At 38.1% G+C, this 68,458-nt stretch overlaps 4 protein-coding genes across 9 annotated transcripts; 2 read left to right on the top strand and 2 right to left on the bottom strand.

Moving 5' to 3' along the window:
• Nucleotides 1-7,721: 7,721 nt before the first annotated feature.
• ttyh3a (tweety family member 3a) lies at nucleotides 7,722-29,753 on the bottom strand. Of its 3 annotated transcripts, XM_088007660.1 has the most exons (15): nucleotides 29,514-29,751; nucleotides 28,892-29,010; nucleotides 25,699-25,868; nucleotides 23,621-23,732; nucleotides 23,240-23,460; nucleotides 21,927-22,022; nucleotides 21,125-21,197; nucleotides 20,355-20,430; nucleotides 17,403-17,458; nucleotides 16,153-16,245; nucleotides 15,453-15,545; nucleotides 14,752-14,888; nucleotides 13,458-13,631; nucleotides 12,162-12,237; nucleotides 7,722-9,560 (listed from the first exon to the last, which is right to left on the bottom strand). In XM_088007660.1, exons 1-15 carry the CDS (start codon nucleotides 29,563-29,565, stop codon nucleotides 9,399-9,401), a joined length of 1,710 nt encoding a protein of 569 aa, XP_087863786.1. In that variant the 5' UTR covers nucleotides 29,566-29,751; the 3' UTR covers nucleotides 7,722-9,398. The 3 variants fall into 3 exon arrangements, with proteins under 3 accessions (XP_087863786.1, XP_014833539.2, XP_014833540.1); XM_014978053.2 differs by having other exon boundaries at nucleotides 28,892-29,750; XM_014978054.2 differs by lacking the exon at nucleotides 7,722-9,560 and adding an exon at nucleotides 11,639-11,737 and having other exon boundaries at nucleotides 28,892-29,753.
• An 81-nt stretch (nucleotides 29,754-29,834) lies between these two features.
• Nucleotides 29,835-41,672, top strand: snx8a (sorting nexin 8a). Of its 2 annotated transcripts, none has more exons than XM_014971756.2 (14): nucleotides 29,835-29,853; nucleotides 31,879-31,945; nucleotides 32,566-32,693; nucleotides 32,965-33,085; nucleotides 34,233-34,423; nucleotides 34,587-34,707; nucleotides 35,971-36,107; nucleotides 36,229-36,309; nucleotides 36,415-36,575; nucleotides 36,706-36,835; nucleotides 36,917-36,985; nucleotides 38,528-38,677; nucleotides 40,464-40,613; nucleotides 41,021-41,672. In XM_014971756.2, the coding sequence occupies exons 2-14, from the start codon at nucleotides 31,909-31,911 to the stop codon at nucleotides 41,099-41,101; spliced, it is 1,557 nt and encodes a 518-aa protein (XP_014827242.1). In that variant the 5' UTR covers nucleotides 29,835-29,853; nucleotides 31,879-31,908; the 3' UTR covers nucleotides 41,102-41,672. The 2 variants fall into 2 exon arrangements, with proteins under 2 accessions (XP_014827242.1, XP_014827241.1); XM_014971755.2 differs by lacking the exon at nucleotides 29,835-29,853 and adding an exon at nucleotides 31,420-31,781.
• Nucleotides 41,673-42,507: 835 nt separating this feature from the next.
• nudt1 (nudix (nucleoside diphosphate linked moiety X)-type motif 1) lies at nucleotides 42,508-46,969 on the bottom strand. Of its 3 annotated transcripts, none has more exons than XM_088007662.1 (4): nucleotides 46,804-46,969; nucleotides 46,493-46,650; nucleotides 44,414-44,538; nucleotides 42,508-42,885 (listed from the first exon to the last, which is right to left on the bottom strand). In XM_088007662.1, exons 2-4 carry the CDS (start codon nucleotides 46,642-46,644, stop codon nucleotides 42,713-42,715), a joined length of 450 nt encoding a protein of 149 aa, XP_087863788.1. In that variant the 5' UTR covers nucleotides 46,645-46,650; nucleotides 46,804-46,969; the 3' UTR covers nucleotides 42,508-42,712. The 3 variants fall into 3 exon arrangements, with proteins under 3 accessions (XP_087863788.1, XP_014827244.2, XP_087863787.1); XM_014971758.2 differs by having other exon boundaries at nucleotides 44,393-44,538; nucleotides 46,493-46,671; nucleotides 46,804-46,967; XM_088007661.1 differs by having other exon boundaries at nucleotides 44,393-44,538; nucleotides 46,804-46,966.
• Nucleotides 46,970-47,606: 637 nt separating this feature from the next.
• On the top strand, nucleotides 47,607-50,571 carry mrm2 (mitochondrial rRNA methyltransferase 2). The gene is made up of 2 exons (XM_014971760.2): nucleotides 47,607-47,973; nucleotides 49,416-50,571. The coding sequence occupies exons 1-2, from the start codon at nucleotides 47,685-47,687 to the stop codon at nucleotides 49,844-49,846; spliced, it is 720 nt and encodes a 239-aa protein (XP_014827246.1). The 5' UTR covers nucleotides 47,607-47,684; the 3' UTR covers nucleotides 49,847-50,571.
• The last annotated feature ends 17,887 nt before the right edge of the window (nucleotides 50,572-68,458 follow it).

Below are 68,458 nucleotides of genomic sequence, written 5' to 3'. Positions count from 1 at the left end.
TCCTTGTGGCAAAGATAAAAAGAAATCACCCCAACCTAAATGTGTTGCTTGCACTGTTTGATAGACATGATTTCTTCTACAGATTTGCTTGTTTTGGAAGAACAAAAAAGTGTATCAATATGGATGAGAGAACATTATGATTGTTTATTTTGCTTCTTTAGACTCTGTCTAATATAATAGATAAAAAAAAAACAATTTACTGCATATCAACAAGAGAAAAGAGTTATAGTAAAAACATTTTGTATACATTTCTACTTAAATACTGTATTAGCTGTAACTGTAAAAGAAAGACTCTCTTTCAAAGCACACTAATAAGTTTTCCCACCTAAACTTCTGGGATGGATTTATATAAACAATAATCATGATCCAGTGTTCCACAAAAATGATTAGAGATAAACTCCTAAAACAAATAACTGCTGCAGGAAGCTGGGGGGGATGGCAGGGTCTTTGCCAGAACGGCAACAGTCCATAAACCTAAACATCATTAAACATGTATGGAGAACTGCGCAAATCCCGGAACTAGATGGCTTTTGCTGGAGAAATCAGTCAAAAAACCCAAACAACAGCAAAGAGACTCTGAGCTGGCTGCAAAGACTGTTTGTTTTGGGAAATTGTGACACTACAGAGGGCATTTGTTCACTGGTTTACCGGGTAAGCACACAGAAGACTTTAACACTAATATTTTAAAGCAATAATACAAAAAAAAAAAGAAGGAAAAAATGATAAGGTGCTTCACAGGAAATGGGAGTAGCTGGCTGATGCACAGCTGAAGATTCATCATCAAAGCGATGCATGGGAGACAAATTACTTGCAGCAAACATCCTAACCACAAACCATAATCACAGCTTTGTCCTTCAGAGATGTACAGTGGGAAAGAAGCTAAAGCCTTTCAAGTGTCTGCAGCTCATGTTCAAACAGTTTTTTCAACGTGTTGACTCATAGAAAGTTTTGTATAAATGCGAACAAAAAACGTTTGCCTCATCGGCGTATCGAATTTGCAAAAGAAAAAAAAAAGAAGAAATCAAGGCATCTTTTACGGTTTGTTTCAGAGACAAATGTGTTTTACAAACAGAAGGAAGAGAGAGATTTGTCCTCTGGCACAGAAACCCTGGGAAACACAGCATGTGGCTTAGGTATGACAGTCTTTGAATGTAAAAACAGTAATCAGATAAAAAACAGTGTGATATTTGCTTACAAAAGAGACGAGTTTTTATATCAACAACAAAACATGCATGTCTTGGTCTAATCTACCTCTAATCTCCATAATCTCCCATTCTAAACAACATTTCATATAGTTTTATTCATCTTAGGTTGCTACAAAACAGGAAAATAAGATATGTGACAGCTTTGGACCGATTGGTGATCCCTCGACATCAATAATCTGTCAAATACACAAACATCTGCGAGCAGCTTTTGAATGCATAACAGCCGTTACATGATTATTGTCCTTTGGTGGTTTTCCACTGTTTATCTTCCCTGCAGTGTTGTTTGCTATTGCAATTAAGGCTGTTTCCATACCAGCTGCGGAGCAATCCTGCCTGACTGAGCTTTTAAGCGCGAGCTATTAGCATTTTCAGTCTGTACGCCGAGCTCAGGCCACGTTTTTCCTCCTCACAGCTTGGACAGAGGACTGAAAGAGAGGAGTCACTCACTGGAAATGATTTATGATTGGCTAATTTGTACCCGTTATGCAGTGGATCTCAAAGATGTACACGCACTCATGTGAAATTGCTGTTTATGTTGCGCAAAAGGGGATAATTTTGGAATGCTTTGTTTATTTTGTAAAAACGTTTGCTGATTTTGACCTGTGAAAGTTGTACTTACTTACGTTTATTGTGAATCTGCACTTAATAAACTCATTAGAATTTAATCGTGAACTAACTAATGTGATGTTTCTCCTTGATAATGTAAAAAAAAAAAAAGTGATGAGGTGCAATAAGCGGCTTAAATAAGAGTGTGCACCCTTAGATAAATACTTTGTTTTATGCATCTTTTAATCTGCTTTCAAATATTTAGTCTCCAGCTAAACATCAGCTACACTGAATCTGTTTACACTGAAATAAACTTCGGCGTTAGAAGTGAGGGTTTTCTTCAAATGTGCTTATTTGTGTCCATTATCTGCAGCTGTAGTCTTGAGACAGCTCCCAAAGGATCAAAATGATCTCATTGTATAAAGGTATCAGTCAGGAGCAGAGTACAATAAGATGGAAAGGTTTAAATCCAGAGGGGTTTCCATTTGAATAACTACCTTCAAGGAAAAGAAATGACATCTTTGGAATGGCTCATCCGGAGTCCATGATTAAATAGAGCAGAGCTGAGGACAAGAAGATTTCTCAAGATCCGATAGATTTGGAAAATATTTACCAGGCAGAGTGGGCAAATGATGAAGGAAGCCGATGGACTATTAGCAAATTAATGCTAATAGTAGTAATGCTAAAGTAGAATGAAAAAGTGCTTCAACAAACTATTAGTTTATGGTCTACACCCGTACGCTAGCAGATTACTACATCTTTATATACACAAAATTAGGATATTATTGAAAAATACATTAATTTCGTTTCACCAAGAAACACATTTTATCGCTCAGTTACACAGACTGATGCTTTCAAGCCTTTATTTTTGTTAACTGTCATAGATTTTCTGCTTCCAGGTAATGGAAACACAAAATGTGTAATTTGATTATATGAAACCACCACAGAAATATGAGGAAATATGATTTTACAGTTTATTGAACATGACTTAGGAGGGACCATACTTTCACACTAATTCTTTGTTTTCCAGGTAAATTGCGTGAGATATGTGAAAAATGTTTCAAAAATGGTTTCAAAATGTTCTCATTTTATTTGCTGCACAAAAAACCTTTGACCCTTGAATGTGCAAACATTTAATGTCAGTTGAAACATATTTGACTGACATGGCAGTTGAACAGTTGAACATGTTTCGAGCAGCTACCAAAAGTCTGACCATCAAAATGCCTCAAATTTGAATGAAAATTAACATAATGAGATATTACTCATTAAAACTGTAAATCGGCGGTTTAACTGAAACCAAATAATGACAGATCCAAAGCAGTGGAAGGATCCTCTGGAATGCTGTTTTGCATATCCTGGATGTGGCGACAGATGTGCAGCTCATAAAAATCCAACTGCAGACGGCCGCCGCTGATCCGGCCACCTGCCTGCCAGTGAGCTGAGGCTGAGGCGGCGGTGTTACGGCTGATTTCTTTTCGCAGATAAAGGAGCCTCTACCATGAATGCCATGTTTACAACACACACAGAAAGCCTGCATTGACCTGCCTCGCTTACATTAAGACTCACGCTTTTGGGAGACGCGTCTCCTCTGAGGACATGGGCCAGACACTAAACACAAAACACGAGTCGTTTATGTTGCAACTGACAGGCTGAGAGAGCAGTTAGGTTTTATGACTGATTTTAGATGCTCGCGTCAAACACTTTAATCAGTAAGCCAGAGGAATGCAGGTTTGAACTCGGGAGGTGATGGCCATAACATGTTCTTTACAGCTACGTTACATCAGCCCGTGTCTCCATTAAACGTAAGAGTAAAAACAACATGTTGTGGAAAGCAAACTGACTTCTCAAGTACATTTAAGCATATATCACAAGTGACTGCTGAAGCTCAAATACAACCACAAAGGCGTGAAATTCAATAAGGATTGACTCAGATTATAGTTGTAAAAACAGCTGAAAGTTACAAAACAACTGAATGTTAGCGTCGCTAATCACTTCAGTGCTGTAAATTATTTTTTGATGTCTGTAGAAGAAGCTCTCCGACCAGAGTTGGTGTACATCTTAAACCCTTTTTTCTTTTCTTTTTCGTTTTATATCTCTGCATTCAGTCGCAACAGCAGGAAACCCAAGCAAGCCTGTTAACACTCTGCATTGTGACCCGTTTAAAACACAAACACCTCTGTGTGCTTTTTTACACCTCCTATCAGATCTCTGAGTGGGAATTGTGAAATTTCACATCTCTATAAAGCCACACGCCTTGCATTTGTTTGACTCACAATAGAAGAGCGGCTGTAACTGCTGAGAGGAAAATGGAAAGCCCCATTTTTTGGGGGGTTGGGGGGAGGCGGTGGAGGGGATGTGGCGAAGCATACATGTGGATGGATGCTTCTGAGGGACAGGGTGCAGGGGATTACAGAGACGCTGGCCAGTTGCACATTGTTTTCATGACTCTCTCTGGCTATATCAGTCAGTCTCCAATTAACAGCCTGCATTGTCTGCAGGATTAGAGCTGGTGGGACAAGCCCCGCTGGACTGATCTCACAACAACTGGCAGAGGCCTTAATCCCTCTCAGCATGTGCTACAAAGACCCACCAAGTAGGAGTTTACCCATAATCCGGGGTATCACATATCTCCGCAAGAAGAGAGACTTGAACTTCATAAGCAGCACTTGAGTTGAGGACCTGATAAATGCGGAGGACCGCTTGTCTTGAATATGTAGGGTTTCAGTTTATACCACGAAAACAGGTTCAGGACAAGCAGATCAGTTTTTGAGAGATCAGTTAACTAAATCATCCGCACTGATTTCTTTTTCACGAGAAAGCGGCGTAGCTTTCTCGTGAAAGCTACGCTTTTGTTTTATGTAAAACACAATAAATAAGAATGAAACTAACTAAATTAGAAAAACATCCAAGAAACCTATTTAGAGCAGCATATTCTATAAATTCAAGGGGAAGGAAAAGAGAAGTGTCTTTGAGGGACGCTGCAATTAAGATGACGGTCTGAGCAGCATGGATATTCGGAGTTAAGGTAGCTCACAATTTTTGGTGCAACCAAAAGCCAATTCTCGATTGGCCCAACATTTCAGTTTGGATCATGGAGCTGACTGAGGAGAGAGCCCTCAACGGCGTAAATGAGAAAGATACAGATTATTCAAAATCCGTAGTGGGATATAAGAACCAGATAGACGAGTGACGGTGTTCTTGACAGGTTCTAAATGTTGTAGGGCTGCTGGATGTGATTGAAAATAGTCCAGATGGTAGGTTAGAAAAGCAAAGTTCTCAAGAAAGACGGGAAGATTTTCGTTTCACAATAGTTAGCTGGAAAGAAATGGATTTTATAACGGCACTAATTCCCATACCACATTTGTTTTATTTTCAATAAAACCTGGAAGATTTAACTTCATTCAGGTCATAATTTTGTAAAGAAAGCTTTGCTGTGGTGTCAGGAGGTCACGGCTGTACAGATTACCCGGCAAGAATTAGGCCTCAGTGTTGGCAAAGTAATGATACGGACGATTATGTTTGTCAAAGATTGACCCCAGGAACAACATGTACACGATAAACAACAATGGGCCGAATACAAGACCCTGAGGCTGTTGACGAATCTCAGAGAGTTGGAGAGAATAGGGTAGGTTTGCAGACCCATTTTCTATGTTCAATCCAGTTTTTCACTGTCTGCATTAGTGTTGATTTTTACTACAATGATCAGAATATCATATTAAATCACTGTCACTCCATTCATTCATTCATTCATTCATTCATGAGGATTATAAACCTAATCATGACAGTATATTGTGTAATAATGTTATATGTGGTGTATGTGCTTTCCTCAATGTTGTACAGTAAGTACATCCTTCCCAAGCATGGCAGCTGTTTACAATTTGACACAATAGGCCCCCAGGCGGTTTGTTTCTTTTTTTTTTTTTTGTCTCCATCTGAAGAAGAAATAAAGAGGTGCCTTTGTAGTTTGCTGCTTTATCTTCACTGTGATGACAGTAAGTTGAGGTATGAGAGGAAAATGGGAACAATATGACCAAGACTCATGTTTTACTTGATGTTTTGACATAAGCTGAAACTACATGCAGTCAGAAAGTCAGGGGCACTAAATATTTATGGAACCTTTTGCAAGAAAAGATCAACAACGTAGACATTTTCAGTTTTTCCCCAAACACGTGGAAAAGCCGCACGTTTAAACAGTTGGTCCTCTGATACATCGTCACAGCGTTATTGTTTGACAGAAGAATGGCTTTTAGACACGAGGTCCGTCAGAGAGGACTCAGGCGGAGGTGACGTCCGTCTCCCTTGTGTTTGGGTCTGATAAAAGCGAAGCCTTTTCTTTTTTTGTTTTTTTTTTTTTAAATGGAAGTGTTGAATTGCCTTGATGTGGGGGAAAACGGGTGGGGGGGGGGGTTATCTCACTTGTGTTACTTGATTTGCTGCCTTGCAGCTGCTCAACACTGAGAAGAAGGAGAGCCATGGTCCGACAGCTTGGCAGAGAGCCCAGTCCAACTCAGGAAGTGTCCATGTGTGTGTGGGGAGGGGGGGGGGGGGTGCTTCCTCCCTCCCTCCCTCCCCTTCTTTCTCCTCCTCCTCTTCTCCATTCAGCTCTTCACCTCAAAGCATTAGTAATGCATTCCTCCAGTTCAGCAACAAGCAGGGTAATTCAATTTCCTCAACAGTGGGGCCGTGTGAAATTTCATTTGCATGTTCAGTTCTCTGAGTTTTTGAACAGGCTGTAAAAACTTCCCTGCCTCCATTATGCTTTGTTTGATCTGCAGTTTTTCCACAACAAGCAGCAGGCGATCAGGAGATGCTCTCATCAGTCTATCAGTGTCTGATGCTTTAAATACCTGAGGAGGCTCTACAGGCTTTTTAATTCAAAATATGAGTAATAGCTACTTTTAGCTGAGCACAAGTGAGGTTGAAAGCTATTTTTCTGTTCCAACCCTCAAAGTTGGAAAGTATGTTTTTGGAGGACAGCAGCTGGCTGGGGCCACAAAGGAAGTGACAAAACCAGACTGGTGGCCTGGCGCTGACACTGACCTCCCCGCCTGCTGTCGATGAGGCGAGGTCAGACACACAAGTCTGGCTTTTTCCATCTGCACCACTGCATAAGAAATACCTACACTCATTTAGATCCAACGTGAACAAACAGATGTATATGTAACTTTAGTAGCACTCTGCATTTTTGTAACACACTTATGGCCATTATTAAGCTTTAGTTGGAAATCTGTTTTGTTCACAAAGAAAGATTTTTTGGTTTTTTAGATTATATTCATCACAGCCTGATATGTTAAAACCTCTAAAGTAATATTGTTTCTGTGATTGTAGCCACGACATTGTCCATCCACTGTTTATTTCCAGTGATATCTAAAGGAAATTTAAATGAACCAATTAACTTATGTTATGTTTTTGAATTGTGGCAGGAGAACCAAGGTCAGGACTTTAATCCAGGATAGATAACAGACCGTCAAATAATTGGACTAACTTCTGTTTTTATTTATTCCTTTGTCAATTATTTTTTTTTTTTTTACTGCAGACGCTTTGGTGGCTAAATTTGATTTGATGTATTAGTTAAGAATGCAGCTTCACAGAAAGTTAGCAACAAAATCGTACAATGTTGAATCAGAAGGAAGCGGAAAATTCAGAACATGAGCCTGCAGCTGTCATAATACAAAATGTTTCTTTTTTTAATTCTCTGACAGTTCTATTTGTCTAAGGGGAGTAAAAGAAAACAAATGAAAATGCTTTTACGTATTCCCGCATGATCAGTGTTGAGGTAAACCTGGGAAAAAATGCTTTTTTAACTTTCAGGGCTTCCAAGCTTTAACTTTAAATGTGTTTTTTTAAGTTGGAAAAAGCACAAAAAGGTTCGTCTGTTGCACAAGATCTGAGCAGCGACGCTTTGCTGCTCCCTGGTGTTTGTTCTGTGTCAAGATTTGCTCGCATTAACGACTCCGACAGCCTCTGCACTTCAGTTAAAGTTCCTTTAATTTCAAAACACAGCATTCAAGCTTCAACATGACCACAGCCTTTACAAGAACACATTACAAAATTATGTATAAAAACAGGTCTATTACACAAAAGAAGAACAAAAAAAAGACAAATCTATTCAATATTTACATTAATTCTTTAAAAAGTAAAATAAAGGAATGCCTTAAAATGAATCACAGGCCCTCTAAAGAAAGAAAAAAAAATAAAGATTTCAGAGTCGGAAATGTTTTGTAATCATCTTTACCTGTACATTACAAAAAGATGGATACTACTACTACAAAAAAGAAAACAAAAACCCAGACTGCATCAGTGAATTATCAAAGAAAAAAAAAAACAGTTTTGAAAAATTCAGGCTCATTTTTTGTTTCACAGCCACTCGGGAGCCTTTGGTTGAAAAAATAAAAACATCTAAAAAGTTACTGAGATACTAAAATATTTGTGCTTAAGTTGTTGGCACAGTCTCAACATCACTTCTTACAACAGATCACATCTTAAGAAGCAAGCAGAGGCAGCTGAAACGCAAAACAACTCACTCCACATTTGAAGGTTCGTCATGCTGCAACAGATTTTCATACAAAGAATTTCAATTTTTTATTTATTTTTTTCACAAAAAGTTGAAGATTTCACAATCCTTTCACAGCACCCACTACTTTCTCTGAGTGTTATTTAAATGCTAAAACACATTTGAGGCACCGCATTGCAAATGCATTACATTTCTCCAGAAAAGCCTCTAGAGAAAAAGCCATTTTTATCAAGTCGAAACTCCTACTGGGATGATTACTGCTGCATTTTTTTTTGTGTGCGTGTGTGAACAGTTTGAACCACACAGAGCATTACAGGCAGTTAAGAAGCTACAGGGAACTGAAACTCATCCTTAAACCCTTAAAGCAACCACACACTTATCTTTTTCACAGTCATCTGCTGGAAAAATAAATTCCAACTTGTTAGTTTCTTTCAACCAAATAAAACATGTGTCAGGTCAGAGCTTCACAAGTTGAGCAACTACTGCTGTGAAAACGGGGCTCAGTGTAATTTTTTTTTTTTTTTAAGTCAACCAATAAGAAGAAAGAAACAAGACTGTGGTCAAACATGCAATACCACAGGAAAACTGGTCCCAGACAACAGATTTAAGACAGAATGCCACTATAAGCCAAGTGTGTTAGTGTGTGTTGGACGTGCCACAAGTACAGTACGATTCAAGCTCCAAGAACAGTAGAGTCTTAACAAGCTAAAGTTAATCTAATCAATGGAACAAGTAGATCTAAGCTGAGTGTGAAAGACCACATCTACAGATTCCAGAGTAAACACAGAGTATTGTTACAGTACTTTAACCGCCAAGTTTGATATCATCATGAATTATAGCTAAAAAAAAAAAATCTTTCAAGTCCATTGGATCAGCTCAGGAGTTCGGTCGCAGCACCCTTAATGATCCGTGGAAAGATAAACAACGAACAATGGAGTGTATATCTGTACTTCTGACTCACAGTTTGCAATCTGATGCATGTCCTCTGGTTGTGCTTCAGCCAAGCAGGAGAAAGCATGTTTGGTTCAAATAAACTGATACAGAGAAAACAAGCAGGAAGCAGAAGAAATGGGAGAGTTGAGGAGAGGCTTCAGAGATGTGCAGCGCTGCAGACTGGTGGAGAGCGGAGAGACTCAATGAGCAGGAGAGTTGTTGGGATCGGGTCGGCTGTTGGGATCGGGTCGGCTGTTGGGATCGGGTCGGCTGTTGGGATCGGGTCGGCTGTTGGGATCGGGTCGACTGTTGGGATTGGGCCGACTGTTGGCCAGGTACTTTGCCCGCATGCTGGAGGTGTACTGTAAACAGAACCAGACAAAAATAGGTCATTGTTTTATTCTTTATACATACATATATAGAAAAAGGTTAAAAAAAATCTGTCTGGTCTCAAAAAAAAGAAACTACTAAATCTAATGTAGGATTTTCTCATTCAACAGCAACACACTGTTTTTATAGACAGAAAGAGATTTTTGGAGTTCTTATGAATGAAAAAGATGCATGAATTTCACTAAATCTTGAAGAGATTACTGTAAAGAACTACAAAAAATACAAAGGCAAAAGGAAAAACAACAAAACACTAAAAAGAGAAAATCCTGCACAGACCATCTTTCTATGGGAAAATCAAAATCACTGAAAAATTTACAGGAGACAAATAAAAGGAACAGTCAATATAACCCTGCTGTAGTTTGAATCGTTTTTCTTCCTGCTGTGTGTAGACCGACAGAGTCAGACATTTATATACAGGTGGAACGGATCCATGCATGTACGGATGCGAGGAAAACGAGCATGACAGGGGCTGCATTTCACTCCTGTGGAGACGGCCATCTTGGATGCATTTAGGTTTAGATGTATTTTATGCCATGATAAAAAAAAAAAAAAAAAAAAAAAAGAACACACCAGAACTTCCTCTTTTCAATATCAACTTGTAACCATTTAGACCATGAAGTTACTGCAACTTCATGGTCTGCATGTTTTTATTACTTATACTACAGGAAAGAGAATGGTAGAATCTTACACACATTGTTATTATAGTGGCACTCCAGCCAGATATTCAAGACCAGATATTCAAAGTTCTGGTTTTGTCTAGATCTCTGACATGCTGGACTTGTAATTTTTTCCATGAGATCAAGAGAACAGCTGCAACGGTCTTTTGTGTAAAACTACTGGCTGCATTCAAATGCCTCCAATAAAAAGCTTTTATTTTGAAAATGTCCACATTGTCACCTGGGCTTCATGTGGCGAGGATGAGAAGAGGAGAGGGATGACGAAAGACAAAACAAGATGGAGAAACACTTCTCTGTTTGTGTGGATGTTTCTCTCTATACTAGAGAGAAAGAGTCCTTCCTCCGCCTCCACTCACTCTGCCTGCAGCTAATGCTAAGTTCATTAATAGTTAAAAAAAGTCAGACCAAGAAAAAAAAAAGGTTTTTGCTGAATTAAATGTGACCTTATGCTTTCACCCATGCATTATTTAAACAAAATAAACTTAATATTATAAAGTCATTCATGTTGAGGACCAAAAGTGCAACAATTAGATAAAGAAAAAAATTTGTTAGACATTTATATTGTGATATGAACTGAAAATACACAATAAGTTAATGAGTACTTATATTTTATGTATTTAAATATTCCAACAATTTATATAGCCGATAAAAAAATAAAATGTGAAATCATTATGTTTTTAAAAAATGTATTATTCAGTATTTCATACTTCTGGTTTGCAACAGTTTTTCCTCACCGATTTAAGTGACTCAACAGGGAAAACAGTGACTGATCTGCATAATAAAATATTAGAAAATATTCATGGGCCATGGCACAGCACAAATGCAAAAATAATTAAACAATGAAATACAGCATGATTTTAACATCATTTAAAACTTAAGTGATGATTTCCACTTTGAGTTATCTAATACTAATTGACCAGAATACCAAAATAAACATAAATGCATTATTTTTATATTGATTTCTTAGGCGCAAGCGCTCATTTAGTTATTGAATTGGAGCATTTTTGGCCCTCGATCAAAGTACTCAAGAAAAATACTTCCAGCATAAAAATGCTGGAAGAGATTTCTAATTTCACCACTGATTCATACGCCACAGTGACTCAGGGAAGAGTTGCAGCCTCACATGTTCCTGTTGGTTTGGGAGTGGGGGAGGCAAACATGCAGCCCAGGAGGGGGATACAAACATCAGATTAGACACCAGGTAGGACAGCAGAGAAGAGAGGGCAGGGTACATGAGGGGGGAGGTTTCCCTAAAATCCCACCACTGGGACCTTAGAATGGGGTCAGCAAAGCCAGAACTCTGGGAGGTGACACAGAGGGAGGACAGGCCAGCAGGTGTGGGAAGGCGGGCGGGCGGCCATGTTCTGTACCTGTTAGTAAAGCAGACGAAGTTACCAAAACGATCTTGAACTCTCCGAGGGCTTTAACTGCCAGCAGTGACCGCTGTTACTGTCCGCGGCAGTCAAATACAACTGGATGGGTTCGCAGAGAAAGAACGACAAGAAGAGAGTACAGAGCAGATGCACAAAGCAGTGTCCAGGTCCAAGCAGACACACAGACACGAGGGAGAGCAGGGTTTCTAGAGGAGGGGTCAAGGCCGGGGGCGTGTCGGGGGCTAAATAACTCAGGTCAACCCTAAACTCTTTACTGGGAACGAACCGAAACAATCCTGAACACAGGAGTGAACCTCAGAGGTCTGTTTAATGAAGCTCAGTCAGAAAAACAGCATGGCTCTTATGTTTGATGGATGTGAATGATTCCTAAGGGCTGAGGGGCAAAATACACACCACACCTGCTTAAAGGTCACTACAGTTGCTGTTACTTATTAAGATATAGGAGGATAATGATGTATAACAGTCTGCTGGTACAAAAAAAAAAGAGAAAACAAAAACTTACAGAAGGAGGAGGAGACTCGCGTCCGATCAGTGGCGTGTTTTCACAGCGAGAGTTCTGGAAGTTGGAGTTCTGAGCCCTGCAGAATAAAACACACACACATCAAATACACAACCTCATCTAAAAGATAACCCTCAAAAATCTAAACAACCAGTTTAAAATGCAGGTCTTTGTGATGTAAAAAAGGAGACAATAATGCATCAGTTCAGAATTTGTTTCAACTATTGCTGCTGTCAGGTAGAAACCTTACATCTCCAAAAATACACCTTTTCAGGAAATTAAATGTAAATTCACACTATTTGATCAAAGTTGCTATTTTAGATAGCTTGACTGGAAATGTAAAAATGAAACCTCCAACAGACACAATCACTAGAGCTGATTTTCATAAGAAAACAATTACAAAGTTTTATCTGACAGTAACAAGACAGCTTTAAAACTCAGATGAAAATGCAAAAGTTTTAGAATTCTTCTTTTGGTGGCACTCAATTTTAAAATTGTGGCCCAAACATTGCAACTACAGTAGGCTTCATCAGACACATTAGCCTGCTAAGGTTTGGGAGAGATTAGCCAGGCCTGGATATCTTTCTTCTGAAGAAAATATTTTTTGCAAACCTAATCTTTAGTTCACAAGAATAGTGGAGATTTTTACTAAACAAGTACTTGGAAATCCCTGCAGCTCCTTCCATGCTGCTGTCACTCTGACCAGTTTCAGTCTTGCTTTTTCCATCAGTTTCAGAAAAAAGTCCCGTTTTTTTCCGTTTCTCCAATTTCAGGTGGATGGCTTTGGTATCGAGATCAACATAGTATTAGTTTAACATGATGGATATTTATGCCACAAGTTTACTACTGCTGTTTTACCCTGGAGACTTCATTTTCTCTTTATGCAGAAAAATAAAGTCTTGTTATTCACATCACAAAATGTCAGTAGTGTAGATTTTTGTATATGGATTTTAAAGAGAAAAGGCATTAAACTTTGCTTCCACTAAGGTTTTGCACAAAGTTAGAAACTGAAGTATCCCCATCCCCCAGTATCATTAGCATGAAGCCTCAGAGAGCTTTGGGTTTCACAACCGTCACAGCTGGAGAGAAACAGCTGCATCTGCTGACTATGGGGGGAACTAAGCTTCTCTCTGGGGTCACATAAACTTCCTCTTGACAACAAGAGGAAATAATAAAAAAAAAAAAAGAAATCTCCCTTAATGTGCAGAGTTAAGAACATGGCATGCAAATGCATCGTCAACCACTTCTGCTTTCAGTTACAGTCTCTTGTTGCATGGTTTTAGGCAGGTGGGACCTTACATGTACTCTGTGACCGGAGCGTTGCTGACGGTGTGGGCTGTGGCAGGAATGGACGTCTCGCTCCCGTAGCTGCTGCCACAGCTGTACAGGCTGGGCATGTGGACCCGGTACAGGCTGTCATGGGTCTGCCGCCCACCGGGGCTCAGAGACTCATCTACACTGTCCTCATCGCTCCTGCAGAAAGCAAAAAACAAAAAAAAGAATTTTAAACGACCACCAGGGGGTGCCTCTGATCTACCTCGATGATGACAATGGAGCAAAAAACTTGCCACACCGTCACGTTTTTTTCCCTCCTGCGACTTTTAGCCTTTTTAGGTTGAAAACCACCCCCCTCTCCCCCAAAAACAAAAAAACAGACAAGATGAGGCATTATAAAAACCTCATGTGTAAAAATATACCAATGCAGTTTATTCTGTTTCAACTAAAATGGTCACAGCAAATATATTTTGCTTCTGCTGAGATAAAAATCTGGAACCTAGAAAAATAAAAATAGTGCACGTCTCCCCCTGGAGTTCATGGCCACCACCTGCTTGACTTCCATCATACCATATTTATGACATCATCACTGCATTTATTATACTTCCCTATGGATTTCATCACACATGCATGTTGGGAATTGATTCCAAACAGCATAATTATGGCTCAAAACCCTAAAGAAATGTTGGTCCTGCTTGTAAATCCCAGTCATAACCTGCCTCTGTGCTGCGATTCCAGATGTGCTGAAATAATTAGCTTCCACGCTTCATTACGACTCGACTGCTGAACAAGCTTAGTGGGGAACACTGGAAACAACAGACTGGTAGAAGCGTAAGCTTTTTGCTTTGCGACAGGAAGCACCAGCTGAGATAAAACTGATGAACAAACCCCCTCCTTTGATAAGGAATAATCAGTTAATTATGTGGGGAATCTAGAACTATTTTCTAAGTAACAACTCTGCAGTCATTATCCTGCTGCTAATGGGAGAAAGAAATCTGAATAATGTTACATTTTTTGCTGAAGATCAAGCGAAGGGTTGTGATAGATTTCAGCCAACATGGCACAATTAGGTGGAGAAAGCAGCTGGAGTCTTCTGGGCTGGATGGATTTTTGTCTTCAGATCATTCTGGTACAAGGTTTAAAGAAACCCCCCCCCGAGAAAGCCAGATTTATTTATTTTTTTTAACCATAAATTATTAATCAGTTTTCCTTTTGAATTATTAATCACTCCATATACAATTCCGAGTACAAGTTTGACATGAAAGCTTTTGGACGGCCACGTTTGTGGAGCTTTCCACGAAGGCAGCAGATATCTCACCGCTTGCCGCGCCAGGTGTGAGGCGCGCTGCAGACGATGGAGGTGAACATGAGCGCAGTCACGAAGGAGAAGAGCAAGAGGTAGATGAGGCCTTCCAGCCCGTCGTAGCACAGTCCAGTCATGCCCTGAACATAGTCCTACAAGACAAATTCAGCCCTCAGTCAAATCCCTACAGCAAGTCTCAATATTATTTTATCAATCAAATCAAAGCAGTTTTTATCTGCATTCTGCCAGATTACATCAATGTGAACAAAAGTTCAATGTTATTTAACTTTAAGAATTACTCATGAAATGCAGAGTTAGCTATTTATTCATATTTTAACAGTTCAATGGGTGGTTTCATTGATAGATTTTGCTACCACCTGTCCTTTGAGTGTATTCATGATTTTGATGTGGCCTGAAATGAAAATGTGAAATATACATGAAGATACCAAGAAAGTTGTACAAAAATGGTTTTAACTTCAAATGATTTTGGATGTAACATCCTGGGACTTATGAATCTGGGAGCACTGCCGAATTCATAACACAGCAGAATAGAAACAAGTACAGGACACCAAAATGCAAATAGAGTGAAAACTCGGCCATCAAAGATGGGTCCCTTTATACAAGTTAGCTGCTGTAAAAACTGCCTGAACGAATCAGTTTCCTGGTCGGAGCAGCGCTACAACGAGACGGCGTCTCGGCTTGTCGCCTCTGCTCACCATGTGCAGGCTGCGACAGTCCACCAGCGCCGTGAGCTGATGAAGGCTCATCTCAGTGGTGTTCAGAATCCCCTGAATCTCTTCCAAACTTCCCTGGGAAGAATTGGAGGAAGAAAAAAAAAAAAAAACAGCATAATTGAACAGCTGAAACACCAAGAAAATCAGAAATATTCAGAGTTAACACAATAAGCTAAGAACCTTGAGCAACATTTTTCTGTTCCTGCTTGCTTGTCGTTTCTCGATTATTCGTTCAAAGCGCATTTATCTCGGAACGGCCTTTCATAAATATACAGCAGTAAGAGCTGAAAAGCCGATTTTAATTCATGATAATTTTAATTTTTCCTCTAGTCAACATTTTATCTCCATCTTTAGCTGGAAACGCATCAGCTTGCCTGACGAAATAGTTTGAACAACCTCAGCACATTTCTCTGTGCGTGTCGGTGAAGAGGGAAACGTGCCCCGCTGTGTTCCCAACGTCAGCTCTCATTCATGCCGCCATCAACGGAGTAAAAACCAGCGATAGACAATACCAGCGCTGTGTGGACAAGGTCCAGTGAAAGCCTAACGCAGCTAAATGGACATAAAGCAGGCCCCAGGTGTGCCATCAGCTGATGGTTATGATGGACGGGTCCAGCTCCCCCGACTGGAGCTCAGTCCGATTCCTTTCACCAAGATACAGTTTCAGCTCCTCGTATCTTACCCTGGTCTGTTTGTATTCTCTGGTGGCAGAGCGCAGCAGCTCAGACACATCGTCCTGCATCTCCACTAATGCTTTATGGCTCCCTGAAAGCCTCTGAAGAAGAAAAAAAAAAAAAAAATTGACAGTGAGTGACGACCGTGTGCAAATAAAAGTTTTACAATTCTCAGAAATATCACTAAGAACCTTCAGCGGCCATTTCTATTTTGGTTCTATAAGGCATTTCATAGTTAAAAGCACAAAGGCATCTATACTCTGATATATGAACACTCCAATAACAATAGACGCCCTTGACATCAGAAGCACTCAAAGGTTTTGACTTATTGATGTGGGCCAAACATATAAGACGCAGATAATCCATTTTGAGAAACAAGTCTGACATCGACAGGAATATTCCACAGAAACATTGAAAAGCTTTGAGATGAAGGTTTTTCTCCAAAGTTAAAATATGTAAGAACATTTCTCCAGGCTGTAGCTACACATTTTCATTTAAACCTTTAGATCAGAGCTCAGTGCAGGAGGCAGCGGATCCAATGGAGACGCCATTAGGAGGCGTAGATAGAGGAGGACCACTCTCTAGAGCATCTTGGAGTGAAACTTTTTAGTTTCACTCCAAGACTGAAAGGCATATGGCAGACTTCAAAGGGACAGGTCACAAGTAATAAAGTGAAACAATTTTAAAATGGCAAAAACAAAATAAACAAAACAAGTGTCATGTACTCAAGTAGCTCACTGGAGATCATAATAAGGAAGCAGAAGTACTGCTTTCTGTTTTGAAAGAGGTTTATCTTTGTTCCTTGTAAAAGGGAACTTCACAAAATGGAGGAAGTTGTGCGTTTGGATTGATGCAACATCCAACACCTAGTAGAGATCAATAAAAGTTTTCATTTGAATCAAGTTTGTTATTTGGAGGTGCTGCATTTGGATCATAAAATAAAAACTATTATTCAAGAAAATAAATTAATTATGCTGTTCTAAAAAATCTGGTTGTTTAGAACTGTGCTGGTGTGCAAACAAATGTTTAATGAGTACAGTTTGCACAGACTCAATCCTATTAGCATGGACACATGCTGTGGCGCATCAGATGAACTCCCTGAGAAAGGAACGCACTGAACTGCTGCAGAGGGATGGAAAAAAAAAATTATTAATCAAAGCAGGTTTCGTTGTCATCCCTTAGATTTGAGTTGTTAACACATTAAGCTAATATTTCAGAGTAAACAAATTTGCAGTTGTAAAATGCAAGTCCAACAAACCTGCTGGAAGGGGTTGGTTTGCTCCGGACTGCAGCTAAGGTAGTACTGGAGGACCTCTGAGAGGAACAGAGACAAGAACATGTTAGAGAAGCATACATTTATTCTGATTTTACTGAGACAACATAATTGCCATTTTAGCAATGTCTGCATTATCGTTCAGTCCAATAACTGTCACCTGGTTGTCATTATTTTACTAAAATCCAAAAGCCAGTTGATAAGGCATTTATCTTGGTAAGTATCTGAAAAAACTGACCAGTCACTATTGCTATAAGTTTAACAGAAGGTCACAAAACACAGTGGAAACTCCTGAATCTACTTCAACCCACTTCAGATAGATTTCATGCAAAGGCAGAGTTGCAGCATTGATGGAGTTTAATCTGCTTGTGCTGCAACACAGAGGGTTTTATAAATAAAGAAATGCCATGTGAGAGGAGAAGGGGAGGTAAATGCAAAACGAATTAACAGAAAGCAGAAAAATCTCAATTCAGAGAGTATTTTTGCCTTTAATGTGTTCTGAGAAAGTGTTATAAACATACACATACTAAGTTCTGTTTTCTGTCTGTTTTGTTGAAGCACAGAAAAAGCCCATTCCGTTATCTTGTGACTTGTCACAGCTTGCAACAAGTCAGTACCAATATAACTATGTATGAGAGAATCCTGACCTCTCAAACCTTAGAAAACATGCATAAACGTTAAATGAACCATTTCAAATCCCTGTAGCTAATACAAACCCAGTGAGAATTGCAGGTATAATTCCTCCTACAGCACACAGCTTTGTAAAAACACCAAAACCTGTTACATCATTGCTGTTGTAAGACCAAACTTGGATTCTGCTCGGAGTACAAAGTGAACCAAAGAGGATTAGAATTATTAGAAGCTAAGACTTGTGATCACCACGCACTTCCGTCGATGAGGAATCCTTCACGTCTGACTCAGAAGTACTGCGACACAGAGCCAAGCCGTGAACACCGCCGCCACCAAACTGACGCATAACGTGTTGGTGACATTCAAACTCTCTGCTGAGTCAGGAGATTTATTTTCGCCCGCAACACAACTGAACACCCGGCATGTTTCCGACACAGGAAGGAAAAACACACACGCAGGTCTCCGTTAGCCCAGATGACGGGCGAGAACGTTAGGAAGAGCAGATTCTCTGATCTCAGTGAATGTCGCTTTGGACACATAGACCTCTGGTAACTTATTAATAGTGCTGTTAATGATAAAATAAGCACATTAACAATGGTCCACATAATAATCCAGTGCAAATACTCACCGACTTCTAAAACTATGCCACTTGAGAATGTCAGTAGAATATATTTTCAGAAAGACATTTTTTTAAGCTGAAATGCAAAATGTATATATTTTTTGTACAGTTTTGATTTAATTACCGAGTATTCCTTCAGCAGCTAGCCTCTCTTTTTAGTCTATACACGCCATGTAACGATTAATCTATTACTAAAACAGTTGCCAATTATTTCAATTATTGATTTATCATAATTAATCACTAAACGATGATGGACAAATGGATGGAAAGATGATTGAAGTCACAAATGGACAAGCTAATAGTGAAACAGACAGATGGGAACAATCTTTAGACAATGGAATAGACTCTGTCTCATTGTCTTAAATTTGTTTCTGTCTTTGGAAAACTTTATGGGCTTTTTTTATGATCAGTTTGCTAATCTCTGCTGTCTTGAAATATGCAGTCATTAAAAAAAAAACATCTGGCGCTGGAGTACCAAATGAGCAGGCTGAGCAATAGTGATAGACTCACTGGAGTAGCCGTTTAGTTGATGTGCGTTTTATTTTTAACTTCATGAAATTTTAAAAGACTGGATAATCAGAATAATTGACTAAGCAAAGGGTCGACTAAACTAGCTTCATCTCAATTGCTGAAGCAAACAAATCAGGAAATGCAGATAGCTTTAGGTGTATAGAGTAAAGAACCCAGATTAGAAAGCTGCAAGAAAGGTAGGACAAGAGAATGTGATGTAAAATAATAATAATACATGTTTAAATATATGCAGGAGCAGAAAGTGCTGAGTTAAATAGCGTAGTAAAACACTGTTACTATCGAGGTTTCAGATGAAAACAGAGAAAGGCAAAAGCTGATGAAGGGAAGAAAAAATATATGAGTTAGACATTTGTATAGCTAAGTGTTTTGTCGTGCATTGCAAAATTATAATGTAGAATTAGTCAAAAAAAAAGTGTAATCTAAAAAAACTTGTCAAAAAAAGAGAAATTACAATAATTACTGTAGAAAAAGTTGCATGAAGCTCAAACATAATTTCATCTCAGGCTTTAGGCAGAAAACATGTAAAAGCATAATTATAATACAGATTACTGAATAAATAGCAACTCTGTTCTTATTCCTCACTTTGCCTCAAAAGCACAGTAATTACAGCCGACGTTTTAATTTCTGTTTGCTTACATTCAGCTGGTATCATATTTCAGAAGAGAGCAGGAAAGAGCTCATTTAGCTGAGCTGATGTTGAGAAGGAACATTAAACAGTTTTATTTTAAAAAACATCATTTTCATCTCCTGCCTTTGATCTTCTGCTTTCCTGCTCATATCTCCCTCATACACAAACAAGAAAACCCACGGCTCTTTTATTGCCGTCCTGCGACATGCCTCCTGTCATGGAACGAATTGGAGACACTGCTACAGCGAGATGTGTCAGAGAGGCTTTTGTGCCATTTCAAATGGCAACCCATTCCCCCTTGACCTTTCTGCAGATGTGGCAGCAATTTTTGGGGGCTTTTTGTGGATGAAAAAAAAAGACGTCATCTTGTCTAATTACCGCAGAACAATCAGGGGATTGAGAGGAAGGGATGAGATTCACTCATCATAAGACTCCCATTTAGCAGATGATGGATTGCATTGCTAATTTTAAGACATGACTACATGTCGTTGTGTGTGTCTGAATCAAAATATAACAGGAGGCATCATACCTTTATCGATGACCTCATATTGGTAAACTACTGTGGTAACATATGTATCAGGAGCAAAGCAGAAGTCACTCGAGCTCTGAAAACAAGAAAATTCAGATCTGAAATTAGTCACTGATCAACCCGAATAACACTAAACAAATATATTAATATAAATTAGTTATTGCATTAAGAAAAGCTGGATCAATCTCAGCTGGAAAGCACTTATTCATGCTAATTCAGACACAAGAGGCAAAGATTATAAAGTGAATGCAAAATTTCTTAATTTGCATAAATGAAGATTAACTTGCGTCAACATTAAAACTAGACGTCCATTAAAGCTAGGTAAATGAAAATAGAAAACTGGATTTATGATGCTCTATTGTGCATTTTAGTACATTATATTCTCAGTGAAGAACGCAACAAACAGCTTCCCCTTTAACAGTACGGCTGCCGTTCTAATAACAGCTGCCAGGCTTCAATTACAGGCCTTAATCATTGTTATTAGTCTTGAGGATTTCTGGAAAAAGCTAAGTGAACCAAAAAATGGACACAGGTGTTTATTGAAGCAACACCTATAACAATACGTCTATTAAAAATGGAATTTGCGAAACCTTTATTCATTCTGAGATTTAGAGTATTATATCCAGGTTTATAGAATTTAACAGTCAATCATTTGAGTGTTTCACTTCACTTTCATCAAGATTCTAGCAGAAAAACCATATTGAACAATTACATGTGTTAAACAGAGCAGTTCCACCAGGTAAACAAGATCGTTCCCTGCAGACACTCACCGCAGAAACGGCCAGTTCCAGCCCCAGGGAGACCCAGCTGATAATGATAGCTACGACACCGAACAACCACACCCTGTGGGAAGCAAGAGGAGGTCAGGAGGACGCTTCAGCAGCATTAGACCATGAACTATTGCATCAAGAGGTACACGTCCATAAAGAGAGGCTTAACACAATAAAACTGATTAAATTACATGGTCAAACTGAACAGTTTCTGTGAATCTACCATAAGGCTCCGATTTAACAAACATAAATCTGAAATGATTTTTGAGCTTGACATCTGTGAAGTAAGTACTAATACAATTCCGTTCTATTTTTAAAGAAAGAAAATAATTGAAATTATTGCTTAGGTGTTTTATTTAGGTTTCTGCAAAATTTGGGGCTACGATTTAAAAAAACATAAAGAAATAAGAAGGCGGGTTCACAAAGTTCACCGTCAACTGAACATTTTTGTGCAAGATTTAAGAAATAGGAAGTTGAAATTTCGGCATAAGATGACGAATCAACACATAAGATTCTTCGTTAGTATTCATTTATCCAGAATGTAACATTAATTTATCAGAACTATTGCCATACTAAGTTAGTTTTTGACAATATGAAGGAAATCCATCCATCCATTCATTTTCTTCCGCTTATCTGGGGTCAGGAAGGAACCGAAAGGAAACGCTCAACAAAAAAAAAACACTTAGAAAAAGGAGCCATAAAACTCCTGCTGAGGCAGAGATTTTATTGCGTCTTATAAACTTGTTCCTTGTTAAAACAGATCAACGATGTGAGGAAACATTGACCAAATGATGACACTTACGCTAAAAGTATTCCCTTTGAGTTGCGAATGAGACCAAACAGAACAAGAAGGCAGATGAGGATGTCGAAGAGTAGCAACGTGATGTAGCCCAACCACCTGTGGAGAGAGTCGTTTTTTATTTGATCCTTCTACCACTGAGAGAACACATTTGTTGCATAAAACTATTCTGGCATACTAGGCAATTAAATGGTAAATTACTAGGCAATTATCAATAAAAAGTGATTGGTGTTTTTCAGATCTAATTATGCCAGTCTATAAAAATATGCATGAAATGAATTCCTTGTTATATTAATTAAAACAGGAGTAAGATTTGAAGAATGTATCTCACTGTACAAAGAAAAATAAAAAAACAACAACCTAAAACCTACTAACATAGTGTTTTAGTGCAAACCATTTAATTGGCATTCAATCTTCATAGTGATGGGTAACAATCAGTTCCGGCTAAATTTAGGATTAATAGGAAAGCAACATTCATAAAGGGAGGCTAATAACAGAGGGTGCTGCCAACAATTCAAGCAAAAATAAATAAAGCAAAGTTTGAGTCTCTTTAGAGGCACAGACAGTTACTAACCCTATATTAACAATTAGCAACATTTTATTTTGTGTTGAAGACGCCTTACCTTCAGTGATACTTCAAAAGCATTAAACAGTCCTATTTACCTCTCAAACTGATGCTTTTCCAATCAATAGTCCAGCCTGACAGATCTTATTTTCAGTTGTGTGGTCACATTGAAGTGCACCATGAATAAAATCAGAAACCTAATCTAATAATGAGAATAGATTCAACTTCCTTGATTATAAGACAATTTTAATAAAGCACACAAATTGTTGGTGAGCAAAGACCAAACTGCTGGCAGCTAAATACCAGGGACTACATTTTCCCTTGAATGTGCAGCTGAGTGCCTACTATTACATAACCAGTCCAAATAGTGTTATTTCTATTAACACTTTCTGCTGCACTTGCATACTTTTGGTATCATGTAAATGGCGTCTGGCCAGATTTCCATTAGAGTATTTTTTTATTAGAAAACCTTTAAGCTCGCTGCAAGCTTAATGCTGCCTAATGATGTGCTGAAGTCATTTCTTATGATTTGGGCTCCACATAAATTCCGTCTTTAGATTTCCAATAAACATCTAGGAAAATCAATTTAAGAGAGTCCAGCCACTCAAGATCATTTCACACAAGCTTTCAATATGAAAGGCAGATCGAGTTTCCACAGGGTTGTGCATTAACGTTTCAGTGTCTGCACATAAAGCTTAATAATAAAAAGACAACGTCTGCCGTTCTGTGGACTGCACTATTATGGTCTTACCTATACCAGTCGTACAGTTCGATGCTGGTGGACAAATCTTCCAGAGAAATTAGGTTGTTGTCCCAGAAAGGAATCTCGACCATCTGCCTGACCAGCTCATCCAGTTGGCCCTGCAGCTTTTGGATGATGGAGAGGTAGTCTGCATGCTGAGCATACTGGCCCTCAAGCTGTTGCAGATTCTTGTCCACTGTCTGGTTCAACGACGACGTACTATCATATACCTAGCGTAAAACACATGGACATATGAGGACATGATTGTGTTCAGAGGGAAAAAAAAAATACTGGATTTCACAGCAAAGTTGAAATGAAACCACAGACGCTCACAGCAGAAGAGTGTTGAATTATTTAGACATGTCCATATGACTGTCCTTGTGGTCTTACCAGCTTTTGGACTCCAGTGATTGTGCGGTTAGCGTGGCGGAGGGAATACGTCAGTCGATTCACTCCATCGCAAGTCTCGCCATTCCCATAGAAACCGACAGCTATGCCAGCACTGAGGGGGAGACAAAAACAGAGGAGGGGAGACTGGCTAGTGAGGAGGAGGGATTGGCAAAAAAAAAAAAGACACAGAGAGGAGACACAGAAGAAACCAAGTGTGGGGGACAGCCAGGCAGGGTGAGAGGCGTGTGAACTCTGTTTTAACCCTGTCGGTTCGGACCCCCGTCAACGGGCTCCTTTCAGCCTCAGCAGAAAGACCCTATAGAGAACCATGGAAACACAGAGGAATGGACCAGCAATGGCCCAAAACCCCACGCTAAGGCTGACAAAGGCTGCAGTGAGGCAGTAGATCAGCTCTCATTGGCTGTGACAGGCCTCAAACGACTCAGGCAGCTACATGGGCAGAAAAAGGTACAGGAACAGAAAAAGATGTACTCACTTTACACAATTGTGCAATGGTGGCTTAATTTAGAGCTACGTTATTATCTGTTCATTTGAAACTTGTTAATATTATTTGGACTTGTCTACAATTTGATTGCTTATAGTGACAAACTTCAATGTATTTTGTTTTGCGATTTTATGAATGCAGTTTTCTTTCCGATAACCGATCTTTAAAAAGCCCAACCTGCTAATTCTGTCTTTGGCCGATAGCAACTTTCTTTTTATAACTGACACCGTCACCAAAGTCTCCAATAACACAAAGAAAAAAAGTTGCTAGTTGCTAGTCTGTACCAATAAAAAAAAAAGTCTCTTGGTGAGTTTGAAAAACCGCTAAATATAGGATGAAAAGTCACCAAGTTGGCAACAGTGGGTGACTGTTAACTGCCCACTTGTAGACGTGACTTGGTGGGCGGGTCCACCAGCCATCTCTCTTTCACGACAGAGAAAAAGAGGAGAGTGGCTGACTTTCAGACATTTGCAGAGTTAAACAAGACTGGTGGATAAGATTGGTTTCACATGCATGTATTGGCCAATCTGTAATCAACCAAAATTTTTAGAAATCGTGGCTAATAATCTGTGCACCCCTAACTGATATTATTAATTACGATGATATGGCAAACAGCATAAGAGTTAGTCTCAACAAATGCATTAAGGAGAAGCAAATTCCTACAATCTTGCACCAGCATGGATAAACTGACAGGCCAGAGGGGAGCTGGGGGTTTTCCTTCTTCCTGTATGGCTGCTAATCTCTTCCTGTCACTATGGTGAGTAAAAATAACATTAAAAACAAATTATATTTCCTGATGTCATATGAACCTACAGACTGTTGCTGCATTTGGAAAGGAGTTAGGAAAACATTCAACAGACTAAATGTAAAGAAACAATAGAAATATAAGCCAAACAAAACACTGAAACTAAACTGGTAGCGTCAACCTCCCCAACCCCTCTTCCTATTTTGGCTAAAACATTAGTGCGTGGGTACAAGCGCACAGAGACGCAGCGATTGCGATGCAGTTCTTGTACTCATTGGGTCCCTGAGCTCTTTGTGCTACTCTGAATCAACTGCGGTCGCTCTCTGGAGGCCCATCAACAGGAGGAGGAAAACAGGAAACCAACGGCGTGTTCAAGGACAGAAAACATGAGCAGATGTGAAATTCTCACACCTTTCTACTCAATGACATGAAGACACCACTAAAGTAAAGAAAATGATTGCAGAGGCAAACGTATAAAGCGGGTATACTTGTGAAAATTATATCCATATCCCTGCAACCAAACAATACTGTTCAGCTAAAGTTTGAGTGAGGAAAAACACTGGCTGGTTAAAACATTTGCGTCTTAATTAGAGTGGAATCTGGCAAGATGGATTCTTTCACGATTAAGAGCTTAAGAATCTGAAAATCCGACAGCGTGTTGAACACTTGCCGTGATCATGGGGCTATAACGCACAAGCATGTGGTGACATCAAAGTGCAATGTAACACTGTGAATCATGAGCGTGGGTGAAATGAAAAGCTAATTATGCTTGGCAACTCGAATTTGTGGACTGAACCGTCACCAGCGCGGTCATGAGTTTGCACTCACCTGCACACGAGTGTTGCGATGATGACGCACCAGGCCGTGCCGCAGCAGTCGGCGTTGGGCTGCTCCGAGGTTTTGCTGCGCCGGCAGCAAAGCCAAATGGAGTAGAAGAGGAGAAACAGGAGGTCCAGAACCAAACAGGCGAGCGCCAAACCCCCCAGCAACAAGATGGACTAAAGGAAAGAGGAGCAGAGTTATTATTATGTTTTAGGGTCTTTGGAGACTTCTTCAAAAAATTTGCAGTATGCTTTCAGGAATATTGCGAAATAAACTTGCTTGGTCTGGCAGAACTTTCTCCTCTACAGTCGAACTGGCTGATTTCAAGTTCTCATGAAACCTCTCTAAAACCTTACCAGATTCAAAGCTTCTATAGCGTTCCTCAAGTCCACAGACTGCTCTTTTGATCTCACCACAGTGTTCAGTTTTACTTCAAAAGGCTGAGCAACGATGGTCAAATAATATGGACCTGGTGTGATATCGTCTGGTTTTAGCTATTCAAAGTGGGAAAAATGTGAGGACAGCCCAACTATTCCTCAAATATATCTTGTTTTTTAAGATATATTACAGAAGGTCTTCAGTATAAATTTTGTTAAATTAGTTAAATTGATAATGATATTAAATAGCCATATGTCTAAATATGTCAGAAAAATCCTCAGGCTCTTATAGGCTGGCCTAGTTTGTTCTCCTGAAACCAACAAACACATTTACAGCTAAAACAATAACAGCAGTCACGTATGTAACAAATTTGCTGGATTATAAGTTGTCCCAGACATTATTGTGATAAATTATGGAATTGTTGTTTTGGGACCATATTAAAGTAATAAAATGGTAATGATATAATAATGCAACTTTGCCTCTTAAAAATGAATAAACTTTTAATTTGTAAGGAACACAACAGTGGAGCTGGAAGATATTTCAAACAGCCCCAAAAAATAAACAAAACGAGCAAAAACAAAGCAATAGAAATAAAAATGACTAACAGAAATCATTAATGAAATGATTATGAAGTTTGTGTAAACAAAATTGTTTTTTTTTATATCAGAATTGACGTTATGATTAATACATTCTAAATTATAATGAATAATTATTTATTGAGGGTATAACATTTAACATCTACAATGTTTAATGCGAAAAACAACAGCTAAAGGGAAAATATGTAAAAAGAACAGGATTGCAATATACAAAACATAAAAAAGGATCTTCTTGAATAATAACTCTGGTACTCATGAGACTGTAATGACAGTATTTCCATGCTTACAGTGGAGTGATGTACAGTGATAGTTAGACCTCTCAGCCAACAGCAACACTTCATACAGTATGTAGGTCAGGCAGAAGGTTTCTGTGTTCGCTGCAGACTCCTGAGGATACACGTCTGTGGCAGATTTCCAAAACCTTGCGTTCTCCTGCTTGCTCCATTTTTATCACTTCAATGAGTCGTTGTGACCAACAAATAATTTTAAAGACTGCTGATTTCAATACGAGAACTTATTCTGTTTTTAAAAAACCAAGCAGATCTAACCTTTAAAGAGCGGTAACTCTGATCCTTTTTATCTACTGTGACACACGATTGTGACAGACTGGCTGATCAGAAGTAGCCGGATGACTTCTTGGCTCTACGCAAACGCACAGTAATTTGGACACATCGCTGACACACTGCAACACAGAAGTCAGTCAAGGTTGGATCATTAAGAAGTGCTTGCATTGTAAGCAACAATGACAGTTCGGCCATCTGGACGAGTTGAAACGTCTTCTTAAGCCTGCGGGCGGAGAGCTGCGTTAACAGTAATTAGCAGGATGTCATCACAGAAGGTTAACGATACCGGTTTACGGGATGAGCCTGTGGCCGAGTGACGTCTGTCATGATTAAACTGTGATGGGAGAGAAATCACATATTTCACCAGCTAAACTACATGTGCATTTAAATACTCCACAAAAATCAGCCATGCTGTTCAAACCGCATAGCAAAATCATCCATCTATCCAATAACCTGCCACAGAACAGGGCTTGTGTAACACAAAGAAGTGGATCATCTTGACCATTTCCACTAAATCCTGGAGGAAATAAACGGAGCTGGCAGCAAACACAAGACGCCCACGTGAAGTGAAGGAGGACCAAACAAGAAAACGAACTGCTTCACGCCTTAAGATTAACTTGAGTTTCCAGCCCGCATACCTGTACAAGATCGAGCACATCTCCATAAAACCACCAACGCGTGTCCGGGAACCATCTTCCTGTTTCTCTGGAACCATGAGTCGCTTCTCCAGCTTATGAATCATGTCTTCCTATTAAAGAGGAAACTCTGAATCTTGTGACTTCGTCTCCCAGAAAATCCACAAACACTGTCTGCAGTCCAGGTGTGATGTAAAAGATCGTTCTGTAATCATCCTGACTCTCATCTAAGATTATGTTTTTAACTGTTGTTTTGGTCAAAAATATTTTACTAGAGCCATTTTATTGCCTTTACAAAAACAAAAAACAAAAAAACTGGATAAAGTTTCCCATTTAAAAGATCCTAAAAGTTTTTTTATCATTAGGGCAAATATCTGCTCAGCTGGATGTGTCACCAATCCAGAACATAAAAAAAAAAAAAAAAAAGCATGGTAATTAATACACCATAATGAGCCAAGGGATTTGAGCAACACCAAACTTCTTATTAGATTTTCAAAACTAAGCATAATTTCTTCTGAACTTGTGAACAAATCCAGTTCTCCTCTCCCCTCCCCCAGACTTATCTGATTACTAAGCTGTGTAGAGTCCACTTTGACCTTTCCCATGGTTAAAAACGCTGACATTAAATCCCATGGTTAAAAACCCAGACCGGTTGACCCTCTTCTTTGTTTGTTGTATTTGCAGAGCAACTCCATATTTTTAAATATTCATGTGTGCTGTAAAATATGTGATTAAAACATACTGTCACACAAGTGGTTTCTTGGGTACTTTCAGGATGGTTTTGAAAACACCCCAAACAGAGCCAGCTGGCTTGTGTCTGGAAAAGGTCGAGGCCTGGATAGAACAGGTTCACACAGATGGTAACATGGATCACAGGGTAAACAGAACAAACAGGTCTAAACCTGTCACAATAAACCATTAATCTTTAATTCCAGGTTGCAAACATGATCCGTGAACTGTACACCAAAGAAGCCCTAATCCTACTGTTCCCAATTAAATGAGGCGAGTGTGTGAAGAGGGATTTTACCTGCTGATATGTCCAGTCTTCTGGTTGGAAATCACTGCTTGTTTGCTGAAACTTTAAGTCGAAGTGGGGAAGTCTGTGCAGCAGGTTCACCCACCAAGGTGGCGAGTAGCTGACCACAGCTGCCATGGCGATGAAAAGTCAGAGATTAAGTCAAAAGCAAAAAAGAAAAAAAAAGGATGCTTTCAGGTGTAAACAAGAAAAATAATCCACTTCATCCAGTTTGAGTCCAAGATGGAAACGAAACGCAAAAACAGTTGATGTGTAGCATAAAAGTGTTAACGACAGCTCGTTGTGGCTGTTTAGGTAAAAAAAAAAAAAAAAACACACACTAAAATAACTTCATTGGCGAGATATGAAACAGCTGAACAAGCGCCAGCACGAAGAGCTAACTAAAACTGGCAACTAGCCAACTAATAACCTCCTCAGTCTACCTATTTTAACTGTTGCTAACACTGAACTATTAACTATAGCACCCTGTTGTAATGTAACAGCAAACTCCAAAGAGCTAAAGCTCACTTAAAATATGCCTTTATTGAAAAAACAAAAGCAACCGAGTCTTCAGAGCTAGTTAAGACAGCAATGTAGGTTAGCTAGCTTTTAGCTGCTAGTTAGTTCTGTTCACCGATAGACGGAAGACAAGAAGAAGAAGTAGTCTCTTTTGTTCCAGTTGGCATTCTGGTCGGCACTTCTTTTCGTCCAGATTTGTCGGTTCTCCGGTCTCTTAATTAATCTTTTCCACACTTATTCCAGCGCAGATGTCTCTCTCTGTTCATTCAGACCGACTTCTCCATCCAGCTAGGAATTGAGCGCAGGAGGCTGAAGCCAACGCTGCGACTGTTCACGACAGTCCCCCAGCTGGCAGTTCAACCCAACCCCGGCCAGAACTCAACAAAACCACATCATCATCGGTGTGAAAAGGGATCTTGCAGCGACATCTACTGGCGAGTTGGCGTTCAAGCAACGTGAGGTTCATGGAGTGTCGGGAATGCCATTACTGCTTGAAATTTCAGGAAATTTTGATTGCACATTTAGCGTGTATAAAATGGTTGCTATAGCGACGAAGGTAGACTGCAAATAGGCTGTCATTTTTTCTTTAATTATAGAAGGAGATAAAAATATCAACGTTTAATCAATGTAAAATATATAATTTTTTATAAATGCAATATTTCAGTTGGCCATTTCCTTCAAACGTAACATTTACAGTCATCATCTTTTGACTTGAATGGTAATTTATGGATTTTATATGGAGGCATAATTTTACTCTTTGCGTCTTAACTGGAAAACGTTAAGACGCGTCAGTCATGGAAAACCAATGACATCATGTCTAAATCACTATTTCATCATTCATGGAAATACAAAAAATGAAAAATAAATAAATAAAAAATTATCTTAGTTGAGCAATTGTTGAACAAAACTGATATACTCCTGGAATACTCTAAATTTCTCCAGAAATTCTAATTACATGCCTCAGCTAAAGAACATATTGTTGTTGATGCCATTGAAATCTGACAAATACAATCAGTTTTTACACTACAAGGGTCTCCTGAAGACAAACGCCTGTATGACTTTTCCATTCAGGCATTTTTCCTGCATTGCATAAAATTGACTTTCAGAACTACAAATTAACACCCCTAGTGTTTATTTCACCAGTTAAATTAAGTGTTAAACTGGTTTCCGACATCCATTTTTCATCTGTGCAATGTTGCCGAAACTAGAAGCACACTGTCAACGAGTGAGGCAGGCAAACTCCATGCATTGGTTTCTTTAAACGTTCTTCTTGTTCTTGTTCTTGTTCTTGTTCTTGTTCTTGTTCTTGTTCTTCTTCTTGTTCTTCTTCTTCTTCTTCTTCTTCTTCTTCTTCTTCTTCTTCTTCTTCTTCTTCTTCTTCTTCTTATTATTATTATTATTATTATTATTATTCTCTTATTATTATTATTATTATTATTATTATTATTATTTATATTTTTTTAATTTAAATTTTTTTTAAATCAGGAAACCCAATGAAAATCAATAAACCTTTTTCTAATGTAATTTGCAGCAAGAGATTTCATGAGAATTAAGAGGAGACATCATATTGTTTCAATTTTTATTCACTTCATTTGTTCTCTGTTAAATCCAGAATATAATCAATAATCAACACATTGTTTTATATGTTCACAACAGAGCCCTTCACTCTTCACACAGCATGTTTACTGACTATTACTAAAGTTTCTAAATCTTTCAGTGTTAAAACTTTACTTTTTAATAAAAATGACATAGTTAGTTTAACTAGCAATATCTGTGGCAGTGCTACAAACTGGACACTGTTGATCACTTTACGTCTTTCTCCTACTACTGAAAATGGTATTAAATACATTTTTATAAGCTTTTTTTTTTCTTTTTTACTTTTTTTTTCCTCACTGAGTCTATACCAAAAAAGGGTTAGACATCAGAAAGCTTTATTCGTGATAAAATATTCAGATGAATACACCTGATATTAGCATTCAGAGAACTGACCAACACTAATTAATTAAACTCTTAATTATTCTTGGTAAAGTTCACATAAAGGGATGATTTGCATTGAACTCTGTCTTAAAAGCTGTCACATCTTAAGAAAAAATCATTATCTACGAGGTGTACGTGAATGCAACATTTGTTATGCAGGCATATTTTTGGAGATTGAGGAACAGAGATTAAATCAAATAAACATGCACTGGTGAGACCAGGAAATAAGAAGTTATATGTAAAACCACTCATGGTTTATTTATTTTTTGGTAGAATATAAACTATATAAAGCAATTAGGTAATGTTTAACGAAACCGAGACATAAACTCGCATATTCACGCCCCCAAAACCTTTAAAAATCCCCTCAGTGGTGTAGCTGCCGTGGCATCGCCAGCTTCCAGAGCGTGTAGGTGGCAACTGCCTTCACTTCATCAGTATTTGGACTTCAACCAGGGTTCACTACAACTTTAAGACGCAAATTACTTGTTTTTCCTTCTCTGCAGGAAATCACATGGAGGTGCTCTTGTGCTCACATGACACCCCGAGCTATGGCAGGAGAGATCAATGAAGGTAACGTGTGAAAACATTTTTTGACTCTCTCTTGAGTCAGTGATTTCCATGTGACTTTATGTGACTTTTCTCGGTGTATTTGCGAAACTCGCGCGTCAAAACGCAAGGATCTTACAACACGCTGAGATCGCGATTTGCCCTCACCTCATGAGAAGTTTTCAGTGACCGATCGGAAGCAAGTTGTTCCATCTCAAAAGCTCTCATTCATGTCCTCAATTATCCCCCCGCAAACTAGTGATGCTCCTTTCTTGAACCATGACCAGAAAGATCAGGACAAGTCGTTGTTTTTTCCCCTCTTTCCTGAAATCCTGTCAGGTGTGTCTTGAAAGATTTACTTAAAATGTCACATAAGGCATTCTTTTTTAATCTCTTTAAATATTTGCAAATTATTAATTCTCTCAATTTAAGTCCATCTTTGTCGTTTTAAAATGGAGCAAATAAAAGTTCTAGTCGCATAAAAGAAAAGACAGTCACATGACGTCACTATCCCTTTCAAAATGAAAGTTTGTCTTTTATTGATGTCATTTATGCAAAATAACCTCCTGGGTGTTGTGCAGTTAATGGAATATTTCTAATTTTGAGGAGGATGTGATGCTATGCAGGTGTTGTTCCCCTTTTAGGTTCAGTTCCTGCCTATTACAGAGAAGTGCATGAGGCCATCTGCTGCAGGACAGATGAGAGAGTGCAGGCTGACGTTTTTAAGCGCCTCCTGGAAAGGACCGGTCTCTCCAAGGCAGCTCTCAGCCAGGTGAGGAGTTCCTCAAGATGCTGAGAAGGCAGAAAGCTTAAGTGTCTTTTGTTGGAAATTAAAGATGAAATATTTAGTAGGGATGTAGCTGGATGAATTCCCTGAAGGCGCCATTCACCTTTTTCTGACCTTTTGTAGCATATCATTTGCTTTGTGTCTTGTGAGAGCTTTGTGCACACAGGAATGCAAACCACAGTTAAAGTTGGATCTCAGACTGAAAAATGTTGACCTTCTCTTTTATATTGTCACAGTCCACCTTTTTTTTTTCCAGATTGCTGAGCATATTGACTGTACAGATGGATTCCTCACTAAGCTCACCCTCTACAAAGCGCTAGCTTTAATTGCTCTAGCCCAGCAAGGGAAAAAACCAAGTCCCAAACTATTCATACATGGTAAGTGACTGTGTTGCAGTGACAGCAGAAAAGTAAAGGGTTTTTGCTTAATGAGTAGCTTGGTGTCCAAAGATGGCCTCAGAAATGCATCATCTGTTCACGTGCAAGGTGCAAATGTCACTCTTTTATTAGCTCTCCTGGAAGTTTTTCTCGATACTTTTACCAGTAGCATAAATTCAGCAGCAACTTTACTGCAAGTTAGCAAGTGATGTGTGTTTGGGAATGTTTTAGAAAAGCCTTTTAGATGCACATTTATTATGCTCCATTATTTCTTCTTATACGGGATAAAACCGCAACATGTGCTGGGAGTCTGTGGTTACAGTGGCTTACAAAAGTAATTATATCTCTTTAACTTTTGTATTTTACAACCTGGATCTTTGATGTACTTTATATGAGTGAACAACAAGGCATGTTTATTGAAAAGTGGATGAAAATGTCTTGCACAGAAATGTTTGCACAGTCTTCTTCCCAAATAGCCCAGGCTAGGGGGAGAGTATCTGCAAACATACATTTTCAAGTATTGTTGAATATATTTTCAATGGATTTAAAGGCCTTCACAGAACAGCTTTATTTAGACAATGCACAGATGTACTCGATGTACAAATCCAGTGTCTTCTGAAAGTAAATGCCTGTGCATGACAGACTAAATATGCAGACATTAAAGGTTATAAATGTATATATATTTTGCAGTTTGCTGTATTTTTAAGTGTTGTGTTTTCCCTCCCTCTTTGTGGGATGATGATAGAGGGATATTTTATGGTTTTCCTAAAGGTAACTATTATGCAGACTTGACTTGGATCCCTCTGCAGGCTTTAGTGTTGAATCCAGTTTTGTTATTTCAGGTGTGGGCAGCATGGCAACTTGCTTTATGCCACTTCCTGTTCTGCGCCAGGACTCTCTTTGAGTTTGCCTCAGTAAATTAAATTTTATGCACAGCTGTCTTGGAATGTCCTGGGAGGAATCATAAAAGGTTGCATGGATTACTGTCAAGAGCACTTTTATAGAGACAAACTGGGGAGAAAAAAAAAAAGGTTGCTCAGGAAATTAAAAAAAAGGCATTCTGAACGGTTTTGAAATTCCGGTCACTCCTAAAGTATTGATTCAATCACGGAGAACAAATGTTAGCTCTGAAATGTGTGATTTACAGAGTTGCCAAAACCCCAACTCGGAGAGCCGAGGGAACTGAGCGCTCTGAGGATGCAGCCGGCTCAAGACGATGTGCTCACCATTTCGCAGACATTTGAACAGCTTCTCACCAAAGATACAGTCCATGTGGAACTGATTCCGGAGAAGAAGGGCCTGTTCCTCAAGCATGTGGAGTACCAGGTCACCAGCCAGGCAAGGAAATTCAAATCTGCAACATGCTACAGTATCATGTTGAAACTACTCCACTTTTTTTTTTTTTTAATCAAGTAGTTTGGACAAATACACATCAGAACAGACAAAATCAATTGTGCTCTTACCTATTTTGTAATTCAGTTTCATCGTTTTTACTTTTTAGCGTTATAAAATGTCAGTATACAGGCGGTACAGTGATTTCGACGTCTTCCACGAAGTTTTGCTGCAGAAATTTGCCTACAGAGTGGTTCCGGCACTGCCACCCAAACGGATGCTGAAGGGAGGTAGGTTTCTGTGCGGACTGCACTGTTGGGTCTCTGTTTGTTTTGTTTATTTACCAGATTTGTGTTCTGCATCAAAATTTCATAAAGTTTTGAGATAATTTAGGTTGAAATTCTAGCTTTTAAAAATCTTTTTTTTCTAATAGACAAAGACTTGTAAGGATTTTTTTTCTAGTCATTTGGTTCTTCAAAGCTTTTGCGTAACGGAGACATAAACCAGTGATGCATAAATTTAGCTTCTTTCACTTCCTGAAGACTTGAAGCTTTAGTTATTCAAAAATGATTCATGGTGTTTAGCCACGGTTTTACAAAAAAAATAGATTCTTTGAATGTATCATTCTGATAACTTTATCTCTGCTCCTCTTTTGATTCTGACACATGGAGCTTTTGTTGTTCAGATTTGTGAAACTTGTTGAATATTTCTGTTCATTTAAACAGAAATATTTGCTGACAAATTTTAAATGATTTGACAAATCGGCACAAATTTTATGTGGTTGTGCTGTGTACTTATTTAAGGTTGTTTGTGTTACCTTATGTCCCATCAGTCTGTTTGTATGGAGAGCATTTCATATCCAACAGGAGGAAGGGAAGGGATTAGTAACAGATTAATCCAAATGTATACTTCTGTTATCACTTATTCTCCCTGCCCCCTCATTTTCATGTGCACAAGTGCTTCTAAAAGACTAATAAGAGGCATCGTTTCTCAGTTAAACACTATGATGTTGTTTTGGTGATTTAACTACAACGGGTTTAATAATCTCTTGAGATTAATTCTTAAGCGAGTGCTTGGATCTATGCTAGTTCTAGCTGTGACGTTGCTTTCGAAGACAGCTTCTGTAATTTCCCTCAGTGTTGATATGACTCACTGTATGCCCCCTGATTACTGCCCCAGCTGCCTCCCCGGGGATTTTTCGATGGTTCTCTTCTACACTAAACCATTTTTATCTTTTTTTTTTTTTTTTTAAAGACTTAAAAGGTCAGGGATAATGATATCTCTAGCAACTCTTCTTTGTGTGTGGCCATGACAAAGAAGAACTGTAAGACTGAGTTTTGGTCTAAGATTTTTGGTCTTAAGTGACCATTTTCTAGCCAACAGTATATGTTCTGAGATCTAAGAATCTACAGGGGGAATGTTCTGCATTTAGATCAGCCTTATGGGATTACGAGCACTTGACGCTCGAGTTAAACTATTCTAGTCATGTTGCCTTTGCACACTTCTAAAGTAAACCTCCAGATATATTTTTTTTTTTTTTCTTTTATTCACAGTCCTAACTTCTATGTCCGAGCGCGAGTTCATTGAAGGGAGAAGACGAGCTCTGAGCAGATTTATTAACCTGGTGGCTCGCCACCCCCTCTTCTCCGAGGATGAGCTGGTCAAGACCTTTCTCACCTACAGTGGCTCTGTATGTTTCCAAGCATTTTCTTGCACAATAAGCACTATCTTCACGGGAGCAAAGCACATCCTGTTTGATTCACACTTTGTCCTTTTCCACTCACCCACTCGTCACCCTGCTTCACAAACAGGATGTCCAGACCAAGCTGCGTGACACTTGCAAGAAAACGGGTGACGAGTTTATGACCAACAGGATTGCAACCCAAGCTAAGGTTCGTCATGATATGGTGACTTCAGGCGCACTTTTTCCTATGCTCTTACTTTCATTTACAACCTGTGAACACAATGGAGGAGATTTTGTCGGACCTGTTTTGCAGGAGTATCTCCCAGCAGACGTTCAGGCTCAGTTCTCAACGAGCAGAGAGCTGATTAAAAATATCCACAACAGCTTCCAGAGGCTGCGGGACAGAGCTGAAAAAATGGCCGAGCGCTCAATGGAGAATTCAACTGATCTGGTCCAGTTTGGTCGAGAGCTCAGGTATTTTTTATTATGAAGGATATACAGTTAATCATCCTGTAGGATTTACGGCTTTTGCAGAAGGATTCAATCCGGAGTAGCCCGGATCCTGCAATATTTTATTCTTTTCTTATATTAATGTTTTCGCCAGTGCTCTGGGCTCAGATGCGTCGCCTCTTCCTTCCCTGGCCTCCTCCCAAAGCAGCTGGGGAACCCTGCGTCAGTCTTTGAAAAGCCTGTCGGAGGAGTTTGCAGTTTTATCCGACAAAGCCGCTCAGCAGGTACAACCTTGAGTGCATGCCCGCTGTGTTTTTCCCCAAACTAAAACTTGGTGATAAATGTTGTTCTCTTCATGTCTCCAGGGCAGACGGGAGCAGGACGACGTTGTGGAAAAACTGAACTTCTTCCTAGATTTGCTGCAGTCATACAGAGTGAGCAAGCTTGACTTTCGTTTCTTTTGTGCTGAGACAGGAATGTGGTATGTCTAGACTGTGAAAAATTCTTTTAATCCATGATAATGTAGATGTAAGTAAGGGCATTCATGAGTTGGTTACCATAATGCCACGAGGGAAAGATGTCAGCAACGACGCTAATAAAGAAATCATTGGTGTATCGATCTTTAGAAAATAGGCTTAAGACCCTCCAAAACTAAACTGTTCTACAGTAACAAACATTTGCATGTTGAAAGCATTGCAGACAATTACCACTGAAGTAACTAGGTTGTTAATATTACCATTTGGACATGCAGGAAGCCTCTCAACAGTTAAATCTCATTTAGCTCCTTCCAAAAAACGTAACACTGTTTCATTGTTTGGAGAGAACACTTGAACTTTAACTTCCTGTAAAATGAGATGTGCCCTTATCTTTATTTTTGTAGCAGATCCATGGAGATAAAAACCGACTGGTATTTGAGCCAAATTACTCCACTGAATGGTGCTTCCACTGTGGATATGATGCTCTTTTTGTAATGCACTAATATATTTTTTTTTTGTTCTAAGCAATTTGGAATTGCAGCTCAAAAATGCATATTTTTTATTTTATTTTTTTTTTACCAAACTTTAACACATTATTTCTTAAGGTTTAGAAGATGTTAGCAAAGCTAGGATATTTTCTGTAGAAGAAGTCTTATGTCTTGCAACACAATTTAGTTCAGAAATATGGAGAACCAGAACTTGTTGGAAATGCCTCCAGTTTTTACCATTGCTGTTGCCTTAATATCTACCTTCAGGCTAGTCTTTTTTTTAATCTAATTAATTTTGGAGAGTTTCTGGAATATCTCAGTTGTTTAATTTTCTCACATTTATGTCCAATTGTTTTTATCTAGTTCTGCATTTGTATGACTCTCCTGACTGACACATTTGTCAACTTCGAATCATCTTTTCCTGCCTCTGTGAATTGCGACTTTTACTAAAAGATGCAAATGTCAAAAATCCCAGAACGATAACTTCATCTCATGTTCAGCTGCACTTAAATACAGGTGTTAACTCAAGAGGACCGATTGCGGAAGTTGAATCGTAATTTTTAAGTATTTGTTCAAAGGTGCGCACAGTTACGCAACATGGTTATTTTTATTTTATTACTCATCTCCCATACATGTTTGTCAGTTGCATTGTGCAAGCTAAATGCCATGATAAAGGTGAAAAAAGTTTGAAAATTATTTCCCATTATCTCCTCCTAAAATCTTTAGCAGCCCACAGTATGTTATTATTATTATTATTTTTTTTTAAGTTTCTCCTTTTTAAGAACAGAACTTTTATTTCTGGGAATGCTTTTCAACTAGATGGATTTATAAAATTACAGCTCTTGTTTGTCAAAGTACTTTAAGTTATCCATACTTTTGTCCCAATGCTTCTCCTGTCACTCATCTGTTACATAATGTCGTGGTGAAGTGCATCACCCCGCCACTTTCAGTCAATCAGTAAGAACTGCTGCCTGTTTTTTGTTTTTTTTCTTTCTTTCTTTTTTCCCTCTAGGATCTCTGCGAGCGTCATGAAAAGGGCGTGCTTCACGAGCACCAAAAAGCGCTGCACAAGTACAGCATGATGAAAAGGCAGATGATGAGTGCCACTGTTCAGTCCAAAGAGCAGGCTTCTGTAGAGCAGCTGGAGTCGCGAATCGTTCAGGTGATTGTTCTTTCAGTTTCATTTTGTTTGCCTAATTATAAAACTTTCTTTGCAAAAGCTGCTTTATCTGAGTCGTGACATAAGCTATTAAAATGGCAGTGAAAGCACTGTCATGGTGAGAGGTGACCTTGTCATACTTTTAATGGTGCTGTTGGGAAGCAAAGCCGGGATTCAGAGCTGGGGCAGGCTGCTGTGATGGGGACTTCAGGCCTTTTAACTCCTAACACCCTTTTTCATGCACAAAAACACTCTCACTCAAACTGGATAATCCTCAAAACGTATAGAGTCTCCTCTTTAAACCCTTTGAACACATTTAATTTAATGTGGTAAATCACAGACTCATTTGCAGACTAAAAACACATTTTCAGACACTGGTACAAAGCTGAGTCCGTGTTAAGAAGGTAATTAACTTTTTTTATACTTTCATTTTCTTGGTGTTTTTTTTTTTATCTTCTGAATGCAGCCAATGTGCTTAGTCCGTGTTTGCCATTTAAACACATTTTTCAGTTCATTTCCTTAAACAAATTGCACTTTAGGGGAAACAAACATGTAATTTGGACATATAAAACTGTTCCCTATATTTTGGTATTTCTTCACTTATCAAATGCTCTAGCATTTTATTTAGTTAATTTATTTCAGTAGTGATAGAAGTGCTTTCTTTCTTTTAAGATTTGAGGCTCATGGCCTTAACATTTCTTATGTTTCTTAGAAACATTACATGTTGGCCAACAGATGTTAGATTCTATATCAAAAACTGTGATACCATGGTTATGAAAGCAGGTATTTATACCTTTGACTGTGTGGAATGAAGAGGTGCAATGTTCTACTCAAAAATGGACTCAGCCTCTAAAGCGTGTCTGCAGAAGGAACGGTGCTTTAAAATGTCCTGGTAGATTGTCTCTGATACATCTGTGTGTGGTGGCTCCTAAGTCCAAATCCTGTGAAATGTCCCAAACTCTTGACTGGGTTTTGCTCCAGAATCCTATCCAGACACAGCTACTATAATCCCTGTTACTACCCGTTTTTTTCCTTCCACTCAACTTTTCATTAACAGAGCACTCTGAAGATGGCCAGCTTCTTTACTAATTAACTTTGCGCTGTATCGTTTTTGTCTAAGATTGCCTGCTGAACAACTGTCGAGTCAGCTGACTTTGTGATTTCTGCAGGCCATAACATTCCTACGTTACAAATCCTGTTTTGTTGGACTCCTGGTGGGTTTTAGGAGCTCCATTTTTGCATGCAATTGCCCTTTTTACTTAGCTTCACCTGTCAAATATGATTATTATTTTTTTTGTCTTGAAGAAATATGTTAAAAAGAGAACATTTCAGTATTTTTAGAAGTACCAATCCTACCGTACTGCCAAAATGACCTTGAGCATCGAGAATATCCTTTCCTAACAACTGTTGTGTAATGGAAAAACTTTGGGGAAAGGTAAGGCTATTTACACAGCACCAATATTACATTAGGGGATTCAAAGTGCTTAACAGGAAATGAAAAAGCAAAATGAAAGATAAAAAAAGTTTAAGTCTTTAATTCTAAACAAGGGAAGAAGTTGCAAACTGTAATGTATTCAGTCAAATAAAAGTAAAAAAGGCAAGCATTTCACAAGCAAAGTAAAAGTCCAGACACTGTGCATTCCAAGATTAATCGTCTGGGGGACGCGTCTTATGAAAGAAAGTTCTTTCATAACAAAAAGATAATAGGTTCCTCTTGTTTGCATTTTTTTTTCATCATCATTTGACATTAATCATCATTTTTCTATTTTGGCACAATTATTTTTAATAGCAAGAAAGTGCCATCCAGACCATGGAGCTCCGCAACTATTTCTCCCTGTTCTGCCTTCATCAAGAGACACAGCTTATCTTCACCTACCTTCCAATCACCGCCAACATTCTTGGGGCTTTCGTTAACTCCCAGGTCCAAGGACACAGAGAGGTAAGGCTGTATGGAAATGGGTTTTCCTCCAGCTCGCCTTGATGTCGACTCAGCACCTCTTCAGTGGGAATGTCCAATATAGTTTTAGATTGGCTCCTAAAGTCTGACAAAAGAGCTAATACTGAAGGATGGATAAGAGCTACCGTATATTTCCCATAAAAAAAAGTGCATATCACATACAGCATGTCCACCTTTTCTGTTTTTTTAAAAAAGGTATCCTTTTTCATTTTTATATATGTGTATATAGTCTGTCTTTTTTTTTTTTTATACTTAAGTCCAGTGGAATTTTTGGATTAGGGTTTTTTCAGACCTGAAGTTTTTTAGCATTTGGTTATGGAACTGTATAGCAAAAATATTCATTTTACATAAAGACAAACTTGTTTTCTTTTTTCTGTTTTGCTGATCAGATGGGTGATGTGTGGAATGAACTCCAACCTAAGCTCGGGTGTCTCTTTGGCAGTAATAACGGACTGAAGCCTCCAATCTGAAAAAGCATTGCAAAGCAGAAGATAAACACTCCTACAGATGAAGATCACCAACTGGAAAATGAAAAGCTCTGTGAGCTCAATGCCTGAAAATGTTTTAGGCACAACTGTTCTCATTTCCATTCAGTAAGATGGTTTCTACTGTCTGCTGTGATTAACCCCATGTAAATTTGTGTTCTGTGATGTTTTCATTTCAGAATCAGCTTTTACAGATGTAAGCACAGTAACCAGGTGTTATTATAAATGGGATCTAAAATGGTTAACACTCACTCATTCTGATACAAAATGATCTGTTTACAGCTTCTCAGAAGTTGGACACTAACATGCTGACACTGAGATTTCAGTCTTTCTGGATGTTTGTTTATTTTAGATTAATTGCATTCATTTTTAAGATGAAAATGGGACACGTATTGCTGTACAAATGATATGTACCTGCAATGTTTATATTCTCAACAATTCTGTTCTTTGTTTTTTTTTTTTTGTGTTCTGTTTGTGTTTGGACATGTGACTAGAAACAAGAACATATTTTAAACAACTACTTCAGGTAAATAAAGGACTCTCCAAATAAACCAAAGGATACTTTATGAATACTTAACCGAAAATTAGTCATTATGTATCTGGAAACAGCAAAGGTTGCAGGCACTCCAAAAGCAGTTTTGCAATTAACGTTTGCTAATTTTCTTTGACAATTCAGCTCAACATATTGAAACAGGAAACCAGGCTTATTCTAATTCATTCACAATACACCTTTAATTTTTGACTACTGTAATGGGTCTTTAATCCTCTAACTTTAGGTTGTCACTGTATTTGATTCAATTTTGAACTCAGTTTTCTTTTGCAAGCCCTATAATATAAGATTATATGTATCAAAAGATTTTATGTTTTTAATAAACAAATTGAAAGGAGAATTGACAATCACGATTAATGAATCTGGGTGTAAAAAAGAGAATTATACACTAGAAATGCCTGTTAATCACACCAGTAATAATGGGATGCACAAGTATGAAACCCTAGTGGATGTAGGTTTAAAGTTAACTTATTTTTTCAAACATGTTTCTGTCGACTGGATGTAATGTTAACATTCCGGAGTGACTCCGAGTTAAATATGTGGATGGACCTCAAAATAACATCCAACAAACATGTGGCTGAATGTAAGTTATTTTAAACCTATATTTGCCAGGACTGTTAATATATTGTATACATACACACATTTGTTTTAAGGACCAAGTTTAACAACCAACAATATTAAACCCAGAACAAAACTCTATATTTTGTATTAAAAGCAAAATATATATTGTGCTGAATACATATTGCTGAATTTTGTTAGTTCAGAAATAAACTTGCTTTCAATATGCTGCTGCTTTGATTAACTTGCTGATATTTCTCAAGAAAACATCCAATGAGACGGGTTACAGAAAAAATGTTTAATCCCACTTGTTACAGTTGAAAAGCGTGCACAGTAAACGCTTCCTCTTCCTATCAAAATGATCATCCCATTCCTTTCACTAAATGAACAGTGGACACCATCAGTTACCTTCAGTAATAAGTGTCAAAATTTAAACACCTTATTTTCCTCCTCATGGTCCCACACATAAAACACTGCAAGGTTTGACATCAAAGCTCCTGAACCTCCTCCAGTTTGTGACTGAGAATCACGTCCTCACCCTGGAACTTGAAGTATCCCACAAATTTCTTCTTCTGTAGCAACAAAGGGAACCACAAGACATCATCGGCCCACATCTGACCGAAAGGGATTTTGTCACAGTCAAACCACTGAGGCCTCATTTCTATAAAACACAAGACATGAAAAAATGAATCAAACCCGAACAACTCAAATGTGTTCTTCAGATACATGCTGATTAATGTACAGATGGCTGAACAAAACTAAAGCAAAAGATAAAAAAAATATAAACACCTCATACAACTGTAAAGTATGGTGATGTCTTGCAGTCACTGAGAAGACCATAAAGTCATTTTAAGTATTCTAGAGTCAAATTTGTAGCTATCTGACAAATCAAGCTTCTTCTAAATTGGACCATGCAACAGCAAATCTACAACAGAGTGGGTGAAAAAAAAGAAAAGAATCAAGGTGTTGCAATGACCCACCTAATGTTCTGACCTCAACCAGATTGAAATGCTGAAGTAGGAGCAATGGTCAAACTTAATGAAGTGCTGCAATACCATATACAGATTGGTGGGCAAGAATGTTTCCACAACAATCGTGAGGAAATGTATTTAAGTTGCTTAAGATGGTTCTTCAAGCTGTTGAAAGATGGGATGTACCACAGTTGACTTAAATTTGGCAATGACCAAGTTATTTTATTATCAAAACAAACGCCTGTGAATTATTTAAATCCTCAAATAGCTTTCAATACCCATTTGCTTTTTCTAAAATAAAAATAAAAAATCATGCACTTCTTTTTTTTAATTTGTCATACTTGAAATGTTCTTTTCTCCTTCAATTTCTGGACTTTGACTTCGATTACCCTCCAGACTTTTTACTTAAAGTGTTACGTCTGATTACATCAGGAGTTATGCTTCTCTGTGTCTTTGTATGTTTGGTCTCCACATAGTTGACCTTGACTTATTTCTTACACAGCAAACAGAACTGCCAAGTATTTGATCTTGCTACAATCCCCTCTTTCCTCTTAAAAGTGCATTGACACATTTTAATGCTTCCTTCCTTCCCCCCCTCTGTGGTGAGCATCTTTAATTCAATCACTGTTCTTGTAGGGAACTGTAAAGAGTGTGGTATCAGATTGAATGGTTTAAGTTTTTGAAAATATTCTGTGCTACGTGACCTGTTTGCATTGATTTTTTTCTTTTGCGTTTTCTCAAAATGTTTGGTTTTTAAGTAGTTTTCAGATTAGTCTCAATATATTAACACAATTATTTCCCCCATGAATCATACAAGCAAAACACAGGTAGTTAACTCATCAAGGGATGAACCTGGATTGTGCCTGCGTAACATTAGCAAGCTTGGAATGCCTACTTGAATCTTCACTAACTTTTTGTGACTACTTTAAACCTTGAAGGGTCATAAAAGACTCAAATCCAGACCTCAACATGCTTCTCAGCCTTACAAGCATGTAGAAATTGTGATTGAGACTATGAGTTAGTAATAACATTAAAAGGAAGTCATGTTTAAAAGGAACTGAAACCAAAATGGGAACATTTTGGTTTTTCTTACCTCTATTACTTGGAATGGTGTTCAAAAAGGTTATTCCCCCAGTCTTTTATGAACTTCTACTTTTTTAAAGGAATCTGCTTTGGTTTCTTTAGAGAAAGTCTTACCCTCTGATTCTGTTGGTTCACCTTTATATCTGTCAGCTCTGAAGACGTGGACGTCAAGAATCTCTGTTTCTCCAACAAATTCAAATTTGATATTTCCAATTTTGTCCAGAACGTCCACTGTGAGGCCACTTTCTTCCAGAAGTTCCCTAAAGGGAAGAATAAAAAAAATATGATTGGTTGTATTTGTGCAAGTGCACTTTCATATTGAGACTAAAACAGCCTAAAGATTTAGTAGAACACATGGGAATACGAGGGAAGGCTATATGCATGAAACCTAAAAGACTGATCAAGAAATTCAGAAACTCCACTATTATTTTATATGATATCACTTTATCTGGATGTCCTGATTTCCACCAGTTGAAGAAGCCAAAACAATTATGAAATCTTCTTATGTTATTTATGAATAATATTTCAGACTTGGTAGATATGGCCTTGACAGCCATGTCTACCATGGCTGACAGTCTCAGAGCAGTTAATATAGCTGCGGTGCATCAAGTTAAGGTCACCTGTCCAGCACTATATTGTGCAAAGCTGAACATGCCAAAATGATGTGACTCATTTCTACAGAACACCCCACACTGTCTCTTGCCTTGAATGCCTGCATCCCGGATTTCCCACAGACATATCCCAGGATTCAAAACTGTCGAGCGGACCTGCATTGTTATTGCAATGGCACTGGCTTTGATGATAGGTTTAATTTAGCTGCCACTCATCGCTATGGATAAAAAAAAAAATTTGTTTGATCCACAAAGCCATTGCTCCTGGATTAGATAGTTCTTCTCTAGCGGTGTGCAATATAGGTTAAGTGTATGGCTTTATTGTACTGCAACGATAAATGAGAAGATGTTCTTTTGTGGATATATATATTTATTTTTTTGTCAATCTGTTCAGTGCAGTACTTTAGAGTTCAAGGAGTATGACGTATCCCGCACGCATTTGCACGCACATTTAAAGGTCAGGTTTTAAATGACCAACAATTATTCCTATAAATAGTCCACATTTCGTGTCAAGTACAACATCTCTATTTTTGAGAAACGGGAGCCTAGTGAAAGCCATCTAAAAATTCATTCTGTTTTAAATGCTAAATATACCCTACTCTGTCAAACTAAAAGTCAAGCACACAGTTTTGCTATTTTACTGGGTCCATTTTGATAAATTACATCCAATGTGTTTTAAAATGTGCTACTTCTCTTTGATGACAACTACTGCCACTTTTTCTTGAATGTGCACAGCTTGATTCCAGAGGCGGTTTTCAAATTTAACTTTGTGAAGCTTTGGGAGCCAACTGTGGCCCAAACAAAAACTTATATAAATGCGACAGGGAGACTTGCATTTTCCATTTCAAAAGCACTGAGAACAGATGCTCGACAACACAGAAGTGAAATATATTTGCATATTATGAATAATGTAACTATTAAACACCCCTGCACACAAAGCAGTTTTCTCTGTTTGTTTGGAGACAGTTTTGGAGTGGGCCTAAATGCCTTCAGGGCTTTGCTCCTTCACTTCTGGAATAATAACATATTGTCCCGACTAAAACGTTTATTCTTTTTATTTATTCTAGCAAAACATTCGCAATTCTTTTTTCTGTCTCAACAGCTTCCTCCCACTCCCTTTGTTTTTAAATGTAAATATACTGAATGTGTGATCCCAAAAATGTAAAACAGAGTTGTGCCAAGCACACCAAAATTATGCCTCCCCTTTTAAAATTTTAAAGACTGTCCATTTTACTCAATCCCATCAGGGAGCTGTAGATTGCCATCCACCCTGAGCCTGGTTCTGATGGAGTTTGCTCATTGAAAGGGAGATGTTCCTCTCTACTGAGGCTTTGTGCTTCATCAAAAATTGAAGCAATTTGCTGGTTTTTCAAGATGGACTTTTCTTTTTTTTTATTACTGAATTGTCTGAATCTGACTGGATCAACTTGGACTTGAACTCTGTTAACTCTATTTTACACCTGTAATGAAAATACTTTTGGACAAATATTGAACAGCTGTCTGCTTATTAATTTAATAGATGCAATGATTTAGATTAGATCCTATGCTTTACACAAACCACAACATTAACCTTAAATTAAATAAATATTTTTTCTTATAATACCTTCTAGCTGCTTCCTCGATGGTTTCTCCAGGTTGAACTTTGCCCCCAAATCCGTTCCACTTGCCAGCACCAAAGCCTCTCTTCTTCATGCCCAGCAGCACTCTACCTGGCTGGATCACCAGGACCAGAGTGAGCAGCTTGGAGGTCAACATCTTAACCTGAGAGAAAGAAAGAACTTTCTGAGCAACAGAAAAAACAAACAAACAAACAAACAAAAAAAACACAATGAGCAATAAGCAACAGTGGCTGCAATATGGGGTGCTAACCAATGTTATTAAATATTGCAGAACAAGATCAGATCGAACAAGTACCTTTTAGTCAAGAAAACAGTCCACCTCACGAAAAACTCCCGCGTGGAGAATGCAGATGTCGTCACATGATAACAAGATTTGTATACAAAAGGATCGGTCTGACTAAACTCAGATTCAACGCATGTGGCCCATCGTTTGGTTGTGGGGTCTGTTTGTAAGTGTTACTTTGAAACATGTCCGACTAGAAAAGTGAGGATTTTTTTTTTGTCCCGTTTTCTTATTTCAGAAACTTGATGCTGCCATAGTTTGCTAAGCAGTTGTCCTAACACCCAAAATTCACTGTCTTATTTCATGTTTTGATATTTTAATAGATTGCAATAATAACAGAACCAATAAGAACTAAAATACAAATTAAAATAAATTGAATCTATAAAGAAATCATGAGGACACATTTGCCACTAATAAATCAATTTTCAGTGGCACACTTTGTTTTACAGACAATTTACAAAGCCTAATGTCAAATTGTTAGGTACAATAGAAGCCATACACTTGATATTTATTCTGTGATGAAATAGCATTTATTCAGTGAATGGCAGGTATCCTAACAAGTGGTACTTTGTCCAAACAGTGAGTTTATTTTTAAAAGTAAGATGTTTATTTATTTATTCATCAAATGTTACTTTTTTGAGAATGCAATCCATAATATGTAGATATTCACCATGTACATTAAGGTCTTTGATAATAAATGCACACAATTAAAATATGAAAATTAAATGAACGTAAATTTAATGCACGGGATGAATTTGCTTAAACATAGGAACTAATGTTTTCACGTTCTGTTTCAAAAATAAAGGGGACCCAAATAGGTAGCACACGTTGAGAACTCTGTTTCACGCAAGCGCAGTTGATGAAATAGGAATAGATATAGTAGAATAAGCCAAATGTGGATATTTTCTGTTCAGAGGAGATTTTTTCACTGCTCGCTGAGTGTAACGAAGAAGCTGAAGGGGAAAACTGCAACAGAGCAGCGCTGGGTGCTGCGGCAGCTGAAAGATCCGTATGTCAAAGCTTCACATGCTCAAAACTTTCGATGCAGAAGCGCCTTCAAACTCTTGGAAATAGACGACAAGTTCCGTCTACTACAGCCCGGATACAGCGTGGTGGACTGCGGTTCTGCACCTGGAGCATGGAGCCAAGTGGCTGTGCAAAGGATCAACTCTGCTGGGACAGGTAGACGTGACAGGTTTCAGTCACATGGGTTCAACTCCCACATCAAATCTCTAATTGTCATTAAAAAACGAAATCTCCACGCATCATTAAACTAACTCTTAGATTCAATTGATTAGTTAATTTATCTTTCTAATTTTATGTCATTAGAAGAGCCACATTGCATTCTTGACTGAGAACATTAAAGGTAGAACTAAGAGCCACAGTACAGAATATAATAAAAATATTACTACAATTATGTAATGCTTTGTCATGCTTTTTACATGCATAGCAGTTTGGAGCTTTTTCCAGCTGTTTTTTGTTTATAACTGCTAATAATTTAGCTTATCACAAAATAATATTGCTTTTTATGCCAGTCTATACTGCTGTAACATAGAACACAACAAATGTTCTATTTTTTTTTTTTTAATGCATTGCCAAGATAAAATTTAACACGTTCTGTGGGTCCCGTCATGACATCTCTGGGCTTTTGGAGACTAGTTTTAGCATCTGGAACTTTCAAGGTGGACTTGCCTGGAGAGCCAGACCTGTGCATGTTGGCAAGTCTAATAAGGTTACATAAAATATTTGCTATAGTGCACAAATATCTTATTCTTTTGTGTTACTGTACTTAAAAAAAAAACAAGACAAAAGAAAAATGTGAAAGATTCAAAATTAAAATCAGCAAGCCAGCTAACAAAACATACCAGAAATTGGTATTGACGTGTAGAATCATAATCAATGCATTAGTAACTCCAAAAGATTTAGCAATAAATACATATTAGTCAGTGGATAAATATCAAATCCTCTTGAGAATAATGTTCTGCCACATGAGCCAGAAAAAAAGGGTTATTGTCTTATAGTAAACTGTCACATTTATTATGCAGGCCTGAGTGTTTCATTGTTTTAGAACCCGTAATTAATCCGAACATTAATCAGTATCCTTAGTTATCCTTGTCACATTGAGGTTATTGCTGTCTAATGATGCTGCTGTAAATGAAGATGGATATTATAAGTTTGTCCTACATCATCACCCACCAAACATGTAACTTTGTCCAAAAAAAAAAAAGGCAGATGTGTTAATGATTGTGATGGATTGCGCAGATAAAGCATGTTTAAAGTCTAAAAGATGAGTTTAAATCTCATTAATCAGTCAATCTTTGGTTTGGAAAAAGGGAAAGGAAATTTAACTTAATTTGTCACTTTATTTATTTGAAATATGCGTAACTTGTAAAAACATTAGTGCGGTATTCCTATGTTAACATCAAGTTCGTCTTTGAAAAATGTATAAGAATCAGAGACAACTAAAGGGATATCAAAGATGACAAGAGGGCCAACTATTTCTTCTGCTTTTTGTTTTTGGTGTTATTTTTTTTTAATCGCTCAGTTTGCCACAGGCTGTTGTTTGTGTGAACAGATAAGACATGTAGAAGGGAGATGAACTGTTCCGGTGGCTGTCGTTTTAGATCAAGGCTCGCCACGTGGAACAGTCATCGGCATCGACCTGCTCAACATACCACCCCTGGACGGGGCCCACTTCCTCTCCAATCACGATGTCACCGACCCCGCCACGCACGGCAAGCTGCAGGAGCTCCTCCCCCGGGGCCGAGCTCATGTCATCCTGAGTGACATGGCGCCCAACGCCAGCGGCTTCAGAGACATGGACCACGAGAAACTGATCACCATGTGTTTGTCTCTGATAGACTTGGCTGAGAAGATTCTGCTGCCTGGAGGCTCTCTGCTCTGCAAATACTGGGACGGGGTTCTTTCCCATCACCTCCAGGAGAAACTCTCATCTGTGTTCAGCAGTGTTCGGACCATAAAGCCAGACGCCAGCAGAAAGGATTCAGCTGAGAGATATTTCCTTGCTAGAATGTACAAGAAGCGCGTGAAGTGATATTTGTTGTCCTTTATTTAACTTATGACTGGCACATTTGCTGAAGTGCCTCTCTGTGTCTCTGATCAGTGAGCTGTTTGAACATGAAGAGGTTTACTTAGTGGCTGTTATCAAAAGATGGCAGTGTTGAGACATCAGTGAGGCTTGCTGCTCCGGGCACAAATGCAAGCATATTAAAGACCGTAATGTGCTTCCGTTCCCTGCAAACCTAACGCAGTAGCAGCACTTAATCAGTAAAATGAAAACCTATGCAAGACTCAGTGAGATTACTCAAGAGCATTTTTCTTATTATTGCCCCCAGTAGCTGTTCCAGAGTCTCTCTTTACTGTTTGCTTTGATGCAGAAAGTCGTTTAGCTCGGATGTTTATTGTAAGATTCTGATCTTCCAGCCATGTTCAGCTGTTTTGTTGCAAAGAGCTTACGGAGGGAAAAACAAATTTCTAAGTGTCATGTACTATGTGACTAATGGAAAGTAGAATGACAGTAAAGATTGCATGCATATGTGTGTTGTACACCTTTGCTGTCTTGACAGGAGAAACAGCCAGATCCAAGTTGTTGAATTTTAATTTATCCTTAAATTTTACCTCAGTGACTGCCAAAACACTTCAGAAAATAGTCCAAGTTTACTTTTATTTTCCTCCCCACATAAATGATTAATGAACAGAAGATGTGATAAAATAATGACAAGTTTGTTTATGCAATTAAAGTTGAACACCTCGATAATAGTTTCTGCTGTTATATGACTATTTTTTGCATTATTTTTTTTCCATTTGGCATTAATAGCTCTCCACATTTTATTTATGTGAATAATTTATTTACCATTTAATAAATGCCTATCCTAGCTGCATAAAGAAAAGGCAACTTCAAGAACAATTAAAAGTTTTTTTACACTTGTGTCTCAGTAAATTTGAATATCATTAAAATATAAATTAATTTCAGTTCAGTTCAAAAACCTATTTTAATTGATTACATATGTAAACCTTATATTTTTGTCTCTGGTACAATAGGTTTATGGAAAGCTCTCCATATAGGTTGACTTAATCACAGACACATTCAGGTTCATTGTATTTATTCTAACAAGCAGGAAATAGAGTCAGTGGTTAATGTCAATCCAGCAGCTTCTGCTCCTATACATTAAATAAAATAAAATAAATAACCCGAAACGAACTACTAAGCAATCGCTCCCAATGAGCAGTTATCAGCATTTAACATTTGTAAAATTAACATAACTAAAATGGGTAACATCAATAATGATAACAGTTAACATATACAAAACATAGCAAAATTATTCATGAAACACTGTATTTTATCAAATTTGTCTATATGTTAAAATATAACACTTGTAAAGAAAACAGCTGATTATAAAATATAACAGACAGCAAGAGCAAAAGGGGAGGAGCTATCAGTTACCGGTTACTATGGTAACCACCAACTGTCAAGCACAGCGTAGCAGAACTTAAAAGACCAATAAATGTCTGGAGAAACAATTTTCTGACCACACCAAACAAACTCAAAGAATAAAGAAACAAATTTAGGCAAACTTCACATTCACAATTCTACCAAAATAAAACCCTGTTTTACATACATACATGAGTGACAAATGTCAAACTTTAATTTAAAATTTTCTTGAGATTATGGCTAGGAAAGCGCAACATTCAGTTTCAGAAACTTTGAACACTGGAAATATTTCATAAACCACTTGAAAAAAGATGTTTCCTCAAAAGCAATCTACACAATCATGGGAAACACAGTTGAGTTGATAGCTATCTTGCAGGCCACTAGAAAAATTGCCAAGGGCTGTTTACCAGCATATCAATGGGAAGTTGAGTGGAAGGAAAATGTCTTGTAAAAACATGGTGCACAGGTAACAGAGATACACACAGCCTTAGGGGGATTAGGAAGCAAAGAGTTTAGGGCAGTTTTAAAAAGCATGGACTGTGCTTGAAGAACCATGGCTCACTATTCAGAACATTTTGCCACACCTGAGTTATTCCTTATGTCAAGACACTCCTGAAGGTCAAAAGTGCCTTTCATGCTGGGCAAACGAGAAAAGAGACCGGACTGTAGCTTATTCGTTAAGACTCTTTTTTTCGCATGAAAGTAAATTTTGCAGTTCATGTAGAAATTAAAGTCCCAAAGTTTGGAGGGAGAGTTTTGGGCCACTGAATTGAAGTTCCTTAAAGTCCTGTGTGACTGCTGCACAGTCCAAAGTCTGAGCAGCTGTCCACCAGGAAATTTAAGATGCTTCTGCTGACGAGCTTTATGGAAATGCTGTTTTTATTTCTAGAAGGACTTGGCACCTGCCCACACTGCCCAAGGTGCCGGTTAATGAGCATGTATTGCAGTGCTTGATTGACTAATACCCTCTCCCGAGAATCTATGGGGTTTTGTCAAGAGGAAAATGAGTGATACCTGAGCCAAAAATGCAGTTGAGATGAAGGTCGCTATTAAAGCAACCTGGGCTTCTTTAACACATCAGCAGAGCTGTAGGCATATCTCCTCCATGCCATGCTGCATTGGTGCAATAATTCATGCAAAGGAACCCCAAACAGCTACTAGGCTTTCATTGTTACATAACAAACCATGAACCCATCTGGCTGTGGTCTGTGTTGTGGTCCACATGCAGGCTGTCCAAATACACTTAATACTGTAATGCAAAAAAATATTGTGAATCCTCAAATTATCATCAACATTAGATTTTGCTGATCAACATATTTCTCAGATTAGGATCATCTGGTGCCTCTAAGCATCCGCGTCGATGGCGTTTTTGGAACATTGCAGCTGGTCGTTGTTCCTTTTGTGTTTCTACCTCAGAAGAGAATCAAAGGTCAGATGTTGCTTTTGAAAAACAATTTTGCAGTGAAAAATCTATTTATTAGGAGCTAAAAGATCATTAAAAAACAACAACTTCTAAATGGCTTTGTCAAGCACTCCCCTAGTTTGTTTCATTTTCTAAATGAATTCTTGTCTCTTGGTTTAATTGGCACATTTTCATTCCTCAGAAAAGCAAACTGGTTCCAATTAGTCATAAATGATCATTTTAAGTGAAATCAGATTATCCCTAAATAGATTTTTAACTCTGATAATTCAGTAAAAAATGAAAAAGAAAAGCCCAATCAAGATCACATTTGCATTTATGCCGCAAAGGAAGACCAGAATAGGCTGCTATTTGGCCTTTGTGTCTCCGGAGTGATGAGCAATACAGTACTGACTGAAACATTCATGCCTCTCGGCAAAATTAACTGCACAGAAGGGGGACTGACCTCTAAAGATGATTGTTTGGAATGAAAGGGAGCAGTCATGCCTGTTGATGAAGCTGATATAGTGAAAGATGTGAGCAGATGACCAATTTTATTTCTCATTACTTGTTGATTATTCTGCCCTGCGTTATTCAGATTCAAATTATTTCAGAATTACTGTGGGAACTGTGTAAATTCCATCGGAGCTGAGCGACTCGCTCTCGCGACGAATGATTATTCGCTCACAGGTTAATTCATTCTTTTCTGGCCAGATGGAGGTACAGATGTAAGAATTAGCAAATGAAGAGAGGAAATCAGGTGTAGAGAAACAAATGTTAAATTTAGATGTTAAGCTGAGAGAACTTTTTGAATTGCTCTGGTCTTTTGTGTCTTAAATTCTAACTCATGCAGTTGCATATTTGAACGAAAACATTAAATATCATAAAGATATTTGAAGTTTTAGTGGAATTATTTGTTACAAGAGTGCCAATAGAATCACAATGACAGAATTTCCTTGTATAAAACAGTCTGTGATGGAGAAATTTTCTTCTCTTTTCATACAGGTTGAATAGCAAAGTTTTCAAAAGGCTGAGGTCTTAAAAGAGTAATTCACCCCTTCCAGATTGCTGCGGTGCCGAAGCCGAGCATGTGAGTCTTACTTTTTAAAAGCCGCTGAATGTTTTGAAATCTGAGATGATTTCTTTCACCATCTTCAAGCTTTTATTAAAATCTGCCTGCCGGACAGGAGCCTGGGAGAGCTCATTGTGCAAAGATGGAAGCTGCATTCAATAAAACACTGAGTGCATTTGGCCAAAGAAAGAATGTTTCCTTTTAGAATCTTTGCTCCATCTCAAACAACACAGAACATGCATTATCTCAAGCAATTGACAGGAAATTAAAGAAATGGCATTATCATTTTCCACCATTGTGTCATCCATTCCCTTTGGCTGACCTGAATTGCCAGAATGTATTTCTTGTCTGGCAACATTAATCATTTCTCTCAGCCTCCGAATGTTTGACGACAGAGCCAAACAAACATTTATAGATAAAAACTTTGGACTGCTACTATGATGGCAGTGAAAAAGAATGTTTGACTTTCGTTCAGCAAAATGGTTCCTAGAAAACTAAAAGACTCATGTTTGTTGCTGCCACAGTACTTCAATGAATCCTCCATGGTGTAATAGAAGAAAATCACATTTTTGGCCAGCTTGCAAATACAGGGACTAAAATCTTCGGAATGCTTTCGCATCAATTCTAAAATGATCAGACTATAGCAAAAATGAATTTGAGCTGATGTTAGACATCTTGAAGGTAGAAATGTCCAGTTGTAAATCCTATCAGGACTGCAGCAAATTCAGAAAATATTCTTCCTTTTTTTGTTCCTTTAACTTTAAACATATGATCTTACAATGTCCTCCTAATTGTTGATAAAATATCTCTTCCAGTTCTTCTCAAGTGTTTACGTCAGGGGTGTCAAACTCAATTTCACCGAGGGCCACTCCAGCATATTGGCCCCCCTCAACGGGCCACATTGACGGTACAAATCAGGAGTGCATCCCTGCTAAAACACCCCAGACAAAAGGTTGACTTCCCTCATTCTGTAGAGGCTTATAATGAGTCAATGGTCCAGGTGTGTTAGAGAAGGAATGCATCTAAAGCTGCAGATGGCAGCTCTGGAAAACTAGACTTGGGCACCATTAGCATAAATGTATAAAAATATAATGTTAAAAATAAATTAAACACCACCTCATATTGTTAAATAACTGATTTTATGTATTGAAGTCTTAAATATTACATTTGAGTTTCCATGGATGTAAAATTACTGCTCAGTTTAAAAATTACAATATTTAAATCAGTGTTTAAAGGTAAGCAAACAAATAATAAAAACAAGTCACATGGGCAGACATTATAGACTTTACGCAAAGATTTAGTCTCAGAGGCAACTGAAATCAATTAATTAAAACAATCCTTTCTGAATATCATCTCATGGTCTCTGAACTAAATGCGTCTTTCTGACCGGGAGCTGACAGCGTGTTGAAGAGTTATAGACCGGATGCTTTGGAGCAGGGGTCCCCAAACTTTTTCCTGCGAGGGCCACATAACTGTTCCCTTTTCTGTTCGGGGGCCGGTCTTAGTTTTTCGAGAAAGAAACCTTGGAAAACTTTTGTTGAGGGGGGAGGGATGGGGGGCGGCGGGGGGGGGAGTGAAAGGGGGGGGCTGGATTACTGCCGACGACATATTCGCGTTTGTAGATAGATTTTTACCCAGAATGCAAATGGAAAAAAACCGTGAGCGAAACGGTGACTGGTACTGACTAGTATATATATCCCATTGAGGGAGACTAAGTTTCATATCTGCTCAAGAGCCCCCCTGGTGGTTGAAGAAAAATCCACATATATATGAAAAAAAACACTGAATGCTCTCTGGTATTGTTCAGGGGACCAGACCAAATGAGGAGGCCCGCGGGCCGTAGCTTGGGGACCCCTGCTTTGGAGCGTCTGGTTAGGAAGCACATTACAAACCTTTGGTTGAAATGGCGTTAAATTCAAGTCTCCATTACAGACCAGAGAAAACTAAAGAGAATGCAGCGTTGTGTTAATCCATTTGAGGAGCCGGCAGTTTATCTTGAGGAAAAAAATGACGACGCAGAAGTTAATTAGACTGTAGCATGCGCAGTGCGCTGCTCAACCACTGCGGACGCGGCTCCGCCGCTGCGAAAAATAAGAAACCGCTGGAAGTAACTCATCCAGCGGATTTAACAAATGGAGCCTTCTGGGTGTAAGTTACCCAGGAGAGCGGCGTTCTGGAGGAGCTGCAGACGTAACATCTGTCCCTTTCGGAGAAGCGAAACCACGCAAAAAAAAAAAAAAAAAAATCCTGGTAAAAGCGCACACCGGACCGCACAGGGTAAAACACTCAAAAAGTTCAGTTGATCTGTTTGGGATCCAACTGACTGATGAATTAGCGCAGATTTTTCCGCAGATGGGAACCAGGAGGAAGTGCGTTCAGACCCCAGGGGGTGAAGCGATGCTAATTTAAGTGAAGTCGCTTAATTTAATTTATTAAAAGTTATTGGGGTGGTTTTTGTCACTACGAGAAAAATGTAGATGCATTTATCTGTTTAATTTGTGATGGGATCTGGATTCACGGTGAATATTAACTAAACCGCATAAAATGCGACTAAATAGCCGATGTTAATATGATTGTAATTTCACGGATAAAAATAGTACATGACCGATTTTTTTTTTTTTTATGTTGTTGGTCAAGATAAGGACAACAAAAAAGTCTTGAGTTTGACACATGTGCATTACACCATAGAACTGCCAATTGGTAATTGAAGTAAAGTAGCTTCGATTTCAAAGAAGCCTACATTGAAGTCGATTGGCAAATGAACCATCACGAAAGAGGAAGGCTCTTGTTGTCTCACTGCACCCCAAGAGATGCATAACCTACAAAAAACATTTCTGTCTGGTTTCAAACCAGAGACCTATTGCATGTAAAGCAAATGTGATAACCACTACACTACAGGAACTGAACTTCTCTGCTCTGTTTCAGTTTGAGATTCAAAAGTTGATGATGTGAGATGCAATGCATGAAAATTTCAACTAAGGCTTGCACTCAGATGCCTGGATTCAGAGTACAGACCATGACACCACAGAGCCCTTTTGTTTCTGTCTGGTTTTGAACCAGAGAACTTTTGCATGTGAAGCGAATGTGATAACCACTACACTACAGAGACTCATACTCTTTGCAGTGTTCCTGGTAGATGATCCACATTTTGTTAGAGACTAATGTCAATGATGGGCATGGAACAATGTCAAATACTTATACCACAGATCCTCTCAGAGAGCACAGTAACTTGGTGAACAAACTGTCAAACTTATACTTGTGCCTAATTTCACATTACAGTCCATAAACTAAGCCTGGGATCAAAAAATTGTATTGAAAATGTCATTAGCAGAGACAAATGGTTCTACAGAGACTTGGCTAAATGGCTATAAAATAACATGAATACTTACAAATAAAAAATGGTTCAAAAATAAAATTAACACATTAAAATAAAAAATATCCCTGAAATACAATCAACACTTGAAAATTAAAAATGGTTCAAAAATAATATCAACACGTCAAAATAAATAATGGTTCAAAAATACAATCAACACTTCAAAATACAAAATCTCTGGGAAATAAAATATTATGTATGTTGTTTTGAAAAACATTGGAATATAAGCACTTTTATCAAATCTTCATTGTGGTAAGATCATGTAAGTTCTTCTTAAATCCATGGAAACTCAACAGTTTGTAAGGTAGGTGAGTTAGCTCAGCAGGTTAGAGCACCGTGCTGGTAATGCCGAGGTCATCGGTTCAATCCTCGTTTGGGGCAATTCATGTGTAAGGTCTTTCAGACAATCAACACTTCAAAATACAAAATCTCTGGGAAATAAAATATTATGTATGTTGTTTTGAAAAACATTGGAATATAAGCACTTTTATCAAATCTTCATTGTGGTAAGATCATGTAAGTTCTTCTTAAATCCATGGAAACTCAACAGTTTGTAAGGTAGGTGAGTTAGCTCAGCAGGTTAGAGCACCGTGCTGGTAATGCCGAGGTCATCGGTTCAATCCTCGTTTGGGGCAATTCATGTGTAAGGTCTTTCAGACAATCAACACTTCAAAATAAATAAGGGTTCAAAAATAAAATCAACACACTACAATAAATAAGGGTTCAAAAATAAAATCAACACACTACAATAAATAAGGTTTCAAAAATAAAATCAACACTCTACAATAAATAAGGTTTCAAAAATAAAATCAACACTTCAAAATAATAAGGTTCAAAAATCAACACTTTACAATAAATAAGGTTTCAAAAACAAAATCAACACTTCAAATTAAAAAATGGTTCAAAATCAATACTCACAAATAAAAATGATTAAAAAATAAATTTTTTAATTGTAAAGTGTTGATTATATTTTTGGGGTGCTCCTGGTAGATGATCCACATTAAAAAATGGTTCAAAAATAAAATCAACAGTTCAAAATGTAATATGGTAACTGTTTCTGTCTGTTCAGTCCATAAACTAAGTCTGGGATCAAAAAATATATTGAAGATGTCATTAGCAGAGACAAATGACAAATAATATCTATATATATATATATATATATATACACTGCTCAAAAAATAAAGGGAACACTCAAATAACACATCCTAGATCTGAATGAATGAAATATTCTCATTGAATACTTTGTTCTGTACAAAGTTGAAGGTGCTGACAACAAAATCACACAAAAATCATCAATGGAAATCAAATTTATTAACCAATGGAGGCCTGGATTTGGAGCCACACACAAAATTAAAGTGAAATGTTCCCTTTATTTTTTTGAGCAGTATATATATATATATATATATATATATATATATATATATATATATATATATATATATATATATATAATAAAAATCTGTCTTCTATATTTCACCATTAATCAATCTAGTTACCAATTTCTTTTTTCAATTAGCATGCACTCAAGAAGACCAGGTGCTTAATCTTTTTCTCCTCACTTATTCTAATAATGACTTATTTTCAAACACAGATGAAAAGGCATTTTCCAAAGATTAGGAGAAGAATCACCATGAGCTACTACTTGCATCAATTTATGACTTTGCTCCCAGTCAGCTAATATATACATTTATGAAATCTTTTATAAAAGTGTCCCTGTTTGTCTGATGGTGGGCTTCTCTAACAGAATAGCAGAAGGGTTGAAGTTCTTTGTCCTTTTTTGCAAGTAACAGAATACTCCCACCTCATGTCCATGGAAGCTCTGGAGTTACAGATCTCAGATTCACAGTAAGGACAGCAGTCCAATGTTTGTCTATCTCTCTTTGCCAAAGGATTCCAGGCTGTCGTCCCCACGCCTGGCCTGGGTTATGTTTGAAGGAGGCGCGCACTCTAAAGAGTGTTCGGCTAACAGATTTAGATGTCTGGATGGAATGTTTCGGATTCCAGCCGGTACCCAAACTCAGCATAATAGTTGAGAAATGAAGAATTACTCGCCTGGTTGTGTTGCCAGGAAGCTCCCCAATGAATAAAAGGAAGCAAATCTCTTTAGGAGTCACACAGAATAATCTTCTCGGTAAGGGCTGGAGAAAAACAATAGGCTTCTTGATTGCAGCAGAGACATGGTGTCAGAAATAATGCAGATGAGCAATGCAGGTGCTGTTAGCTTCAACACGGCAAAGAAATTTCCTGTCACTTTGGCACATTCCTGATGGCTTTTATCTTGAGATGACCAGAACTTCACGTCTCACTTGTTCTGGTGGCTTTTCATCTATTCTCCTCTCATCTTTTTATCTGACATGTCATTGATCAAGCTTTTAAAAGTTCTCCCGACTTCCTGGACCTTCCTGCTATATTGTTGGTGACTTTTCAGGAGACACTCCATATTTTAATTGGCACTAGATGTTAAGCCCTTGTGTGTAATTCCTCAGCCATCTTTATCAAGGATGGAGAAATTTCCACACAAATTCTCATAAAAATCCTCAAGATAGCAAATATATAAGAATAATGACTTCACCCATATCGACATTCTAAGCCCGTCTAAGAATGAAATCATTCAATGATAGCATTTCAATTTGTAACTATCATGATTGATATTAAACAGAGCTTTACTACAGAGTAATGAGAGTACTTCAACTTCTAAATCTGAACTCAATTATAAGGGCAAAAGGAGGAAAGCAATGAATCTTTTCTGTTTATAAAGCTAAGACTCTACCAGCTTCTTATCAATTCAAAGCCTGAACTGTGTGTGAGAATAACAAAACATCACTCCACAGACTGAAATTGAAAACTGACACTCTGAATTTACCTGGGGAGAAAAACGGGAAACTGCAAGTGCCACATCTGATGGCAGCCTAATCCTATTTTATACAATGAATATCTTCCAATTTTTAATTTACTGCAAATCTTTTTTTTTCTATGATACACATGACAAAAGCTATGTATATATGTATATAAAATATATACAAATAGCTCACTAATATTTCAATAACTAATATCTGTATCAACAAGCTTCTGTTCTCATTCTGGCTGGATGTTTGACCGCAGCTCTTTTGTGAAATGCTGGAACTCATTTAAGTTAGTTTCCTAGCCTGAACCCCAATTTTCAATACATTTACAACAAAGCTTTGGTTGGGGCCATTCCAAACTTATCCTGCTTCATTAAAAATCAGGTCTGATGTATGTGAGGGATCATTGTTTTGTCAGAACACCAAACTGGATCCAAGTTTAATCTATCTGACCCAAACTGACTGTCATCCCAAGATTAAAGCAAGTTGCTAGTATGAGGAACCTGGGGAATCAAGCTTGCCATGAGCTGGAAACTGGAACACCATCACCACCGTGCACATAAATCAACATGGACTTAGAAGAGGCTGGCCAAGAAAGAAGCACCTGCTCCAAAATCAATATCTTAAAGCCTGACTAAACACAAGCCAAATGCCTTCTGAAGACATGCTTTATGTTCAGACAACATAAGCAGGAAGTTATTTGGCCACGATTTGATGTTTTGTTTGGAGGAGGCAAAGTGAGTTCATTTTTGTAAAGTAAGAGCACTGTTACAACTTTAAAGCACAGTGGTGGCAGGATCATGCTGAGGTTTTGATTAGGAACAATGGTTCTAGTACAATGATACTAGAACACTAACTAGAAAAAAGGCAAAATAGTGAGGACCTGAGAACACATTTGGTTGTTCGAACAGAGCGAGAATCCAGACATTATAAATCAATTGATGTGAAAAAAGAATAATTGAAAAACACTGTAATAACTTGAATTCGATATGCCAGTCATACCCATGATTGGTGTATTTAAACTTCAGAGCAGAACTGTATACATGTGAATATGTATCTATCGTTCTAATAACTCTGAGTTGGTGCCTGTGTTGGCCCTTTATGTATTTTGGAAAAGGTTTAAGTAGATAGATAAAATGAAAAAAAGAAGTCCTGTTTTCCCCTCTGTGGTAAAATCACACAAAAGGACATCAGTGAATAATAGCTCTATCTCCTCTTGATCTTTTGCTTTTTCGAGGTTGTAGCAGTGCTGCGGAAAAATGTCAAGAGCATCTTTAGAACACGAGTAAGGGTTAGTTTGTGGTACGAGGGTTAAAGAGAGACAGAAAAAACAAGGAACAAAACAGCTACTGAGAACAAATAAAGTGCATTTTGCACTCAGTGGTTTTTCATCCCTGAGTCTACTGACATTTACTGGACTTAGCAGAAAAAAAGCTGCAGGTGAAATCAGAAAACTAATAACTTTATATGAACATTTCTACAGAAGAGGTGGGCGCCCTTTGGGTAATTTTTCTACATTTTGTGCTTATAAATCAGCACAAAATGGTAAAAAGAAAATGTTCAAACCGTTGAAAGGTAGGTTAATTATGTCTAATTTGAATATATTTCTATCTAATATGTTTGTACAGTGTCTTGCAGATGTATTTATACACCTTTAATTTTTTCACATTTTGTCATGTTACAACCACAAGCTTCATCTTAATTTTATTAAGAATGTGATAGACCAACACAAAGTAGCACATAATTTAAAGGTAGAAAAAAACAATGCATGGTCATTAAGTAAAAAACAAAGGAAAAAGAAAAAAAAAATCCAGTAATTAGAGCCTCTGATCACTAATATCCCTAAAAGAATCCGGAGCAGTCAATTACCATTAGAAGTCAACAAATTAGAAAATAGAATCTGCTCCTGCATAATTTAATCTCAGCTATTTAGTGAAGGTTCTGAGAGTGAAGTGAGGGACCTCAGAGATTTATTAGCAAACATTAAGGAAGCAACAAGCACAGTGAAGACCAAAAAACACACCAGACAGGTCAGGGATAATATTGTAGGGATGTTTAAAGCAGGGGGACACTTTTAAACAGTAGTTTAAACTTTGAACATCTGATCCAATGCAATGTTCAATTAATAAAATGTGGCAGCATCAGGTGTTTTCAGCAGTGGTAGCATCATGATTTAAAGGAGTATGGGACAAATACCAAAGCAAAACATGTTAGAATGTGCAAAAGATTTAAGACTCTTTGGTAGGACAGTGAACACAGACTAATGGAGATAGAGTGAAATGGCTTAGATCGCAACATATTCATGTGCTAGAATGGCCCAGTCAAAGTACAGATCTAAAATCAGTCAATCGGATCTAGACTCAATGGCAAGATAAGTACCTTACAGCTCATATAATTCCCATCCAGTTTGCTAGTGTTTGAGTCCTTTTGCAAACAAGAATGGGCAAAAAGTTCAATCTCTATATGTTTAAAGTTGGTGGAGAGAGGCAGCTTTAGATGGAAGTGATTCTACAGCTCATGATTTATTGGCTAAATTCAAATGCTCACCACACTTTCAGATTTTATCACTCAAAACCTAAACTATCTATGTGCAACTTTATGTTGGTCTAACACATAAAAATGAAATAAATAAGGAAGTTTGTAGTGGTGTAGTAGTATAGTAAGTTCAAGGGAGATAGACATCTTTGCATATAAGTAGTATCCTACCATCATTTTCTATTTTACATAATCTTTGGACATAAAATATTGTTAACATCAGATATCCTTTAAAGGCTGTGTACAACTTTTCAGATTTTTCCAACAATGTATCCATCCATTTTTATTGCCCATAAATAAATGTTACAAAGAAAGGTCATCTCTTTGTAACATTTCATAACAAAACCAATAGAGGCACTGACTCATCCAAACGAGCTAAATGCTTCTTCTAAGAAGAAATCCCAGAACAGCATCCCAGAACAAAGTAGTTTTTCATCCATAAGTAATCTTGAAGGAACCACTGAAAGATCTATTGATTGCAAGGATCAAATAAGACTCAACATAGGATTCGACTGCAGAGAATCTATCCATACCGTGATGCTGTGCAATTCTTTATGCTGAAAGTTGAATAAGTATTTGTCGTTTTCTCTTAGGTCTGAATGAAAAGTCCACAGGTTGTTAACAAGTTGGAAAGGCAAAACTCATAATTAACTACACTAAATAATTTAATAATATAAATGTCCCCTTGAAGTTATATTGTTGTTCTAACCTGGAAAAAATACACTCTGGAAAATTTCCAAGCAGTTTTTTTTTCTTTTTAATAGTAAGTGACAGAGAGTTCACAACAAGGAAGAAAAGGAGAGCAAACGCAACAAAGTTTTCCAGTCAGGTTTGAGATGGTTTTCGTGTGACTGCACAGTCAGTTCCTTCATATTCACAGGGTGCAGTGACTCCCTGGTGATGCCATCCTGTTGGCGCTCCATTTGCAAACCCCAGTTTAAAAATAGGCTTTATCTGGGCTGACGGGGCTGGAATAATTTCTTCTTCTATTTTTTTTTTTACATTCTATGTTTTTTTCTTTTGGTGCTAAGAGCCATTTGCATCACCTGAACCTCAAATTGTTCCTTTCTGACTGTCAAGAGTCGAAATAAGTCAAACTTATGAAAACCGTTCAGTGAATTGCCCCAGGAAGCACCTGTGTGTGATATAGTATGTCTGTTAACAATTTTTAAATCTTAGATTTCCATTTTAAAAATATTTTGGAACAGATGGCAACTCATTTTTCTGGAGATCATGGAGCTAATCTGCTGGGTGGTAGACAGGCAAATGGGGAAATTCAAATGGCATATATATCAAACCGGATAGAAGATAGATGACGCTAATTGTACGTCATCTCAATTTAGTTCACTGTCTGCATGCAAGATGAAGAGCTGTCAGAAGAACTTGTTTGCAACAAGAAACTGGAAAAAAAAATATATACCAATATGTAAAATATACAACCCTCATATAATCAGCTTCACAATGTCTGTTAAAAATTGTAATTTCACATTTTCAATTGGGCAAAATTACTTGTAAGTGTTTTGCATTGCACTTACATAATTGATCAATTACACAACTTTAAAGTGAAGTCACCCACGTCGTACCTCAGGTGATGACTGAAAACCCACTGGGTTACTTATAAAGTGAGAGCTGAAGCAGGGGAGTTTGTCAGAATGGTCTTGATCATTAATCTTCCTGAAGATGCTGAAGGCATGACTTGACATGGTTTTGCTGTGGGTATCCCTGAGCTCGTGTCAGCGCCGTATCCAAGAGCTGGCTGTATGACCAAAGGCGTTGTGTTGAGTTTTACTTTTCTCCGGCGGAGGCAAAAAAACAGATCATCTGAGCTGTCTGTAAGCTCCCACTGCGCTGTGCTGGTTGTTATGACAGACTTGTTTCATTCCTGGAAGGTGCAAAGCTTCACCTATTGGGGGAGTTGTCATTCTACAAACAAGCAGAGGAAGACAATGCTGTTGGCATGTCATCCAGGACTCTCCCTGTGAGAAGAGTGCAGCAGGAGGCTGATGATGTAGAGGGAGGGGGAAAACATGTCCTTATTGTTATGTAAGTAGAGTAAATTACGGTTGCTTTGGGTGCAGCAATTGGTTGATTCAAGCTGTGATTTTAAATATTCATACAATTTGCAAAGATCTTACGTTAACTTGAAGGACTATTCAGGATGAATTATCAGTTTCAGTGTTGGTATACAATAATGTATCAAAACAGGCATACCCTGTACAGGCATAACAATATGACCACTGGCAGGTGACACTGATAACTGATTATTTCTGGGATATGTTAGACAGCAAGTGAACATTTTGCCCTGTATTAGACAGATAGACAAGAATAGGGATGATATTCTTGACGATATTGCGATAGTTGGTGGTAATGATAAAAGTCACATCAAAAGGAGTTGTAATTGTTTGTTTTACTTTATAGCCACAAATCTATTTGCACACAAACTTAAATACTGCTCTGAAAATAAAACCCATTACCAAACAAGCTTCTTCCATACACAAGGTCCATTAAGTTGTGTAATTGTACCACTAAAGAGGATGAAATGATTGCATTCAATAATACTGTAACACTTTTTAATAGTTACCGTTGCTCTCAAGGAACCAACAGCAGGAAGAAATGGCAGGAATAGTTGCAAAATCTCAGTCATATTGTTTTTGGGGTTTGTGAACATCATTAACTGATAATATGACTCTGTCATTCGAGGATATTTGTCAGCAGCTGTCGCTACTTGTCCCAGAGTTCACGGCCCTTACCTGGAGGAACTGAACTCAACATTATCGGGGTTCGTTATTGCTAAAGCACTGCTAGTCTAGTTTTGTCCAATTTTATTTATTTTGTTTTTTACCTCGGTGCTTTCTTTTGTTACTTACTTAGGTCTGTTTCATTAGTAAGCTTACTTGAGCTCTGAGGGCCATGTCCCCAGTTTGCTTCTTTTGATTCTACTCACCTAATCCTGGTCCCACTCCCATTAATCACTCTCCAGCATACAAATAGTCGTTTATTTCTTCAGCTGCTTGCGAGATTTCTCTATGGGTCTGTAGTGGTCATTGGTAAGGGCAGAGCCTTAAGCAGCTAGTTCATCTCAGAGTGACATGGATGCACTGGTGCACAGAGGGAGGGGCTCACCAGGAAAATTAATGCAAGAATCACCACTGAAGCCACCAAAGAATGCCTTCAGCAGGCTGGTAGAGTCCATAACATAAAGAGCAGGGCTGTAAAGCCCAGATTGTGGACAAACACTGTTAGGATAGGAGGTGGTCATAATGTTATACCAGATAAGTGTTGGTATGCTACTGTGGTTTAGGTTGTTGTTTAATTTAAATTTCAGAGCTCATATTTCTCAGCAGCTGAGCAAAGAGCAAAACAAAATCGATACGTTTGTCTCTGTATAAAATAATAAATTGAGAATTTGGTATTCTGCGTGTGCATGGTTGCTTTGGTGTATTTTACTTTGGAAAACCTCAAAAAAACTTTAAAGTAGCTTTTCCTAGAAGAAGATTCTCATGCTGATTTTTTGTGACTGAAAGTTTCAAGAGGGGTAAGTGACTTTATCCTTGGAATTGGTTTATTTTCACAACTTTACTACATACTCTACTATATATTCCAATGTATCAGGACCAAACGGATGCACCTGAAGAAATAAATGAAATAGATGTGTGTAGCAACCACAAGGCCAAGTCAGATTGTTCATGAGGCAAAGAGAGGTTGAGGGGTGGTCTGATGAGACAACAGGCAGCAGCTGAGTCCCATTAACTGTCTCTATATATGTCCCTATCCTTCTGTGCACTTGCACCTTATTCCCACTGCCTTGCCATATGGTGGCCTCATATTTTGCCTATATGAGCTTCATTTTATGAAAATAATCTTTTTCCTGCCGTCTTCCTCTCTTTATATCTTTTTGTGTGCAGGGTTGCCTCAGCAGGGAATGTTTTCGAACTTCAGCTGAGTGTTCAGGTTCGCCTACTCTGCAAGATGAGCAGTCCTTTTGTTTCCCATTTTATTATTCTGATTTTGCTTCACAATTGCTCTCTCATCTATTTCTGTGGCCTGCCTGAAAATGAATGAAGCAAAGTGACTGGCTCTGGACCTCAAATTTGTAAGAAATAAAAAGGGTTGGAGGGTCGAGCAGACAAAAACTATTTTATAGCTGGCCTTAGCTGATTTTTGCTGGGATTGGTAATAGCCAATGAAGCAAAAGGAAACAAAGCCACCTGTTAATTTTTAATGGTTGACAAATCAGCGACTTAAGTATTGTCATTAAAATTGTCCCTAAAATGCTATAATGCTGGGGATCAACCAAAATGTCGTGAAAGTGAATCCCCTAAATCTGTAATGATTTTCAGAAAAATGTTCCTGCCAATATTGTTGTCCACTGGGTGACTTAGATTCTGCTTAGCTGTGCTAAGATGGCAGTCCATTGTGGAACAGAGTTCCTAATTAGCTGTGTGGGGAGCCAGAAACTACAGATCCTCAAGGAAAACTGTGAAACCTGAAACTTCAGGCGACAAACCCTTGAAATCCCATAAACAAAACCACAAAGTGGACCCAGTTGACATCTAGGACCTGACTAAGAAATGATTGTAGTAATTTTGTTGTGGGCAGTTATCTGTTTAGCTTATTGCTTTGGTGGGTCTTCTAAATGCTTTGATATGCGGCCTGAGTAATATAAAAATAATTGTTTACTGATATTCACAGAATAAGCTACAGCTATTCTTGCTGTTCGGATGCGTGGCCACTTTATTTTTCATCTGATTAACCAATTAATCATAACTGTGGTTACATGTATCATTGTGAAGACAGATTATCTGTCTGCCTTTACATCATCCATTCATCCAACCAATCCTCTGTCCATCTATCCGACTAAGGTTAATGTAGCAGACAAGTTTAAGTAATGTATTCATAGAGGTTTATTTGTGAAAACAGGTAGCACAGAAGTAAGACTCAATGGCTGGTATCCAAGTAGCCAAAGTTAGGATTGCAAATGCAACACATGTAGGAAGAACAGCCTACCAGCAACATTCTGGAGCAGATGTCTTCAAATCCAGGCCTGAAGGGACAGTGTCCTGCAACTTTTAGATGTGTCCCTGGTCCAACACACCTGAATTGAATGCTTGAATCATCTCCTCAGTATTCAGTCTGGAGGTTTTCCAGGTGTACTGACACCTTGACAGAAGTGTATTGAAGCAGAGAAAGAGCTAAAAGTTAAATCCTATGGTGTAGAGTTCCTTCAGTGAGAACCCATTATGTGCTAGAGCTTATTCTGGGTCTGCCGCAGAGTTTTGACCCTATGGAATCTTTAAGGGAAAACCTCCGAAGGGACATTTTGGAGGGGTTTTGGCTGAGAAACAATGTGTTCTGAAGCTGTAATCTGTTTGGTGCTCATGTATCCTGAAGCAGCAAATGCACCACCATGGAAAGTAATTAGGATGATATTTTTTTACCTGTGGGTGGACGAGGGAAACTAAGGAAACATAATTGGGGAGACCATGAAGAGGATGCAGTTTGTTTTTCTTGGAAGAAAACCACTTAAAACAAAACCAAAGGATTTTCACCTCGAGGAAAAGCCTTCTTTTAAAGTAAAAACTGAACTGAGAATGTATTACTTGGCTTGCTGCCCAATAAGGCACCGATATGTTGGAACAACCAGATGAGAAGTTGCTTTCTGGAGGGCTAAGCAAATGGAGCTCCAGATGCACTAACAATGTGATTGTTTTCTCATACTTACCTACACTATTCCCTACAGCCATTACTTCAGTGCATTTCCCACACAAGAAGGTAATTGTTTCTTCAAATCTTCTGGCATTATTTCTACTCCTATGCTTTGGCTTGTCCAAAGCATAGGAGTAATGCTAATTGTTTTCATGACTGTGTAAGATTATGTTTTGTTTATACAACATCAGATCATAAAAAGAATCCTCGTGACACTTTGTGTGTCAAGAGGCAGTTGTTGCAAAGGGAGTTGTTGCACGTGAAAGATGTAACAACTCCCTTTGGG

Source organism: Poecilia mexicana, unplaced genomic scaffold, assembly GCF_051168715.1.
Source record: "Poecilia mexicana isolate PSO_F unplaced genomic scaffold, ASM5116871v1 scaffold_8, whole genome shotgun sequence".
Taxonomy (NCBI): domain Eukaryota; kingdom Metazoa; phylum Chordata; class Actinopteri; order Cyprinodontiformes; family Poeciliidae; genus Poecilia; species Poecilia mexicana.
This window is presented reverse-complemented; position numbering and strand designations above follow the sequence as displayed.

What these genes read in the sequence shown, in the direction of transcription:
- ttyh3a (XM_088007660.1), bottom strand. Translation starts at nt 29,565, where the DNA reads ATGCCAACTGGAACAAAAGAGACTACTTCTTCTTCTTGTCTTCCGTCT. An exon ending in TCACTGGAGTCCAAAAGCTG is followed by an intron (nt 23,461 to 23,620) that starts GTAAGACCACAA and finishes GTTTTACGCTAG; the next exon opens with GTATATGATAGTACGTCGTC. An exon ending in ATATGAGGTCATCGATAAAG is followed by an intron (nt 17,459 to 20,354) that starts GTATGATGCCTC and finishes TGTTCCTCTCAG; the next exon opens with AGGTCCTCCAGTACTACCTT.
- snx8a (XM_014971756.2), top strand. Translation starts at nt 31,909, where the DNA reads ATGACACCCCGAGCTATGGCAGGAGAGATCAATGAAG. An exon ending in TTCTCACCTACAGTGGCTCT is followed by an intron (nt 36,108 to 36,228) that starts GTATGTTTCCAA and finishes CTTCACAAACAG; the next exon opens with GATGTCCAGACCAAGCTGCG. An exon ending in CAGTTTGGTCGAGAGCTCAG is followed by an intron (nt 36,576 to 36,705) that starts GTATTTTTTATT and finishes TGTTTTCGCCAG; the next exon opens with TGCTCTGGGCTCAGATGCGT.
- nudt1 (XM_014971758.2), bottom strand. Translation starts at nt 46,644, where the DNA reads ATGTTGACCTCCAAGCTGCTCACTCTGGTCCTGGTGATCCAGCCAGGT. An exon ending in ATCGAGGAAGCAGCTAGAAG is followed by an intron (nt 44,539 to 46,492) that starts GTATTATAAGAA and finishes TCTTCCCTTTAG; the next exon opens with GGAACTTCTGGAAGAAAGTG. An exon ending in TGAACCAACAGAATCAGAGG is followed by an intron (nt 42,886 to 44,392) that starts GTAAGACTTTCT and finishes TGTGTTTTATAG; the next exon opens with AAATGAGGCCTCAGTGGTTT.
- mrm2 (XM_014971760.2), top strand. Translation starts at nt 47,685, where the DNA reads ATGTGGATATTTTCTGTTCAGAGGAGATTTTTTCACTGCTCGCTGAGT. An exon ending in GATCAACTCTGCTGGGACAG is followed by an intron (nt 47,974 to 49,415) that starts GTAGACGTGACA and finishes CTGTCGTTTTAG; the next exon opens with ATCAAGGCTCGCCACGTGGA.